This window comes from Dasypus novemcinctus, chromosome 13, assembly GCF_030445035.2.
Source record: "Dasypus novemcinctus isolate mDasNov1 chromosome 13, mDasNov1.1.hap2, whole genome shotgun sequence".
Lineage (NCBI taxonomy): Eukaryota > Metazoa > Chordata > Mammalia > Cingulata > Dasypodidae > Dasypus > Dasypus novemcinctus.
The window spans coordinates 74,759,684-74,831,772 of record NC_080685.1 but is presented as its reverse complement, the minus strand read 5'-3'; the positions used below and the strand labels follow the sequence as shown (position 1 = coordinate 74,831,772).

General features: G+C 35.1%; 1 protein-coding gene across 1 annotated transcript; it reads right to left on the bottom strand.

Annotated features, from left to right (window-relative positions):
- Nucleotides 1-28,752: 28,752 nt before the first annotated feature.
- On the bottom strand, nt 28,753-55,506 carry RGS18 (regulator of G protein signaling 18). Its single transcript, XM_023586340.3, has 5 exons — nt 55,168-55,506; nt 54,619-54,720; nt 53,496-53,557; nt 31,933-32,099; nt 28,753-30,230 (listed from the first exon to the last, which is right to left on the bottom strand). Exons 1-5 carry the CDS (start codon nt 55,284-55,286, stop codon nt 29,973-29,975), a joined length of 708 nt encoding a protein of 235 aa, XP_023442108.2. The 5' UTR covers nt 55,287-55,506; the 3' UTR covers nt 28,753-29,972.
- Nucleotides 55,507-72,089: the final 16,583 nt, after the last annotated feature.

Genomic DNA, 72,089 nt, shown 5'->3' with positions numbered 1-72,089 from the left:
AGAATTATAGTGATTGCATCTGCAGTAAAGTGGAATCAGGGAAGCTACTGAGGTTGGGCCCTCTTGTTCTTCCCCTGCTGCCACTTTCCGCTGGAAAATTTTAAGTAAAAATTTTATCCTTGCAAAAATTTAAAATTTATAAGGACATTTTTATTAAGATTATTAAAATAAGTTGTCATTGTTTCTTCTACACTAAATCATCTTGTCTGAGTGACCTTTTGTCTTTGTCTTCCAGATATTAAGTCTTTTTTAAAAGGTCTCAGTGTCACAACTATGAAAGAGAAAGGTGTCACTTTATGTTCCTAGAAACACATACTATTCCATTGGAAAGACTGACAGCAGACTAACCAAGCTGAACCCTGAACCAGCACAACTTGTATCCATCCTGGCTTTGAGTTCAAGGTAGAAGCTGTCTGGGTTGTTCCTGATGAGCTGATGCTATAGAAGCATCCAGATGCTTATATCAGTATAAACTTGACCTAAGTCTTACAAAATTGTAAAGCCAGTAGTACAAGGGTCTGTTCCTCAGAGTGGTATCAGTCTTAAAAATACGGTCTTAATGTCTTCTGTGAATTAACAGCTTGGTTTCTATGGAGATATAGCTATAAACACATAGGTAGCTTTCTCTACCCATTTCCCTCCTGTGCACATTGCACTCTCTGACTCCTCAGTATAATTCAAAATATATTAAGCTAGTTTGTGAAAGATTTTTTGGGTTTCTGTGAGAATAAGAAATAAAGCTTAGTGTTATTTACCTTCTCACATTGATACTTTTTTAACTGCCAAGCAAAGGTGTGGGTGACATTTCAAGTATCGTTTACTGATTTGGAAGAAACTCTTTTTTACATAATTCTAGAGGCTTTTAAAAATGTGAGTGGGCTTTGCACAGCAGGTGGTGAATGGCAGCTGTTTGGGCAGAATACGAATGAGAATATCAGACACCTCCACATTATAAAACTTTCAAAAACAAAATATGTTGAGCCTGATGTATGACAATGCATATGATATTGGCATTACATTTTTTCCTTCTGATTTTCTTCCTGAAGTTCTGATTATATTTCTCTGCAGTTTTAATTTAATCCAAAACTAAAAAAAAGGTTCAGATAACAGTTTGAATTTAAAACTCTAAATAAACCTTTTCAATAATAGAATAATTGTAGTTTTATTAAATGTTTCAAACTTTTTATTTCTCAATTACAGTTTTGATAGGAAAATAATGGGGGGGAAAACACTGCAATTGGAAAAGTTCAAAACTTGAGTTTGCATCTGACATCTAATCTGATTTCAGTCACTATCACCTTAAGGTAATTAAAAAAGAGGTTGGTGCTTAAAAATTTGCATGTGTAAAGTCTTGAAAAAGTCAATTTCTGCTTTTCATCTCATGTATGCATTTATTCATCCATTGAGCCTTCTTATTTTCTATCCTAAATATGAAACTCTACACTGTACAAAAAAATAAATAAACCATAGTTAGTAAAATCTTTCAGGAGCATTTATTTATGCTGGGTGATACAACGTAATGTAAAAAACTATAAGTGTATAAAATAATTGTATCAGAATGTGATCAATTTTTAGAATTCAGAGCATTTCTAAATGTCAGGAGGTGAAATATGGAGAGAAGCTCACTGAACTGACTTGAGGAAGTCTAATATTTTTACAAAAGAGATTGGACAACTCAAAATATGATATTGTTGAGAAATACAAAGCATAATCTTGCAGAAAATATAACTAACAAACCATTCCTGCCCTTGCATCTGTAAATCAGCCCATAAGAACATGGCCTTTTAGGAAATATCAAATGATAGACTCCTGCCCCCTGCTTCTGTAATCTAACAAACCACTCTGCCCCCCCCCCCCCCCCCCCCCCGCCTCCCGCTTCTGTAAATTAGCTCGTGACCTTACACCTGCCTTCTGCTTTGTAATCCAGCTTGCAAAATCTTGCCTAGCAACGTGTTAGCCAATAAGCAAAAGTCATGCTGATCCCACATAAAATCCTATATAAACCTGTGAAATCTGAAAAATGGGGCTCAGAATTTGGAAATTGACTCTCCCCAGGGCCCACGCATAATAAATCTGTTCCTCTGCCTCTCCGAGTGCTGTCTTGGGTTTCTCTGCCATTCAGAACTCCTGGCTTTGCTGCAACATTTGGTTCCCTGACTGGGAAATCCAACTGCACTGGCCCTTTGAGCCTTTGGTTTGGGACTGGAGGGTGTGGCAGGTGGAGATGTCCACACGAATGAGGTGGCATCAAGTGTCCCCTTGATGGGCCTCCTTTGCATGAAGGATCCCTGTGGGCTGTGTCCTCTGTCCCAGCCTGAGTCGGTGGAGAGGTGGATTGGACAACATCATAAGATGTCAGAAAGGTAAGGAAGGATCCAGGGTTCTGAGTCTCAGTCAGGACTGTCTCTGGACAGAAGAGGAGACTGATCACCTCCCAAAATCTCAAGATTCGAGATTTCAGGATAGGGTAGTCCCTTGGGTGGGACTGTGTAACCTCTGAGTGATTGAGTGAATGAGTGGGGACTGCAGAGGCTTACCTCTGCTGATCCAGTCTGTGGCTCCATGGCCTGCACTATGGAGTCCAAGTGGGCCCCAACCTATACTCTGAGGCTACGTCGTAAAGCATAATGGCTAATTCGGACTCTACATGGATGCCTTAGCTAAGATGAGCCTAAATTCTCGGGAGAGACGCAGACAGGTGGGCATCTGAGTGGCCTTATGAGAGCCTGCCCTCCTTGGTTTGTCCTGCAACACCGGTTCAGGGATGGAATCATCACAATCCAAATTCATAGTCTTAAATTGTATGTTAAAAATTTCAAAAAAGACTTTCTGGGGATTATGGTATCCATATGTCCCCCAGAACTCTCTGGACTCTGTGCAAATTGGAGTAGCCTAAGTTTGTTGTTAGCTAGCCAAGCTTTGTGCAGTTTGGCGGGCAGTCACTGGGACTCCCCGCCACCCTGATCAGTTTTCCTACATCAATTCTTGTTAAAAATTACCCAAACCCTGTCCCCTTAGGTTTAATTCTGTGTTGAAAGGAAGGGTCGGAATAGAGTCCTAGTAACTCAAATGGCTGGACCTTGAAAACCTATTATTCTACAAAAATCTCTGGAAGAAAACCCACTACCCCCACCATATGTTCCAGCCGTCCCAGAACATCACCCTGCCCCGAAGCCTCCAGAAGCAAATCTCCCAGAAATGCCTCCATCTTCTGTCTCCTGGGCCTGTCAGTGTCCCCCACCCCCCCACCCCCAAGGGGGATCCTGAAACCCCTTTGGCAAAAAGAACTCTGGTCATCATAATCTGCACTTCAGGTGTCCCTCTGTGAAACACAGGGTCCAGCCCAGATCAGTGCAGGCGGAACAGCCCAACCTGGGAGGCCAATCCTGTTCTATCAGCCTTTCACAACTGTAGATCTCTTAAACTGAAAGCACCACACCCCTTCATATTCAGAAAAGCCTCAGGCTCTTATTGACATCATGGAGTCCATTTTCCAAACCCACCGCCCCACTTGAAATAATTGCCTCCAACTCCCCCTAACCCTGTTCAATACCTAAGAGAAATGCCGGATCATCATGGAAGCCAGAAAATGGTTGTGAAAACAGGCCCCTGAAGGTGTCCTGGAGCCAGAAGAATGGGCCCGAGAGGGGAACCAGAAGTTCAACCAGCCTGAGACTTTAACACAGATCAGGGATGGGCTGCCCTTCAGCAGTGTCAAAAAGCCCTCCTCAGCGGGGGACGGGAAGGAGCGAGGCAGCCCACAGACACATCCAAAACAGCCTCTGTCACTCAAAAGTCTGAAAAAAACCTCCAGGAAATTTTTATGAGCAACTCTACAAAGCCTTCAAGAATTATACTGCCTTCACCCCAGAAGCCCGGAAAGCCAGAGAATGGTCAATGCAGTTTCCATCAACCTGGCGATGCCAAATATCAAATGGAAACTTCAGAAGCTAAATGGGTTCACAGAGATAAACATCTCTCAGCTCCTCAAAGTTGCAAACCAAGTATTGGTCAATTGGGACAAAACTGCTGGAAAGGGAGCAAAAAGCAAATAAAACCGCAGGTCTCCCTGTTAGCGGCAGCCAGACCCAACCAATTGAGGGGGGCCACCCCAAAAAGGGTAGAATACTTCACCCTGAAACTTCACACTGCTGCCAGCACCCCCTGGGGCCTCCTGGTTTACTGTCTGAATTTAAAGGATGCTTTTATTTCTGCCTGTGCGTAGCTCCCCAGAGCCAGTCTCTATTTGCTTTAGAATAGGAGAATCCCAGGACTCAACAAAAAACTCAGTTAACTTGGCTTCGACTCCTGCAAGTCTTCAAAAGCTCCGCTCCCCTTTTCAGAGAAGCTTCCTACCCATGAAAAAACTTAAATTATACTCTCCTTCAGTACGTAGATAACCTCTTGCTGGCTAACAAAACAGAAAAAAGTATATGCCAGCTGCCCTGACCTCCAGAACTGGCCACTTTTTTGCCCAGATCAAACCCTATTCACAAACAGCAGCAGTTTTATCAGAAATTAAAAAAAGCTTGCTAAATATGCAGTCACCACAGCTAAACAAGTAGTGAAAGCAGCTCCCCTATCTAAAGGGTGGTCTGCACAGTGAGCAGAACTCTGGGCGCTAATTCGGGCCCTACAACAGACTGCCTGGCAAACAGTAAACAATCACACTAACTCTAAATATGCATTCCTACTATACATATCCATGGGACAATTTATAAGGAGAGGGGACTCCTAACGGCAGGGGAAAAAAATCAAAAATAAAGAAAAAATCCTTCAACTACTGGAGGCAGTCTGGAAGCCAAGCAGGTCACCATCATACACTATCGGGGACATCAGAAGGGAATGGACGCAGTTACTAAAGGAAATACACTAGCCAATAAAGTGGCTTGACAGGCAGCCAAGACAGCCCTCAAACTGCAAGCTCCCCCGCTGCTGCCTCACCTGTCCCTTTTAGGGCAACACACTGAAAAACTAAACTATACCCAGGAGAAACAGGAATGGGCAAAGAGGAAAAAAAAGGTGCCAGACCCCAGAGGAAACTGGCTACTCCCAGATAGTCAAGTCTTCATCCCAAAGGCGTCTGTCTACACCCTTGTTCAACAATACCACCAGCTCACCCACTTGGGAAAACTACTTTAAAAGTCCTGCTCGGGAAATATTACTACATTGCCCAGGGGGCCTCATTCTGCACCACTGCTAGCAGCTGATGCCAAACTGCACTAAAAACAACCCCTCCCAGGTCCGCAGGCCCCGGCCAGCATCCAACACAAAGAAACTACCCCTTTTGAAAGCTTAACAATGGACTTTACAAAGATAAAACCAAGTCGAGAGTGTAAGTACTTGTTAGTAATAATGTGCACCTTCTGTGGCTGGGTTGAAGCCTTTCCCACCTGTACTAAAAAGCAAGAAAAGTAACTAACACTCAGCTCTGAGAAATAATTCCCCAGCACGGGATACCCTTATCCATAGGCAGTGACAATAGCTTAACTTTCATAGCTGCTATCATCCAAGAGCTACCAAAAATATTAGAAATTAAGTGAAAACTCCACACAGCATATAGGCCCCAGAGCTCAGGGAAAGTAAAATGCATAAATCAAACCCTCAAAACTACCCTAGCCAAGTTCTGTAAAAAAAAAACAAAACTGGTTTCCCATGAGTAAATCTGCTCCCATTAGCCCCCCTTAAAGTCAGATGTAACCCCGGATGCTCAGGCTATCCACCTTTTGAAATTCTGTTTCAACAACCACTAATTATTCAAATGTTCAAGGGAAATCTCAGGCTCCTAGGAAAAACTGACCAGGATTCACCCTCTAGGAGTTAGGAAAAACCCTAGCCCAAATACACAAAACTGTCCTGTGTCAGGATCCTATCCCATTAGCCCACCTGGTACACCCACACTTACCCAGAGACCTAGTTTGGGTAAAAAAAAAACTAAAAGAAAAAGCCCCTCCAGCCCACCTGGATGGGCCCACATACTTTTATCATTGTAACCTCCATTTCTCTCAAAGTTTCAGCTATAGACCCTTGGATTCATCATACTAGAGTTAAAAGGGCACACTCCAATGAAAAATAAGACAACTCGGAAACGGACTTTGGCCCAGTGGTTAGGGCGTCCGTCTACCATATGGGAGGTCCGCGGTTCAAACCCCGGGCCTCCTTGACCCGTGTGGAGCTGGCCGATGCGCAGTGCTGATGCGCGCAAGGAGTGCCGTGCTGCGCAGGGGTGTCCCCCGCGTGGGGGAGCCCCACGCGCAGGAGTGCTCCCGTGAGGAGAGCCGCCCAGCGTGAAAAGAAAGTGCAGCCTGCCCAGGAATGGCGCCGCCCACACTTCCCGTGCCGCTGACTGACAGCAACAGAAGCAGAAGCGGACAAGAAAACAAGACGCAGCAAATAGACACCAAGAACAGACAACCAGGGGAGGGGGGGAAATTAAATAAATAAATAAATAAATCTTTAAAAAAAAAAAGACAACTTGACAACTCACCCTATACCTGACTGTCCCTTGAAAATCTGAATTGCCTGGAGCCACTGAAAATTACCATCACCTGACTAGATAAACTCCTGTTTCCTGTAATTCCTGCTCCTGTTCAAACTGCTTGGATTACTGTTTGGGACTGAACTAACAACTACAGCTCCCCATAACAGGAATGTAGTTAAAAAATACTAATCTTAATGTAGCAGTTTGATATGGTTATGAATTCCAAAAATAGATATTGGATTATGCTTGTAATCTGATCTGTACCTTGGCATGATTTAGTTATGATTAGGGCACTGAGATAAAAGGTATGGCAAAGAACAGAGTTGAGGGTTTTTGATGTTGGAGTTTTGCTGTTGGAGTTTGATGCTGAAGCCTTGCTGGCACCCCAGAAAGTAAGCTCACAGAGGAAAGAGAAGCCAGCCCTAGGAAGAAGAAAGCCCTAGGAAAAAAGGAACGTTGAAACCAGAGAGAAGCAAGATCATGGAAGGGAAGAACCCAGTAAGCCTGAACCCTCGCAGATGTCAGCAGCCATCTTGCTCCAAGTAGACTTTGGTGTGGGAAGTAACTTATGCTTTATGACCTACCCCAAACAAATACCTTTATAAAAACCAACCCATTTCTGGTATTTTGCATCAGCACCCATTTGGTTGACTAATACACTTAATATCTACTTGTGTTTTGTAAAATGCTTTACTACCTTAAAGTGTTTTTCCACTTAACTTGAGTAACACCCTCTAAAAAATTATAAGGGCATTAACAAAGGGAATTTTTGAGAAATAAAAGATCATAACCTTGGAGAAAAAATATCAACAAAAAACTCCTGCCCCTGCTTCTGTAAATCAGCCCATAAGAACATGGCCTTGTAGGAGAATATCAAACAATCATCTGCCTTCTGCTTTGTAGCCCTCTTGCAAAATTTCTCCTAGGAATGCAGTAGCCAATAAGCAAAAGTCATGCTAATCCCACATAAAATCCTATATAAACCTATGAAATCTGAAAAACAGGGCTCAGAATTTGGAGATTGACTCTCCTCTGGGCCCATGCATAATAAATCTGTTCCTCTGCCTCTCTGAGTGCTGTCTTGGGTTTCTCTGCCATTCAGAACTCCTGGCTTTGCTGAAACAATATAAACAAAAACTTGGAGACCAGAAAGTATGGAGTATTTAGTGAGGTGTGATGATGAGACAAGGCTAGAAAGGGATAGAAGAGCTTCTCCAGTACATAAGAAGACAAAATAAAAGACATGAGTGGTAAGGTAGGCAATAAAAACAGGTTATTGAGATAAAGTAAAAGAGCTATATTTTAGTAAGTAAGTATAATATTATATGTCTTGAACATAGCGGATTTTAAATAAATATTAATTCAACAAATATATTATCCCATTTAATTTCCCAAACAATTAGATGAAGTAGGAATTATTTTCATTTTACAGATGAGAAAACTGATGAGTAAAGAGCAATTAGCAACTTGGGCAAATCCATATAATTGTTAAGTTTTAGATGTGAGATTTAAAATAATTTGCATTGGATTCTAGTTTTTATACTCGTAACCGTTGTATATTACTGTGTGTCCCAGGGAGGAAATTCAAATACCCTAAGACTTGAAAGCTCAAGGCTGTACTTGCCACTAAATAACTGGCGTGGTAAGCAGAGTGACCATTGAGGAAAATGAGGTACCAAAGTTAGATTTACTGTGGGAGTAACTTAATGCAGAGTTGATAAATCACTAATCTAAGGTTGTCACTCCTTCAGATACTTAATACATAATAAGTGAACTCTGGGTCAAGAATAGCAAACTGGAGAGCCAACTAGAATAGTCACCATTATTACAACAGAAATTCACAGTAAGGTCATTAAATGAGTTAATTTGCATATGAGTACTTTTATTTAGTCAGTGCAACCTAATTTTAACCAGTCTGTTAAAATCCACTTAGTCTAGGAATTAAAAAAGTGATTTATCCTGACTCATAATTCTCATAAAACAATGGAAGTATTGAGATAAATTAAGATGAATGAGGATGGTCAACCACCACACCAAGGAACTGAGAGAGTTGACAACTGCAAGCTGGAGAATCCCATTCATCAGCCATGTGGGATCTAACGCCCCTCTAGATATAGAGGGGGAGTGGACATCACCATCCCAGGGTCCTCAGGTTGGAGGAATAAAATATGGATTAGAGAGGATTTACTGGTATCCTACTATAGAATTATTGTGACTCTAGCAATGGAAGAAATGTGGAAACAGTGACCATGGGAGTTACTGAAGGCAGGAAGAGCGAAAAAGTGGTGTGCTATTGGAGCACTTTCAGGACTTTGAGTTGTCCTTAATGATTATTGCAGGGACAGATGCTGGATGTTATATATCCTGCCATAACTCACTGAATGGACTGAGAGAGAGTGTAAATTACAACATAAACTATAATCCATGTGGTGTAGCAGTGCTCCAAAATGTACTCATCAAATGCAATGAATGTATCATACTAATGATGTGGGAGGAGCGGGGGTTGTGGGGAGTGGGGTATATGGGAACCTCTTATATTTTTTAATGTAATATTTTGTGTGATCTATGTTTCTTAAAAAAGATAATATAAAAATACAATTGTAAAAAAAACCGATGTACTTATACTTAAACAAACACATATAAGCACTTAATTAGATGCCACATATACATATTATATGCATTTTATACAAATGACTATTTCTATATAGGTATCCTTCAGACCATCTCCCTAAAGTGGATGTGTTTTTTTTTAACACAGTTACTAATAATTCAGTACAACGTGTACCAACTTCTAATAATATAGTTCAAATAATTTGTACTTTAAATAGAAATATTCATATTTTGTGTTAATTAGGTTATCCAATGAATTATATGATTAGGAAAATCTATATTTAGTTCTAAATATCCAGCTTACAAATGAACTACTGGAACACAGCAACATTCCTACCCTTCTCCCCACCAACTACCACAAGAAAAATCAACATTTCAGCAAATATTTTTATTTCTAAATATATTTTACATTTTCTTTCATTCAGTTCATATTTTGAATCAAGCATGAGTCAAGCACTATGATACGGTTTTCAGATACATTATAACATTTAATCATCACCTATTTTAAAATTATAAAATTGAAATTTCAGTGTGTGTTGAAGCTACCTGTGAACATATAACCCAGTTCTAGCCAATGTGATGTGGGCAGAAGTCTTTTGGGAGATCTTTCTTGAAAGGAGGACAGTATTTCACCAGGAGAGAGTCCTTTGCAATTTTCCATTCACACTTCCCCTTGTCTCCACTGGGCAAACAGACATCACTGTAGTTTCTGCATCATATTGCAATCATAAGGACAAAAGACATACAATAAGGAAGATAAAGCAAAAAGGTAGAAGGAATCTAGGTCTCAGATGCCATATTTAGCTACCAGACCAGCTATGTTCTGCTTATTATGTGAGAAAAAAATGAGCCTATTTTGTAAGCCATTATAACTTCTTAACTAATAACATCATCACACAAACAGAAAGCGAATGACAAAGATAAAATTTGCATATGAGGAGCTCCAAAGCCAGTATTTTTTGGTTTTGCCAAACTTTCTGTATCCATACCCTTAAAGAACTCAGAGGTTCATGGAAAGATAGTTAAGTGAACAGAGTAATGTTTGCTAAGATATTCTTCTATGCTTATTAAAAAGCAATTTCATGAACACTTTTTTCCACATATGATTATTTTGGCAGGTTGTTAGATTTTGGAGGACCAGCCTTGGAAGAATTCATTTGTCCTTCTACCTACATTAAATCCCTCTTCACCTAACCTCTTATAATGTTTGCTACTGCATTTGACAAAATATTTCAGTCACAAGGTGAAAAGAAAAATGTTCAAAAAGGCTAGATAAAATATAGGCCCTCACATGAAACATATTTGCTTTTCAAATTAACATCTGTTTTATATATTTTATATATAAATATATATTTTTGTTTATAGAAGTCATAGAATTCCTTAAAATGTTAGATTATTAATGTACATTAAAGAGTTTTTCAGAAAACAGTGTTATAAAACTGCTTATTAAAGAGTTTTACTTTGCATTAGCCTACAAATCACAATGGTAGTAGACTTTTATAGAGTTATCACTTGCTTTCTAGTTTAGCTAGCAACCATAGCACCACCAATAGCTTCTAACTGACATTTTACTCTTCTGTTTTATGCTAAAGCCAGAGGATGTGTGCATGTGTGATATGAAAGACAAATGTTTGACCAGGTTTCATTTTAAAAGCAAATTATGGTCAGTTTTCAATGGATCTTTTGAAAAAAGATTTAAATCTCTTCTTATTTTATATGCAGTGTATTTTCCATCTTTAATTGCAAAGCAATCAAGAGTTTTTCTTACTAGAGTTCTTAACCATTACAGTAGGCATTTGGAAATTAAAATTTCAATTTAACAATTGTCTCCTTTGGAGGCATATACAAATTGGTGATAAAGAAATAATAAAATATTTTAAATCTGTAAAGTTATTAAGTTAAAGAGTACTCTAGTCTGACATCTGTCTCAAGGAATTCTAAATCTAATACTAAAAATAAGATCATAGTTATGAGACCATAATCAATTATGAGTATGTTGCCTGTTGAAAAGTAGTTTAAAATGATGTTTATAAATGTATGTGACTATTTATTCATTTCTAACACCAATCATTACCTAGCATGTTTTAAAAACAGTGGAAGTTGATCTGATAAAGTGATTAAAATTAAGTTGGTTCTTAAATACATAGGGCATTAGGGCAATATTTTTTATGAAGGGTGACTCTATAAATAAGATTATTAAAATGTTTTTTGTTAATAACAATCTTTTGCATTTATAAAATGTGTTTCCTTCAAGAGGCTTAAAAGTGCTTTTTTATGTCTTTATAATTCTTGATAGTAACTGTGAAAAATACAAATCTCTTCTGAAAATGTCATTGCAAAAAGAATTTTCTCTATGGGAATAACGGACCTAACATAGAATAAATTGCCAAAAAATCCATTGCTACCTTTGCCTACCCCATAGTTTATATTCAGATCAATTGTCCTTTTGAACTTTGCACTGGTCTGAAACTGTCTGATGTATTTGATCAATTTGGAGTGTAACATTTTGAAAGATTGTGGTCTATCATGTTTAATTTATTGACCACTGTATTTTAACACTTGTTATATGTGCACAATATATAATAGTTGCCCAATAAATATTTAATAGATAGATTGATAGCACATGATGACCCTATAAATGCCATAAGAAAGATATGCATAAAATGTTTGAAGTTTCAAGGAAATTGTTAGTTTTCCATTGCTATGTAACAAATTATCACAAACTTAGCCCATTTTCAATGGGTCAGGATTCTGGGCAGAGCTCAGCTGGGTACTACGCTCAGCGTCTCACCAAACTTTGATATACTTCTGAGGTCTGAGGTCCTCTGCCTAGCTCACTGGTTGTTATTGGAATTCATTTCTTTTTGACTAGAAGACTGAGGTCCAGTTTTCTGGCTAATTGTTGGCCAGGGACTTCTCTTAATTGCTAATGGCTACTCAGAGGTCCCTGCTATGTGATTTTTATAGGTAGTTCACAACGTGGCTTGATTCCATGCCTGTAGGAACTTGTCTCGGTTCTGAATCTATCTCCAGTCTATTATGAGTGAGTCTTATATAATCATAACATAATTAATGAAATGACTCTCTCATCACAATTTGCCATATAACAGCTCATCAAGGGAGTGACTGTACCATCATATATATAGCTTCAGTCCCCATCCTTAAAGATGGCAGTTATATCAGGTATGTACTCCAGGAAGTGAAAATATTGGGGGCCATTTAAAAATGCTGCCCCCCTCAAGAAATTATACACACACAAACACACACACACATACCCCACATTTGAGAATTGGTCTGCTGCTTCTACACTAACACTTATTAGGAACAGAAAGAGGATTCAAATTCCTGTTCTACTTGTAGTTCTACTATCCAGAAACTGACCCATTCCATGGAATAATAGCTAACATGTATTGAGTGCTTATTACATGTCAGGTATTGTTCTAGGTTCTTTACATGCACTTTATATGCTTTAGCTCATTTAATCCTCCAACTGAGAAAGGTAATGTGCAGTTATATTATTACCTTTCTACAAATGAAGAAACTGAAGCACAAAGGGATTAAGTTGTCAGGGTCAAAATGTTGGTAAGTAGCAATGATTGGATACTGTGCTCAACACATATTATGTACTCAATTAATGTAGTTCTTATCAAGTTGATTATTATTTGAGATCATTAGGAAAGAAAATAAGATAGGTTAAAGGACTTTTACTTAACCAGCATCATTGTTATTTTATGGTAGAACAATTCTAGGATATTACCCGTCGAAGGGGGAGTATAAAGTCAAATTGAATAGAACTTGTAATTCAAAGTAACTTCTGGCTATATCAGTGTCCGTTGTAGCCTTGCCAAACCTCACAGTACATTGACTAAGAAAACACGGAAAAAAAAGACAAAATCTCATAATGGCTATGAAAACTAAGACTGGCAAACCATCACTGGGTAGACTCTCTGTTTTATTGAAGAAGAAAGAATGTTTATTGAAAGCATTTAACCCAGGTTTTTTATTTAGTGCTGTGATCATACTTTGATCTCATGGAAGGGAAACTAATTAAAATCATGCAAGAAGATGCTTTGTCTGTCTCCCAAAGCCTGCTTTTGGCTCTTCCAATAGAATCCGGACAATGGCCATTCCATCTCCTAAGAGCTGATTCATGAGATAGCCACATTATTTCTTCTCCCTGCCCTTGCCTCCAAGCACTGACTGTTCCTTCAAAAGTTTTTTCATTTAGGCAGATATCGCAAAGCCCAGAAAACAAAGCAACTGCTCTGTAGGTCAAGGTTGCTCAGAAGGGTGGAATTGCTATGGAAGGAGGGTAGAAACTATGAGTCAAATAGGCATTGCAAGAGATTTATTATTATTATTGTTTTGTAGTTGTTATGTATGTTTTTCCTTTTTAAACTTTTAAAAATTTTTATTAAATGCTTTAGATTACATAAATGCTACATGAAAAATGTAGGGGATTCCCATATGCCCCCCTCTTTCCCCCTCCCACACTCTTTTACATGAACAAGATCCTTCATTCACGGACACATTTGCTATATGTAAGAGGTTTAATACCCAGTACAGTCCAGGAAGGAACCTTGGAAGGAACCTTGGAACTATGCATGCTTTGCAATGTCTTTTTTTCATGCATTACCGAAGTTTTGACCAGCAGAGGAAGAGAATTGTGTTTCTGAATTAATATTTTGTAAAATTCATCATAAAATTTCAGGAAACTTTTCTACTTGCCCAATAGGTACTGACTTCTTTATCAAGAAATGTAGAAAATTGTTGGCTGTTCCAATTTGAAGGGAACAAGATAGAAATCACTTGTGCTACCCTAAGAGATACTGTAATTCCATGATACTTTTATTAAGATATTTGATTTTAATATAAAGAAGCAACAGATATCTTCTCCTCTATTCTGAAAAAGAATGTATTTTCAATCATGTTCAAGTGGTAAGCATAGGAGGAAGTGAATAGGAAAATGTGATTGCTTTGCCATAGTTAAAAACACATAAGTTTGGAAACATGCAAAGAAATAATGTAAATATAAAATTAACTTGGAATTGGTTCATTAGGAAAACTGTAGAAAATTGTGCTAGTAGTTGAAGAACTTGGTATTGATAAACAACCACTTTCTAAAGCCAATGGACCTATTAAGGAGGCAAGACAAAAGATTGTTGATTATTAGAGTTCATTATTATCCCTCAAAACTCTGTGTATGTCTCCCTCCTAATGGAGAGTATATTAGGTGGCATCTTCAAAGAAAAAGGTTTTTTGTAATTGTTGAGCCATTTCCTATAATAATTGCTTTTTTAGCCTTGAAGTTGATTCTAAAAGCTTGAATTATGAATATTTCATATTATATTATTCTCATATTCCATGTGCATACTTCATGCAAATTAACTTTCATATAGCCTCACTCTGACCTTTACTTCATTGAAGGAAATTAAATTGCAAAATGAATCTGCTTAGGAAAATCTGCTTCAGAAGATGTCTCTTCTATATTGATGAATTTAAGAGAAGGCTTTTGCATTCCAAGTTATCAATCCTGCTATATAATGAAATAAAAATGTAGATAATTGGTAAACTATTTTAAGTATTGAAATATTTTGCTTTTCACAGAATGTAAATGAAATACCAAGTTTAAAATATTGAAATAAAGCATATAAAGTACTTGCCATAATTAGCTCAATATTTTCAAGAGATAAGGGTATTTCGGTGTTTTGTTGTACCATATACCAGCATATTTGACATTTTTCTCGGACTGTTTGAAATTGGTGAAACACTGAGATAAAGACATTTAATTCTATAAATAGCTGCAAATTTTATGTTTGTACTTCCAATTATATGTCCACATATTTAAATATAGTTTTTTATTTTTATTTTTTAAAAAGACATATTCTCATAAAGAAACAGCAAAAATATATTAAATACCCAGAAACAAAAAAAAAGTTGCTTTATTTCCTCTATTTACAAATAATAAACTATTTTCTGTTTTACCTGAGAAGGCTTTTAGAGGCTTGTTTTATTTTTTAAATCTCTATTGATTTCTGAGAGAAACAAAATTGTCAGTTTATTTTCTATTCACAAAACCTCAACTACCTACTACAGTTCCTTTTACTGATGTCTTATATTAAAGAAGGAGGAAAAATTGGGGTTTCCCATGTATCAACTATTTTAAATTCATATTACATCTTATTTTCAAAACTCTGAAATTATATTGCATGAATTTTATTTCCTTTATCTAAATATCTGACTCAATTTTCATTTAAAAGGGCTTTAGAATATAACGTGTAGAATCAAAAATAGAAGTATTAGTGTTTATTCTAGTACCAAGGATATTTCCTTCCTTTCTTTTTTTACATAGAGCAGGTTTCAAGGGATCATAACTACAAAGAGAGTTTATAGACTAATAACAATAAAATTATTATTACTTAAGAAAGATGAAGTCTGTGCATAATGAATCAAAAATAAAAGAAGACTCAACTTATTCTTTCAGGAATATTAGTGTTCAAAGAAGTAGGAGAAAGATTCATAACCTGCTGAATTATAAAACTTTCAAATTTGTTGACTTGAGGGGTTGTAAAACAAAAAATATAAACCAGAGCAATAGTAGTTTCATAAGAGCTATGATGTTAGATATATCATATTAAGATATATACAAAATTCTTTTCTATTTTAGGAAGTCATAGGGATCAATATTCTGGTTATCCCAGAAAATCCTCCCAGGTATTTCTGTAAAAACCTAAATTTCCTTCTGTATGCCCATTGCTCTGCTATGATTTTTAGGCTCCTTTGATTTTGTAGCATAAAAAGAATCTATTCAGTAAAGATTAGCAAATGAATGTGATTTTTAAAATTTGATATCTGAACTTCAATTTTCAATATATATTTGTATCTTTTATATTGTTAATTTTAACCACGATTAGTCATACCTGCATTTCTTTTATGGATGTATTAGAATCTTGAAAGCAAGTGAAGGCTAGCTGCTTCTTTTACCTATGGGTATATGTATCATTTGTAAAATATTATAGAGAAGCAATAAAACTTTTTGTAAAACAAAAGAATGAATCAGCAGCTCCAATAAAACCTTTTTAACTTATTTAACTAAATACCTAAAACTTGAGGTAACTTCTATTTAAAAAATGAACTTAAATGACTTATTTAATATTTAACACATATCCTTCATATAAAAGCCAAAGACAGAACAAAACAAACTTAGGATTTTACAAATGAAGATTTGTGAACTTAATATGCATTTTAATATGACACATATCATTAAGCATCTAAAGATTTCCAAAAATCTGGATGCCTGGAATTATGAACATATGATTTATGTATGCATGACTAAAATTATAATAGTGTTATAAATATTATGACTAAAAAAATCAGATACTTTGCTACAAACATAATTAATTGACTTCATTTCTTCCATAAAATAAATCTCTGAATTTTCATTGCTTTGAATGAAACTGTAGTGTCTTCAGCATTTCATAAGTAAAATAACATTAAAAACAATTGACCTTAAAACAATTTGCAGTTCTTTCAACAATTATGTATGTGTCCACATAATGCAAAATAAACTTCAAGGAAAGAATCTAGTTTCATTGAGTTGATTAAGATTTAATTTTTAATAAAACAAATTTTTGGTGGCATGGTTATATTTGGAAAATTCGCATAATATTGTGTGTTATTAGAAGAGAATCTTGTTACTTAGTAGGCACTAATATTCAATATGAGATGGTTTGTTATTAATTGATTTCTAAGTCACATTTTCCTTCAAATTCTTTTCTTATTGTTCTAAGTTATTCTACAGGTAACTTCATTAAACTTCTCTGTAAAGTATGAGGGGTCAATAAAATATGATCTCTAAATCTCTTAAAACAAATGTTCAAAGATAAAATAAAATATAAGAAATCTGCAGATTGTGAATTGAAGTTTCCTAATAATGAAGTGGATTTCTCTTATCAGAAAAATATCATGCTTAGAATAGAGAATTTTAAGTCTTGCTGAACTTTTTTTATTTAAAAAAATCCTCAATACATTTAATTTGTAACAAAATACTGATTTTTAGAAACCATTACAGCATCCATCTTGTCTGTCTTTCTGATTTTTGGACTATGTCTTTCCTCATCTCTTATCTTCACCCCTTTGACAATCAAATAATTGTTTTTTCATGTGTCCAATCTAGGACTTATCTAAAAATATTACCATGCATTAATTATGAGATTAGCTGTATTTTATTCATGACTCTACTTTGTTAGTTAAAATAGATATCAGAAGTTGTATTTTAATATTAAGTGAAATTATTTTTCCAAATATCAATCCTGTTTTTAAACTTATTTTATAATCAACAGATACAAGTCTTTGATAGCTGTATTTATATTAAAAGTTTATTATCTGAAAGATGAACATTTAAATAGGTTGAAAAAGATTGGAACAAAATATACACAGATGTTTAAAATACCTATATCTGGATTGTGAGATTAGAGGTCTTTTTTTTTTTCATTTTATGCTCTGCTTGTAATACTTTTGTCTTTAAGTCATATGTAGAAGTAAACAAAGTTTCTCTTGTTATGTTTATAATAAGGTACTTTTAAAACCATAGTGTGATATTAAAGCAGAGATTGTCATTCAGATTACCCTAGTTTTCATGTTTCTATAAAACATATACTGCCAATAAATACAATCCTTGAAATTAAGTTTTTTCCCCATGTATCCTTTACTGTTGTTTCAAAGATAACTTAGGCATGTCACAATTACTTTCTGTAAAATTAGCTTTAAAATATCTATATGTGCTGTAATAATTATTTAACTCTGTCTTCAGAGATGTATCTTTTACCTTACTCATTCAAGAAAACAGAGCCAAACTAACTGCTAAATTTTTCAAAGTTTTGGAGACCCTGTATGAAAAATAGGAATATGAAGATTAAATGCTATCTTTATTTTCCTTAGGAATATATTGACAGTTGCTGAGATAAACACATTTAAAAACATTTGAAAATTCAGTGATCAAAAGATGCTCATTTTCACATGATTTTTTTTTAAACAAAGCAATTAACATTTTTCAGTTCTCTCCAGCTACTAATGTTATTTATAATTTCAATTTTCTAATTAAAGCCTTCTATCAGCATAAATAACATCTTTTAATCACATGCCAGCATTTGCTTAAGGACATTCTTCAGTAATGGAGAAATCATGATATTTTGTGACAGAGAAAATTTGCTCTAACAAATAGCCAAAGAATAATTATCATTATTATTTATTCTTTTTTTAAAGATCAGTTATTAAAAAAATAAATTGCTAATTGTGGGAAGATGGCATCAGATTAGGCAGGCAAGGAAAACTCTCTCACAGAAACAATGGAGAAAGAAGCAAAAACTCTTTGGAAGGACTTGCTTTTGGGGTCAGCAGACCAGGACAGTGCTTCACAACTCCCAGGAGGGTGTGGGACAGAGAGACAAAGAACTGAAAACAACAAATGTGAATTACCAAACCCCTGCAACAACTACAAAGAACTCCCCTCCCCCACCCCTAGATATTAAGCTGGGGTAAAACCCCTTGCTGACTGCAGCTGACTGAGAGGGGAACAGACATCCTTCTCCCTATCAGCTGTTACAAGGGAAAAGACAAGGACAATCTGGGGACTTTTCTTCAGTGAATTGGGTCAGCAGAGCTCACTTAAGTTGTTTTTATTTTTAATATACTTAAAAAAATTTTAAATGATATTTAGATTACATAAAAGCTATAAAAATTGTAGGGGATTCCCATATGCCCCACTCCCTACCCCTCCCACACTTTCCCCCATTAACAACATCCTACATTTGTGTGGTACATTTGTTACAATTGATGAACACATATTGGAACATTGCCACTAAAAGTGGATTAAAGTTTAAATTATGGTTTAAACACTCTCCTGTGCAATTTTGTAAGTTATGACAAGATTTATAATGATTTGAATCTGTCATTGCAATATCACTCAGGACAATTTCCATGTCCCAAAAACGCCCCCATGTTACACATTTGCATTAACGATAAAAGTTCTTCCATTGTTAGAATCACAATAAGTCTATAATAAAATACCAGTAAGTCTACTCTAGTCCATCATTCACTCCCCAATTCTGAGGATTCTGGGATGATGATGCCCACTCCACCTCTAATTCAGAGGAATCTTAAATCCCATGGGGAAGATGGATGGGACTATCTTGCTTTCAGTTGCAGACTCTCTTGGTCCCTTGGGATGGTCATTGTCCATCATCATCTCCTTGTTAGTTGTCCTGGGTGAATCCAATGAACTGGAGAGTAGATGTTGCAACTCTATTGAGATTTAGGGCCCAGTTGGCACATGGACAGCCCAAAGAGTTAAGTCTCTTGGACGTACACCTATCAACTCTAACACTAACTATAGGTTCAAATTGAAGGGGCAAAAGAGTAATGTGTAGAGAAACCACAACTCAGTCCAACTCTCACACTGGGGGGCATAAATTCCAAAGTAGCTCCCACTGGCAAAGCACCAATCTCCTGAGCTGTCTGCCATGTCTATAGTGTTTAGATATCTCCAGAGCAATCAGGAGCCTGTTATTTGAGACAGTATTTACTGTGGCAGTCAATTAGATCCTGCTGAGATGTGCATAAGCATAACCTCTGGAATGACCTACTGACTCGCTTTGTAGTCTCTTAGCCATATAATCTTATTTGTCTTTACTCTTTCCCCCAGTTGTTCAAGGATTTTTTCCAGATACTACAGAGCCAACTTTAATCTCTGCTCTGGCCAGAACAAAACACAGGAAAAAGGAGATTGAAACACAAAGGTGGAAAGGTATGATGACAAGTGCCATCTGCTGGCCTTTCTTTAAATTGTATGGACAAAACCCTCTTTGTACTCTATCCCATTAGTGAGTCCCTGGTAGAAATTGCATCACTTAAGCTGGGCAATATTAAAGACTTAGAAGAAGTTGAACCAAATATCAAAGAAGATCTGTGAAAAAATCCATAGACCAGAGAGAGAAATTGATCATCAGAGTAAATTCACCAACATATTCTGCATAGACATCAGCAAAAAATTACAGGAAACTAGGAAATAGGAAGAGATGCCCCAGCCAAAGGAACACAGCAAATATCCTGAATAGAAACAGGATTTATAACAATCAATAATAATCACACAACTCTCCTAAATCATTAAAAAAATTGAAAGAAAATATGACAAAAGAGATAAAGGATATAAAGAGGCATAAGAGTAATTTGAAAGCCTGCAAAAAAAAAAAAATAACAGACTGTATGGGAATGAAAGACACAAAAGATGTGATTAAAAATACTTTAGAGGCACATAAGAGCAGATTTGAATTGCTCAAAGACAGAATTAGTGATTTCAAACATAGAACATCTGAACTTGAGAAAATGAGAACAGAAAGAGAAGAGAATGGGAACAAAGGAAAAGGGTCTTAGGGAATTGTAGGACAATGTGAAACTTACAAACATATGCATTATTGGTATCCCAGAAGGAGGAGAGGATGGAAAAGAAGCGAAAAGAATATTTGAGAAAATAATGGCTGAAAACTTCCCAACCCTTCTGAAGGACATAAATATAAATATCCAAGAAAGATAATGCTTTCAAAACAGAATAAATCCAAATAGCCCTACCCAAGACATCTCATATTCAGAATGAATATCAGAGAGAAAGAGAGGATTCTGAAAGCAGTAAGAGAAAAGCAAGCATTAAACAAAGGTAACCCCAATTAGATTAAGTGCTGAGTTCTCCTCAGAAACCATGGAGGAGAGAAGAAAGTCTTATGATGTATTTAGGTATTGAAAGAGAAAACTTGTCAACCAAGAATTCTGGTTCCAGCAAATCTGTCTTTTAAAATTGAGCAAGTTCAAAGTCTTCACAGACAAGTAAAAACTGATAGGATATGTTAACAAAAGACCAAAATTACAAGAGATATTTAAAAGAGAGCTGCAGCCTGAAAGGAAAAAACAAAGACAAGAGTCTTGAAGAAAAGTGTAGAAATGAAGATTATTAGGAACAGTAAATTAAAGGGTAAAAGGACAGACAATGGTTTGGCATGATTACAGAAAGCCAAAGGACAAATGGATGAAGTAAGTAATGCCTTTACAGTTGTAACATTGAGTATTAACAGGTTAAACTCCTCAATCAATAGACATAGACTGGCAAAATGGATAAAAAAATATGTGAGCCATTTATATGTTATCTACAAGAGACTCCTCTCAGACATAAGGAAAAAATGAGTTTAAAAGTGAGTTTACTGGACTGACAATGTGATAGCCAGGTCCTGAGCCTCAACAGACTCCAGCACCTACAATCTGATTTATTGGACTTACCACACTCAGCTAAGATGGAGTTGAAGAAGGACAACCACCACACCATGGAGCCTAGAGTGATTACAACTGAAAATGGGAGGATTGCATCCAGCATCCATGTGGAATCTGAGCCTCCTCTTGACATAGAGGTGCAATGGACACAACCAATCCAATGTCCACATAGAAGAGGTGGCATTGGATTGGGAAAAGTGGACATGGTGGCTGATGGGTATGGGGAAAGGCAGGAAGAGATGAGAGGTGGAGGCGTCTTTGGGACATGGAGCTGCCCTGGATGGTGCTTCAGAGGTAATCACCGGACATTGTAAATCCTCACAGGGCCCACTGGATGGAATGGAGGAGAGTATGGGCCATGATGTGGACCATTGTCTATGAGGTGCAGAGGTGCCCAAAGATGTACTTACCAAATCCAATGGATGTGTCATGATGATGGGAACGAGTGTTGTTGGGGGGGGGAAGGGGGGGGAAGGGGGGTGGGGGGGTGGGGTTGAATGGGACCTCACATATATATTTTTAATGTAATATTATTACAAAGTCAATAAAAAAAAGTGAGTTTAAAAGTGAAAGATTGGAAAAAAATATTCCATGCAAATAGTAAGCAAAAGCTGAGCTGGAGTAGTGATACTACTAATATTAGACAAAATAGATTTTAGAGGCAAAACTGTTACAAGGGAGGAAAAAGGTCATTATATATTATTAAAAGGGACAATTCACCAAGAAGAATAACTATAGTAAATATTTATGCACCTAACCTGAGTGCCCAAAGATACACGAGGCACACAATGGCAGAAATGAAGAGAGAAATAGAAGAATGTACAATGCTAGTTGGCAACTTCAATACAGCACTCTCAGTATTGGCTGGGACATCTGGACAGAGGACTAAAACAAGATATAGAGAGTTGAATAATATGATAAATGAACGAATCCTAACAGACATCTATGGAGCATTACACCCATAAAACAGCAGGATATACCTTCTTTTCAAATACTCATGGATCCTTCCCCAAGATAGACCATATGATGGGTATAACAAGACAAGTTTCAATTCAATAAATTTTAAAAGATTGAAATTATAAAAAACACTTTCTCTGATCCTAGCAGAATGAAACTGGGAACCAATAATTGATGGAAAAAGGGAAATTAATAAAAATATCGAGATTAAATAAAACACTTATAAATAATCAGTGGGTCAAAGAAAAAATTGCAAAAAAATTCAGCAAATATTTTGAGACAAATGAAAATGAGTTCACAACATATCAAAACCTATGGGACAGGGGAGTGGATGTGACTCAAGCAATTGAGCACCTGCCTCCCACTTGGGAGTTTCTGGGTTTGGTTTCTGATGCCTATTAAAGAAGCTGAGCAGATGCCTCAAATAGCAGATGCCACAACCATTGCAATGAGCAGATGCCTCAACTGCCACAATGAGCACATACTAGCATCAGATGCCACAACTAGCAGATGACGCAACTAGCAGATGACGCAACCAGCAGATGATGCAACCAGCAGGGAGTAGAAGTGACTCAAGTGGTTGTGCACTCACCTCTTACAGAGGATGTCTCTGGTTTGGTTCCCAGGCCTTCCTAAAGAAGATGAGCAGAAAATAAGCAGACAAACAAGGGAGCCATCTTGGGGAGGCAAGGGGAATGAAAGAAAAAATCCTCTTGAAAAAAGCATATCTATTAAAAAAAAAAAAACTATGGGACACTGAAAAGGTAGTGCTGAGTTGAAAATTTATAAGACTCAGTGCTTACATTAAAAAAGAAGAAAAAACTAAAATTGAATATCACTCTCCACACCTGGGGGAACTAGAAAAAGACCAGCAAACTAATCCCAAAACAAGCTGAAGGAAAGAAATAGTAAATATCAGAGCATAAATAAATGAAATTGAGAACAAAAAAGTAGAGAAAATCAACAAAACTAAAAATTTGTTCTTTGAGAAAATCAACAAAATTGACAAACTCTTAGCTAGACTGCCAAAGAGAAAAAGAGAGAAGAAGCAAATAAATAAAATTAGAAATGATAGGGGGTACATTACCACTGATTATACAGAAAAAAGAGAGATCATAAGAGGATCTATGAACAACTGTATGCCATAAAACTAGACAATGTAGAGGAGGTGGACAAATTTCTAGAAACATGTGAACCACCTCACTGACCCTAGAAGAAAGAGAAGACCTCAATAAACCAATCACAAGGGGCCCTGAATAGGCAAAAATGTCTTAAAAAAAGAACAAAGTTGAAGGACTCTCACTTCCTTACTTTAAAGCATATTACCTAGCTATAGTGGTTTAAAAAAAAAGGCAGAAAACAAATATACAAGCAGCATGGTACTGGAATAAAGACAGGCAGATTGATGAACGGAATTGAATCAAGAACTCAGAAATTGACCCTCGCATCTATGGTCGTGGTTTTTGACAAGGTAGTCAAACCCTCCCAGCTGGGTCAGAACAGTCTATTTGACAAATGGTGCTGGGAGAACTGGATAGCCATATCCAAAAGAAAGAAAGAAGACCCCTATCTCAACATTATACAAAAATTAACTAAAAATGGATCAAGGACCTAATTATGAAAGCAACATCCATAAAACTCCTGGAAAAGAGTGTAGGAAAATATCTTTAATATCTTGGGGTAGGTGGTAGTTTCTTAAACCTTAAACACCCAAAGCACAAGCAATAAAAATAATAGATAAATGGGACTTCCTCAAAATTAAACACTTTGCCCTTTAAAGGACTTTATCAAAAGGGTGAAATTTCAGCTGATTCAATGGGAGAAAATATTTGGCAATCACATACCCGATAAGGGTTTAATATCCATGATATATAAAGAGATCATATAACTCAACAATAAAAAGATAAACTACCTTTTAAAAAAATGGGTAAAAAACTTGAAAAGACAATTGTCCAAAGAAGAAATAGAAATGGTGAAGAAACACATGAAAAAAATGTTCAACATAACAAGCAATTAGGGAAATGCAAATCAAAACTACAGTAAGATATTATTTCATACCTTTTAGACTGGCCACTACTAAAAAGTTGGAAAACTGAAAGTAGAGGACAGAATGTGAAGGGATAGGTACGGTTATTCACTGTTGGTGGAAATGTAGAATGATGTAGTTACTGTGGAAGACTATTTGGCTGATCTTAAGGAAGTTAAATATAGACTTGCTATGTGGTCTGGCAATACCATTCCAGGTTTACACCAGAAGAACTGATATCAGTGACATGAATAGACATCTGCACACTGTTGTTCATAGTGGCGTTATTCATGAGTGCCAAAATTGCAAACAACGCAGGTTCCCATCAGCTGATGAATGCCTAAACACATTGTGGTATATACATATGAAGGAATATTATACAGCAATAAGAAGAAATGAAGTCATGAAGCATTATGACAACATGGCTGAAGCTGGAGGACATTATGCACAAAAGGACAAATACTACATGATTGGGCTATTATGAACTAAATATATTATGTAAACTCTTGGAATTAATAATTAGAATAAAGGTCAACAGAAAATAAAGTGAGGGTCGAGAATGGAAAGCTGAGGATTAATCTGTGCAGAATTTTTAAAAGATTGTCTGTAAATCTTTGGGAATGAATGGAACTGGTGAGAGAACATCATGCTGTTTGTGAGTAGCAGAGCTATTATATGTGTATGACAGTAGTTGAAAGGGAAAGCCTAAGGTTATTTGTATTACTAGAAAGAAAGCTGAAAATGTAACATGGGAGTGTATAGTGTAGTGAAACCTCATGTAAAATATGAATATGGGTGATATTGCTTATATAAAACTGTTTTTACAAAATAAATACAAATAAACTAGAGAGAGGGAAAGAGAATAGCAGCTATGTTTCCCAGGGGAAGCATGGAAAGATTGAGAGGTGATGAGCTTTGTTTGTTTGTTGTTTGGTTGTTTTTGTTTTTTACTATTATTATTATTACTGGGATAATGAAAATACCCTGGAAGTGATTGGAATGATGAATGCACAATGATGTGATTGTACAAAATACCATTGATTGTACACTTTGTATGGATTTATGCTTTATTAATATGCATCAATAAATTGATTTGTTATACAATTAATAATTGACATATTTTATGTATGTGCATAACACATTAAAAACAAAAACTAGCAAACAAACAAACAAACCAAACTATAGAGGAATATATACCCTGAGTTGGGTATCGAAAAATAAATGAATGGGCCCAAACTGAAAAATTGTTGTTTCCTCCATGATCATGTCCTGTCTTAGAAAACGTCTATCACTATAGATATGTTTATGAATAGCTGAGATAAATTTTACAAATGAAGCATAGTATATGTTTCTTGAACTCCAGGGACTCTTTTTGATTAACAAAGGCTAAGTTAGATATAAAATATCCCAAATTATGGGTTATTCAATTTTATTACACATGTCAGTAATATTAGTTTGATCTCATTTGAGTTCACATTTAAATTTTCCAGTTCTCTCCATGTAGTAATTCAATGTTCAGAAAATCATTGTTGGATTATTGTATGTTTTACATGTTAAGGATAATCTTTGCAATGTCATTCATCCACTTACTTGTTCTGGTAAATAGAGCCAACTGAGTGCAATTTTTGATATTTTTTTGTAGGTTAAAAAAGTTAATAACAGTGATTTGGTCTACATTTTCCCCACATTTGTTACTTACCTAACACATGTGGTTAAAGGAATCAGAAATGACACTGGAAACACGATCTGAAATTTCATACAGTGGCTGTTTTTACTAAACTCTTAATTTTGAAAATATTTTCTTAGGCTATTATTTACAAAGTTTTCATGTTTACTCTAGAAATTTCATTTTGAAAGCAAGGTTCCAGGTAAATGTGCTTATTTACTAGAAAAGGATTATATCCTTAAAATTCATCATTTGTATCAGTTCTTTGTATTTTTCAAATACAATATTTTGCCCCTTATATTGCTCATTTTTCTTTATTATTTTTCGAATTATTTTTTAAAATGTTGCTTAAAATTGTGCTTTCCTTTTTCGTCTTCAAAGGACCTTTCCATTATTGGTTAATTTATAAGGCAAAATTAATAAAATTAAATTAAAACAAAAAAGTCAAATAAAATGTGTTCATATATGTGCATATGCTTTTAGTTCTGCTTTTATAAAAGATGCCCAAGAATTTGCAAGTAAACATGTATGTCTCAAGCAAGTGAAGAAATTAGCTACTTAAATCCTAACTTCAAAAGATTAATAGTCATCTACATAATCTATTATAGATTAATTTGCTATTTGGGATAAAAAGGATGGATGTCTTATTTAAAGCATAGTTTTCAGTGCCATACCATAGATTGCAAACTTTAATGAAGCATGGGAACTCCATGAAGACAGAGCTCTCTCTTTTTCTATTTGTTCACAAGGTGATGTCCAAAACATTCAACAAATATTTATTCACTCCTTCAACATGTTACAGGAGTAGGATTTGGAAATGTTATGTGACCTTATACATTTATTGTTGAAAAGATTTCAGATTACTTTGCTGAAGAAAATTGTGGTTAAAATGGTAAGATTTTTTTGTATAGTAAAGTGCAAAAATTTTAAACATTTGACCAGTTAACGTGGCAGAATGTAAATAAACTTCATGTTGTGAATTTTAGTTAATACCCATGTTAGCGTAGCGAATATTATGAAGATAGATTTCAATATCTTTGTCCATTTTTTTTCCTCCTAAAGGAGTGGTACACAGCACATAACTAAAAAGTTGAGCTCTTTTTTACAGATTTGTCTTTAGAACAGTTTTTGAGCTAATAATATTGCAATATTTTTCATTTAGCTAAAATATCATTATTTACTTTTCTATACAGAGAAAAATTATAAAAGATTTGGTAAGAACAATGGTTGCCCCCAGATTTAATTTTTAAAAAGCATTTGTTTGACTTTGTAACCCAGACATAATTAGTAAAATTTATATTAAATTCAAATTCAATGCTTAAATACAGGGAAAATTTACATAATTCTCTCACAAAGCACTCTAAAGTTAATTAATCTATACTATAATTTAATCATTACACATATCTTGGAAATGATTTTTTCATATATTGTGAGTGAAAAATTGAAGTTCAGAGTATTTAAGTAACGCTCCTAACATATCACACCTGGTAAGTGGCAAAGCCTAGACTCAAATACATTTATTCATCATCTTAAAGCCTTTACTCTGCTGGAATGCTACAGGGCCTTCTTCATAATGCTTCCTTTCAAGTCCATTTTGATTCTACCATAATTTATTGAAATCTGTATATGTACAAATATGACTAACTAGGTATTGACTTCTGTCTATGAGTTTCAAAATCTCCAAATTACCTCATCTACCTCAACTCTATCTTCTAATAATTTAAAGACATTATGCTACTATCTCTTTGACAGGTCAAAAAATGCATACTATATTTTTATTGTTTTTCTCCTTCCTGTATTTCTAAGTTTTCTATAAAATTGTTTTCTGTTCTTAGGCCAATATCTCTAATTATTTTTTTGTCAGAAATTTCCCTTCATTAGTCATACCTACTAGTTTCTTTTCCTTGCTTTGACACCAATTTGCAGGTTCTTTCAAGCATATCAGGTGATCTACTTAGAATTTTCATATGTTGAGACCAAAAGAAGCATTAGAAATTATAAATCCTGAATCCTTATTTTCAAAGGTATGTAGTGCAAGTGTCCTTAAAAGTTAAATAAATTACTGAGGATCAAATCCACTTAGTGAGCCCAGGCCCTCCAGCTGCTTGATGTTCATTGTGCATTTTTGCCATTCTTTTAATGCTTCTTAGTAGTATTATTTGAGCATGTTAACTTGGTTTATGTCACTTCTTTAATTGTTTATTTTTTTCTTTCTGAGTTTTTCTGCCTTATTTCCCTACAGATTGAAAACTCTCTGAAGTCAGGCATTGAGTTCACAAAAATTCCTGGTATATTTTTTAAAGTTCTCATTGAATATTTCATAATTTAAATAAGAGAAGACATTAGCTGGCCTGCTTCTTATGAGATCACAAAACTAGTTATCAGGTCTTAACTCTGTATGTGAAGCAATCCAACTATGAAAAGAGACTGACATAGGAAAATACAAGTTCTCAAGCAAAAATTAAAACTCATTTTCTTAATTGACATCTGAAATATATGATATTTAGTTTTCACATTCACAACAATACAAGAAATTTGAGTTAGTAATAAGGTCAATGATGTGATACCTCAATTAATACTTTCTATCACCAAATTATTCTAAAATAAGAAAATACATCAGTGCCAAATCTGATAACAGGAAGGATAATCAATAATCATGAAAGCATTTAGTGATCAAATAAACATTAACTGCATGAATGAAGAAATTAAAAATGTTTATTGCTATAGATTAAAGTTTTTATATTTTACACTTCAACTCAAATGACATTTGCCAACGTAAAATGTATGACAGCTTAAATACAGACATTTATGGACCTTGCATCATGCATCTAAAGTTGAATATTTCCATAAAAATCAAGACAGATATACTTATTAGTTTAATGTTATTTGAATAATATTACATAATTCAATGAGATTTGGAAAAAGATTACAACCAATGGAAGAACACATTTCAAGCATGAATCATCAAGTAGATGATTGAATTTCCAGAGTCTTAAAACTCTCTTTTTTGCTTCCTCTCATTTCTAATTTCTACTCTAAGTCTAAAGGTACCAAAATGAGGCTTAATTACTTCTGTGAAAAACTTACTCTGGTCATCACTCAAACCACTGACATCCCCTAATATTCATAATAAGTGCTTTTAGCAGGTAAGATATTCCGCTCAGTCCCAACCTGGAGTTAAGTATAATCTGAGCTATCTCCGTGGCCAGCAGAAGTGTGTACTCCATATATCCAGGTAAATTCATGCTCACTTAGGAATGAGCACAAAGGTAAATCTCATTCTCACTTATCAGCCTGGGTTATGTTTAACCTGGATTCTATGGAAATGAATGGGTCTTCCCTAAAGCCTGTTGGTGGCTTAAAACAGATGTGATAAATTGTTATTCTTGGGTCAGCAGCCCAAGAAAAATGTCATCCTCTCTCATTGTAAGAACTGAATTACTCATACACTATTTAAAACTGAGAGATAGAGGGTCATCACCGTTATGTCCAATGCTGTCTAAATGTATGGATGCCTGAACTATGCTGCTTAACATAGAAAAACAAAATCTGAACATTAAATCATTTACATATAGAAAAACAATATCCAAACTGTATCTTTAGTCACACTTGACAATTCTGCAAAAACTTCAACCTTTGCTTAACTTTATAATCTTATAAAACATTATTATTATTTATTTATTCCTTTTAATAAAGGTAAAAAGTTTTTCTGACCATGAATGAATTCAAAAGGAAAATTTTACAGAATATACTGACAAAGTGTGTATCACTAGCAGAAAAGTTTTTTAATTATGGTTTTAAAGTCCTTTCATATGATGTATTTTATTGGAAACAATGTACCCATTTGTTAATATGAATATTCTATATCTTAGAGGCAGATTTAAAAGATTACTATCAAAATAACAAATTAATATTCTTTATAACCAAATGGCAACATCTGATTTTACGTCTTGGAATTCGTTACAGGTAAATGAACGTGATCGTCTTCTAAGATTTGTTGGTCTCTGAGGTCTTCCTTCTATCAACTCAAAATAGATGTCAGATTTCAGAAAACGTGTATAACTGTCTTGCTCCATAAGCTGATATACTCTACTTTGTGCAGCATCAAAACTGTGGAGGGTGGGTTGAGTGATGCTCCTAGTAATGATTTCTTTGGTGTGAAAATCAAGGTTAACCTGGATAATCATAAAATAGAATTAATTGTTGACTATTACTTAAGTAAACACAGTTGGGAGACAATCAATGCAGGACTGATACAATGAATGTTGGAATGGGTGGAGTGTGCTTGGCTGCTTGGGTGCTTTTCTTCTTTTAGGTCTATGCATTTCATCTGGCTCCTAGGCTCCTCATTTTTCTCACTCTCAGCTAATTTAGAATAATGGAATGTGATGTCATTATCATAGAGATGATCAAGTTTAACTCACTCATTTTGAAAGTGGATAACAAACTTCACAGAAGTTAAGCTATTTGAGCGAGGGCACACTGTGAGTTTGGGGGCATATTTGGGATTTCAAAGTGAGGGGTTTTGTTTTATCCAGTGGTCTTTTCTTTATGTTATGATGCTTTCCTACAAGCGAACATGTGCTAAGGTATTAATGCTTTATAATGAAATAAAATTCTTTAATGTTTTGAATTAAAGAACTGCTTTCTGATCTCACAGTGGTGATTTCAGACCAGGGTCCTTTCTTTACCTTAGTGGGTAATGCCATACAACCAGCTGCCTTTTTTTTTTCTTTTTACCTATGTATGTGGTTAGACTTGGGGAAGACAGAATAGCACATTCAAACATAGAGCAGATCGAAACACATTGAAACAGGGAAAATATCATGTCCTTTGGAACAATTTCTACGTAGACAATCCTGCATCATGGACAGTGCTTATTTATAGTCAAATGGAATTCTTAACAGGGACATAACACCAGTTTTACACCTCAATGAACAGCCAGTGTTTATTGAACACCTTTAAGAGTTTTTAGGTACACTGGCATTTTAATAGAGAGATTACACAAATTACAAATAATGTTTATATATAATCAAGAAATTAGTAAAGATGGCATTTTTGTTTACTTACATATGTAGAAACAGATTTGCCCACAGTTAGGGGCTAGTTAATGGAAGCTTTGTTCTTTTTACTTCACTCTGCTTCCTCCACAAGTACAAATATGTTCAAGACAAAAATATTTCAGGTCTCTGGTTCTTTGTTCCAGACCTCCAGTTCTTTAATAATACCCTTAACAATATAATAATTGCAAACCAAAACATATAATAGAAACTTAAAAACTCTATTTAATTCACAACTAAGGATAGTTGACAAAACTTTTCACATCTTAAAGCCATTTTAGCAACCACATCATATGGTTAGTTCATGGAATGCACAAAACATGATTTTTTCACTTGCACAATTGATAAATTAGTGTTATGTAATCGCCCTATTATAAATTTTTCTTTTTATCTTGCCTTGAGGGAGAGTAATAACCTTTTGGGGAAAACAAACTTGTAGGTAGATAAGCATATATTAAAATGCTATGAATTTGTTGATTTCTTTTGCCTTCATCACTTATGGAAATCTTTAGTTTCTATAAGAGATTGCTTGGGCTAAGGTGATTAATCTGGCCAAGTGAATAAATGTTGCAATTAATTGTATTCCCTCAGTCTAGAATGAAAACAGCTCCATGGTTCAGGCTCATTTATACCTATCCTTTCATGCAATATCTTACAATGCACTCTGTTTGTACATGGAGATCTATTTCAATAACCCTTGTTGCTTCAAGAAAATCCTTACTTTGTGGTAGACTGTATGAGATTCCAATGTCATGAAGGCAGGTTCCCTCAAAATTTTTTTCAAATTATATGTTTTTTATAATTATCTTTACTATACCTCTTTTGGAGCATCATTCTGGATAAATTTCTTAAAGATTGCATTTGCTTTAAGGACAATTTCTTGAGGATTCTTGCTTTTCTTGAAATCTTCACAGGCTCTCCAAAATTCAATGTTTTCCTCACTGAATTCAGTTTTAAGAAACCTGGTAAAAGCCTCCAATCCATCTACAAGGAAACAATATACATTTATTAACTATGAAATATTAATGCTAAGAAAGTTTATTATTTGGTTTTAAAGTATAACTGCAAATATTAAGTGAACCTCCATCTCTTCCCTCTTATACAGTATAGAAACCTATATTTTACACAGTATATATGAGGGACGTCCTATAAATAATTAAGGTAATCTTCACAACTATGAAAGCTAAGTATCATCCCATTTGAAATGAAGCTAGTGTCACACAAAGACATCGGTAGGTGGGCCTTACTCTTCACCTGCCTCTACGTTTCCTTCAGTCATGTCTGCCCCCAGCGGGGAGTGGTTCCAGGTAGCCAAGAAGACATGCCGCCTGGAGCCCATGCCCCTACTTCTGGACCAAGCTTCAAGTACTCAGGACCCTGGAATTCCCTGTCCAAATGTCCCATGTCTCCAAAGTTTTCATAGTCTTCTTCCTCAACCCATTTATCCAGCGCACAGTCCCATTGGTATTCATACCCTTAGGCCCAAGAAGTATGGGCAGGATAGAATCTGCAGCCTGGGATGTGCACCAAATGTACATGGAGGTCTTTCACAGTGTGGGACCAAAGCATGGGTAATAAGAGAAAGACAGCAGGCCATGCTTACAGGGTTGGAACTGTGAGCATCATAGAATTTTAAATTGGAAACTGACCTTCCAATATGTTACAAGGTAAATTTGTCAAAGTGGAAGGATATGATTTTTATATCCAGTATTTTTATATGTATTTTAATAGTTTCTTAGCTTGCTTTCTAACTCTTAAGTGGTTAAAGATATTGTAGGGATCTTCATTTTTACTTTTATTTGGAGCCCCTTAAATGTCATAGTCAGGGTAGTTACTAGATGTGTGACCCAAGTGAATTACTTTTCCTTTCTGTGCCTCAGTTTCTCAGTGTGTAAACATTTTCCCAATATGTAGATAATAATGATACCTACCTTATAAAACGGTTTAGAGAATTAAATCTCTTAAAATATCTGAACAAACTTAGATCAGAAACTGGAACATAAGGAGTACTAAATATGTGTTTTAGTGTTAGTGATGATGATGATGACTATTACTTATTTAAATTGCCATCAGTAAAGTTTACATGGCTAAAACGTGGCAGAATTAGGATTCAAACCTAAGGCAATCTGACTTACAAAATGTGTGCTCTTTCTACTATATTTAGTGTTCTAAGTTTGTTTTATAATTGGCTTATAATCAATTTTATTCAGTGAAACATTTTTAATCTTGAGATAGTTATAGAGTAGCAAGAAATAATACAGAGAGATCCCATGTGCTCTTTATCAAGTTTCCAACAATGGTAACATCCTGCAAAACCTTAATATAATATCACAGCCAGGATATTGATATTGATCTGGTTAAGATACAGAACATTTCCATTACCACAAGTATGCCTCATGTTGCCACTTTTTAGCCACACTCACATTCCTCCCATGCCACACCCTTCCTTAACCCCTGGGAATCATTTATCTGTTCTTTCATTATGTTTCTATCATTTTGTCTTTTAAGAATTTTATATAAATGGGATTATATATTCCTTATACTTATGGGATGGCTTTTTTCACTCAGCATAATTCTCTGAAGATTAACCTAGATCGACACATGTATTGTCAGTTCATTCTTTTTCATTGCTTTGTTATATTCACTAGTATGGAGATTACACCATTTGTTTAACCATTCACCAATGAAGGAAATATAGTCTATTACAGCTTTGTTTGTTTGTTTGTTTGTTTTTTGGCTATTGCAAATAAAGCTTCCATAAATATGTGTATATAAGTTTCTATGTAAAAATAAGTTTCCGTTTTCTTGAGATAAGTGCCTAGAATTGAAATAGCTTAGTCATATGGTGGTTGCATATTTACATTTCAAGAAAATGCCAAATTGTTTTACAGAGAGAGGCAATACCTTTTACAATCCCATCAGCAACATAGGAGTGACTCAGTTGTCTGTAACACAGACACATTGGTGTTGATGCTATTTTTATTTTAGCCCTTCTGATACTGTAAGCATATAGTGCTATTTCATTGTGATTTTAATTTGCATTTCCCTAAAGCTAATAATGTGCATATTTGTCACCTGAACATCCTCTTCTATGAAATATCTCTTCAAGTCTTTGTCCATTTTCTAACAGGATTGCTTGTTTTTTGACTACTACGTTTCGAGTGTACTTTGTATGTACCATATACTAGCCCTTTATCAGATATTTGGTCTAAAATTTTTTTCTCACAGTTCATATTTTTAATCCTTTTAACAGGACCTTTCACATTAAAGAAATTAAAGATTTTTAATTTGATGAAGTCTATTTTATCAATTTTTCCTTTTATGCATTGTGCTTGTGGTGTCAAGTCTAAAAAGTCTTTGCCTAGCCCAGATCCTAAGGATTTTCTCCAATTTTTCTCTAAAAGCTTTATAGTTTTGTGTTTTACAATTAAGTACATGATCCATTTTGAGTTAATCTTTTGTATAAGATGTAAAATATATGTATATAAACAACACACACATACATGATATGTATATACATACATATATATACACACAACTATGTAAATATATAAACATATATACATACATATTTGCCATTTTTCTAGTAGTGTTTATTGGCAAGACTATCTTTCCCCTACTGACAAGTATGTCAGTTGAACATATTTGTTAAGTCTGTTTCTGAGTTCTCTATTCTGTTTCAGTGATCTATGTATCTGTCCCTCTAGTTAGAGAGCAAAGCTTTGATTGTTGTAACTATATACAAATAATAAGTCATGTAATCAGGTATATTGATTCCTCTGACTATATTTTTCCTTTTTCAAAATTGTTTTTCCTATTCCAATTCCTTTGTCTATAAAATTTAGAATAATGTTGTCTAGATTTACAAAAATTCTTGCTGATAGTTGGATAAGAATTATGTTAAAATTGTGTATCAATTTGGGGAAAATTTACAACGTTATTATGCTGAGTTTTCCAGTCCATGAACATGAATTAAGTCTAAATTTATTTAGATATTTGATTTCTTTCATCAACATTTGTAGATTTCAGCAGAAAAGTTCTGTATATGTTTTTTTAGATTTATACCTAGTAATTTTGGAGTGATTATAAATATTATTCTATTCTTTATGTTTATTGTTAGTATATAGAAATACAACTGAAATTAACGTACTATCTTATATCCTGTTACTTTGCCGAACTCACTTATTAGGGGAGTTTTTGCTAAATTTCCAGGGATTTTCTCGGTAGAAAATCATGTTGTTTGCTAAGAGAGACAGACTTATATTTCCTTTCTGATATGTAATCCTTTTATTTCCTTTCCATGCCTTATTCAACTCGTTAGAACTTTCAGCACTATGTTGAATAAGAATGATGAAAGTGGGCATCCTTGCTTTGTTCCTGATCTTATGGGGTTGAGTGTTCTATAAATGTCAATTAGGTCCTCCTGGCTGATAATATTGTTCTTCAATATCCTTGCTGATTTTTTTCTTAATTGTTCTATCTATTATTGGGATTTAGGTGTTGACATCCACAAGTGTAGTGATGAACTTGTCTATTTCTCCTTCCAGTTTAATCAGTTATGGCTTCACATATTAGGCAGTTCTCAGTTTGTTTTATACACATAGGATTGCTATATCTTCTTGGTGGACTAGCATATATCAATGTTTATCTCTGGTAATTTTCTTTGCTCTTACAGTTTATATAATATTTATATAGACATTTCTACCTTCTTTTGATTAATAGTTGCATGACATAGCTTTTTATTTATTTTTACTTTCAATCTATCTATATTGTTATATTTGAAATAGGCTTCTTTTAGGTCGTGTATACTTAGGTCTTAAATTCTTTATCCATTCTGCCAATCTTTATCTTTTAATTCATCTATTTGACCGTTTAAATTTAATGTAGTTATGGATATGTTAGGGCTGTTGACTGCTATTTTGATTTTTGTTTTCTGTTTGTTACATTTCATTTTCACTTCTCTGTTCTTTTACTTTCCTGAAGATTCCTTGAACATTTTTTTTTAGAATTCCATATTGATTGATCTATAGTGTTTTTGATTGCATCAATTTACATACTTTTTTGGTGGTTGCTCTAGTTCTCATATTGTATACACATAAGTTATCACAATTTACTGGAGTTATCATTTTACCAATTTGAATGAAGTGTAGAGACTTTACTTCAATTTACTTTCCTTTATCTCCCTTGTTTATAATATACCTTAAAAATATTTCCTCTACATATCAGACAGTGATTTAATTTTGCTTTAACTGTCAAATAAAATTTAGAAAACACATGAAGAGAAGAAAAGCATGTTGCATGCATTCATATCTTTGGTTTCTGTATTTTTCCTTCCTTATAATATTGCAAGTTTTCTTCTTTTATTATCCCATACTATTTTGAGAACTTCCTTTAGCTATTCTTCTATATTAAGTATTCTAGTGAAAAATTGTCTTAGTTTTCTTTAATTTGAGAATGTCTTTATTTCCCCACAATTCCTGGAGGATATTTTTATGGGAAATTGGATTTTGGGTTGACAGCTTTCCTTTCAGCCCTTAAAAAATGCTGCCCCACTTTCTTCTGGCATCCATGGTTTCTGAAGAGAAATCTGCTATCATTTATATTCTTTTCCCCCCTAGATAAGTTGTCATTTCTCTCTCACTGCTTTTAAGGTGTTTTCTATGTATTTTGTTATCAGATGTTTGACTATAATGTGGCATGATGTGGATATTTTTGTGTTTATGCTGTTTGTGTCTTCTCAGCTGCATGAATTTGCATATTTTATTATGTCTTTTTTCCAAATATGAAAAGCTTTCAGCTTTTATTTCTTTGTATACTTCATCCTGTTCTTTACTTCTTTCCCGCTGAATCTTCTATTAACATGAATGTTAATCTTTTATTATAGTTTAGTCCCTGAAAATCTCGTTGTTCAGACTGAGTAATTTCCATTATTCTATCTTCATGTTCACTGTTCTTTTCCCTCTGTTCCTTCCATTCTTTTCCATTCATATAAGGCCATATTTTGAGTTATTTCATTTATTATATTTTTCAGTAATAAAATTTCCATTTGGTTTATTATATCTTCTATTTCTCTGCTGTGACTTCCATTTTTCTTTTTCCCCCACTTATCTCAAGAAGGTTTGCAATTGCTCCTTGAAACATGTTTATGGTGGCATTTAAAATCTTTGTCAGATAAATATCTTGTTGTTGGCAACTACTGACTATCTTTTTTCATTCACGTTCAGATCTCTTTTGTTCTTGGCATTACAGGTTATTTTTAATTGTAAACATTGTATTTTGGTTATTATGCTATGAGATTTTAGATGTCATTTAAGCTGTTCACTTAGCTGGTTTGCTATTCTGGCATAAGAAGAATGGGTGCTGCCTAGTTGTTGCCAGATGGGGGTGTAGGTCCAGGTTCCTCACTCATCCTTTGTTACATTCGAAGGGGTGTTCCTTATTTATTCTGGGAAGTGTTTTCCACTAGGCCTCCAAAGATATCTGCTTAAATATAAGGGGGAGGAGTGCCTTGCTATTGCTCCTCAAGTGGCCTTCAATGATATCACATGGGGTGGCCTTATTACCACTATCCACCAGATCTCCTTTAATATCACTCCTTCAAAAGAAATCTAGAGAGGAGAGGAAGGGGTGTCTTTACTGCTAAGTGGAGTTGGAAATCCAGGCTCCTCAAGTTGTTTTCACTTACACAGTGGAAGTGAAATCCTCATTTTTGCCTGGTGGAAATGAATCCTGGCTCCCTACTCAGCATTCTTTGACATGACCAATTTGGAGAAGGAGGGTAGGGTGAATGTGGCTTATTACAATGTAGTGAGAGTGAAGTTTTTGCTTCTCACATGGTTTTGCAAGAATAGGTTGGAATGGAACTAGATTTTTTCCTGTGGCATTTGGCTGGCGTAAAGAAGTCTTCATCAAAAAGTTGCTAGGTTGCACTTCTCCTTTTGCTAGAGACAGCAGGCTTTTGTTAGGGCATTGTTTGTCTGTGCCTATTGGTATTTCCATTTTCCCACCTTTCCAGTAACAAGTCTGGGATACATGAGGCAGAAAGAAAATCCAGTGAATTCACCTTTGTTTGGTTCCTTGGGCCCCAAATTCCCAAGCCATTTTGCCTTCTTCTCGCCACAGTTGTTTTCTTATACATGTTTGATGTATGGTATCCAAGGCTTTTAGTTGTACTTAGAGGGAGGAATAAGGAAAAGACTTCTAATCCATCTTCCTAGAAGCAAAATTTTGATGTTCTACTTTTTAATGTGAAAAATTATTATGTATCTAATAAGTTATATTGAACATATTCTATCTGATAAGTACTGTGTTAAGCACTAGGCTAAAAATATGTGTGATATCTTCCCTGTCCTCTGGAAGTCTTGAGAGCTTATAAGAAGATGCAACAAAATAATTTTGACGTCATGCAATATGTGTAACATTATAAAAGTAGTGACTTATAGAAATAATGAAGAGAGAAATTTTTTCCTTCTGGATTTATCATAACAAATATCTCAGAAAAAATCAAGTTTTGTTAGGTTTAAATGATTTTTCAGCAACTTTTCTTAATACTTGTCCTTCCTATCTGGTTATGACATATTTATCTCTATGCTATTACATAAGTTCTTAATAGAGAAATCCCATAAATCTAGTATAGATTCCTCACTTGCCAGCAAGTGATAATACTGACCAATTTCTTCTTGAAATATTCTCAATCCTAAATTTCTTGGAAACCCTATTTTTTAGGTCCACTATCTATCTGATCATTTCTCCATGCTGTGCAATCATCTGTGCTGGCTTACCTTCTTCTGTTCCCCAAGGAAATGCAATGTTCACAGGTTGTTTTTTGTTTGTTTGTTTTTAATACCATTCTCTTTTATTTTCCTCTCTTATCTCCCACTCTCTTCCTTTTCCTCATATCTTCTCTTTCACCATTTCTCATGAAATCCCTCCCACCCTGATCCCACTATATTTTACATGTGTTGCCAGTACCCATAGGCAAAATGAAGCATTACAAACAATATTGTAAAACAGAAAAGTTTGCCTGAATTAAATTTTGATATCATTAAAAGATTCTAATCTTGTTACAGGAAATTATTAACTGAAAATTCTTCTCTTGACTCTAGATATTCATCCAGCTGCTGATCTATCTCTTTTCTCCTCACAATAATAAAGCCTTTCTGGTAATTTTTTAGATTTTATCTATTAATTTTCTCACCTCTTCTCTTCCCCCCCACCACCCCCATTTACTTCCCATCCCAATAAACTTGGTTTCTACTCATCACTCCATTTAAATAATTTTTTCCAGTATAATACATTTTATTCAATGAAATTTCTTTCAGTCCATGTGTTACTCCATATTTCTGCAGTAGCAGGCATGATTGTAATTTGTCTGTAATTTCCTACTACACTCCTGAATTTACTCTCTGCCTCTGACTGTTGCTTCCCTGGATCCTTCTCAGGTTATCCTTCTTTTCTTGTCCTTTTAAAGGCCATTTCCTAGGCAACAGTTCAACACTTCAGCTATAATCAATATACCAATTATTCTCATAATTCATCTCCAGCCCAGATCTCTTTCCTGAACTCCAAGATCTTATCAACTAGAATCTGGTAAATATTTACATTGAATTACCTGCCAAAGTAATTGTGTCCCAGCTGAATTCATATTTCCCCAAACCTTCCTGCATATGTTCCCTGTTTTTGTAAATGATTCCAACCAGTCAATTACTTAAGATGGAAATCTTGCACTTATCCTCAGAGCTTACCAATTTTCTTTGAAATTGTACCTAATTTAAAATCACATCTTATCAATTTTGCCTCCTTTATAAATGTTCTATTTATTCGATCTGAAATTACTTCTATTCAGACCAGATTATCTCTCACATAGATTATTACAACAACCTCCTAATTGGTGACACTCACTTCAGGTTTCCCTCACCTCTCCCCTGACTCTCCCAGTTTATTAATATTCACACTGCAGTCAGTGTCAGCATTGTCTTTTTATAGTACAAAACCAATATCGTTATTCAATGTTTAAAAATTTTAAATAGTGTTCTTCATCTTTTCCCATGATCTTCTTCATATTCTAAACTCTAGTCATAGAGAAATACTTAGAATTTCATGCATGTACCATGTTCCCACCTAGCTTTAGTTTTTGTGTGAAATATTTTTCCTTTCCCACTCTAATGTCACCAGTCTAATCACTTCAGGTTTAATTTAGAGGTCAACTCATTTGGAAAGACTTCACCATTTGCTCAAGAATAAGGTAAGATTCAACGAGGTGAGGAACTTTTGTCCAATTTCCAATCAAATCCTCAAACCCCAGCATGAAGTAATTACTCATTTGCTATTTACTGTAAGAAATAATCAATACATTATTGAATAGATGGGAAAAATACACATTTTCCCTAAAAATGCAAAACAGTTCTGAACTGTTTTGTGAAATGTGTTGGTTTTTAATGAAATAGTAAACATATAACAAGAGAAATTTGCAAATTTACAAATTAATAAGAGAAACTTCCAGAGTCAGGTAAGCTTGAAAAAATGCAAAACAAACAAAACGAAAGCAAAAAAAACTGGGTTCCAGGCTACTGTCATGAGATCCCATCAGATATTTGGTCCTGAGGAAATGGAGCTTAGCCTTTCACCTTCAAGTGTTTTGCCTTGACAGTAAGGCTATCCTTATTGTCAGTACAGACATACAAGTATCTAAAATTAATAACATCTCAGTCCATTGAAGAAATCAACACCTATCTTAGCCTCATACCATTAAACATTTATTTACTATTCTAATTTTATTCTCAACAAGGAAAAATATTCTTATGATTTGGCTTCTTGTGTGGGTATCCTAAAAGGGAGAAGTGGCTACCAATGACATTTTTATTCTGAATTTATAATAATAAGTTGGAATTCTGCCTCATGAGTTCTGCTAGTATGATCTCTCTGTTGAGAGTCGGGTCCTTCTTGGTCCGCTAACAAGTTGATAACATTAATTTTTGGGATGTGCAAAATTGAAGACTGTGGTAAATGCCTACCTATGTGACTTCACACAAGCTGGCACACTTTCCTGAAGATACACTGTTCCCTTTTGGATATCCCTGGGATAAGCAAAATGTTACTAATTCTATAGAGTAGTTATCATTTTAGTCAACTATCTTATTAAATAAATTTGCATGCTGAACTCTTTCATTTTTTGAAATTCTTTAATTCATGAGCAGCTCCTTCATTTATTGAAAACTTACTTGTTCTCATCATTAGGGATGTAGCAATTTAAAAAATAAGAAAATATTATCATTCAAATAAAAAGGAGAAAAGGCCCATGATAGTAGCAAGACCCATATTTGTTCTCTGACCATAATAAAAATAAAACTGGACCAGCAGTTTTAAAACAGAGGATAACTGGCAGCAGGTATGAGAAACATTGTAAGAAGAAAAACATAAGAAGTGAGCACTGGGTTTGCTCTTGCTTTCTACCTGGGGACATTTTCAGGGCAAGAATACATGAAGCTCATGGTAGAGCAGAGGTATCAGAAATAAGAGTTTGGGGACTATGGCATTGCTAAAATCTGTGGGACAGGATACTGAAAACTAGGGTGACAATAGAAAGAGCACAGAAGTCTGCATACAGCTTCCCTGCAGCCTTTTGACTGAGGGCTAGGCTGCATGTGGGCAAACTCTGTAAGGCCTAGAAGAGGGTAGCTGCTGTGAGGCTGAGAGGTGAATGGAGATATGAGAGGTTGCCCAGATCTGGGAGATTTTGGAATTTTGGCTCAGGCCTGCGGAAATATCAAGAAAGATCATGTCAGAATAAATACTAAGTACCTAGGTCTAGTACTAAGGCAAATCTGAAAGAGAACACCCTTAAAGGACCAATCTAGTCTGAAAGAGGATCCACCAGTAATGTCACTGACTGCCAGAAAAACAATCCAAAAACTTAAAAGGAGACAGCATAATCTAGACTTCCATAAAATATTTCCTCATAACTTTCAGTTGTAATAAAATTGTATTAGGTAGTAAAAGAAATATCTGATATGACCCAGTATCAGTTACAAAAGAAGTAAATAGAAACTGACTGTGAGATATACAAAATGTTGGAATTAGCAGACAAGAACATGAAAACAGTTATTTTTATAAGTGTGTTGAAAAACTTAAAGGTTAAAACAAATATAATGAGTGAATACCTGGAAAACCTTAGGGGAGAAAATGGGGTAATAAAAAAAGATCAAATGGTAGTTATGAAACTTAAAAGTTAAAATTTCCAAGATACAGAACTCTTTGGGAAGACTGCAGAAGAAGGAGTTAAGCGCACAAGAAGACAGACGTAGAAATGATCCAGTCTAAAGAAGACTGGAAAAGAGGAACTACAACAACAGCAGCAGCAAAAACAAAACAAAACAAAACAAAACAAGAGTAACAAAGATGGGAGAGCAGAAAATAAATGCTAAGATGTTAGAAACAATCCTCTCCATATCAATAATGATATTATATGTAAATGGACTGAACATCTCAATATCACAGATTGTCATAGTGGATTAAAAATTAAAGCAAGACTACAACTAGCTATAAGGGACACGTGTGAAATGCAAAGAATCAGGACGTTGAAGTAAAACAATGAAAAGGATAAAAAATACAGTGTTTATTGATAAGAAATGTGCTTAAGAAATCTGGTGTAGCCTGACAAAGGGCCTTAAAAATTAGGATTATTTCAATTTCGTGATTTTGAAAAGGTCAAGGTTCAATTTATCAGTAGTACATAACAATCCCACTGTTGTATGAACTTGAGTGAAGAACTTTAAAAAACATGAAGAAGGGAAGAGGACTTGGCCCAGTGGTTAGGGCGTCCGCCTACCACATGGGAGGTCCGTGGTTCAAACTCCGGGCCTCCTTGACCCGTGCGGGGTCCTGATGCGTGCAAGGAGTGCCCTGCCAAGTAGGGGATGTCCCCTGGGTAGGGGAGCCCCACATGCAAGGAGTGTGCCCTGTAAGGAGAGCTACCCAGGGCGAAAGAAAGTGCAGCCTGCCCAGGAATGGTGCCACACACACAGGAGAGCTGACACAAGATGATGCAACAAAAAGAAACAGATTCCTCATGCCACTGATAAGAATAGAAGCGGTCATAGAAGAACACACAGGGAATGGACACAAAGAGCAGACAACTGAGGTGGGGAGCGGGGGAAGGGAAGAGAAATAAATAAAAAATAAATCTTTTAACAAACAAAAAAATAAAATAAAATACATGAAGAAAACTGACAGAACTGAAAGAAGCAGGAAAATTTGAAATTCATAATTATTCATAATTGCAATTGGAATTCTCCTCTCTCATTAATTCATAGACCAAGTAGGCAGAATATCATTCGGATTATATAAAACTTAAACAACATTATCAAACAAATTTACCTTATAATTACAAAACACTCTATCTGGCACATATTATCCAGTGCAAATGGAAGATTAGACAACATAGGCCATATGCAAGAACATAAATTAACTCGAAATTTCAAAATATTTAAATCCTACAGAGAAGGTCCTTGGCCTATAAAGAAATTGAATTAAAAGTGAACAGCAATAGCTTAGCTAGAAAAGCCCCCAAATATTTAGGAATAAAGAAACACAGTTCTAAATAATTATGGATCAAAGGGAAAATCACAAAGGTAATTAGAAAATATTCACAACTCAATTATAATGAAAACACAGCACACCAAAATTTGTGAAATGCAGCTTACTTTAACAGTACTTGGAGGGAAATTTATTGCATGACATCCTATACTACTAATAGAAGAAAGGTATAAAAATCAAGATCCAAGTTTCCACCTTAAGAAGCATAAAAATAAAAGCAAATTAAACACATAGGAAAAAAAATGAGCAGAAGTCAATATAAGAAAAAACAATTTGTAGAAAAAGTTAACAAAGCTAATTTGAAAACATTAATAAAATAGAACCTCAAGCAAAAGTTTTTCATATCAGGGAGTAAATGAGGGATATTATCACAGATCTTATAGGCATTACAAAGATAATTAGAGAGCATTATGAACGAATTTATGCCAATAAATATAACTGAAATGAAATGAACAAATTATTTTGAAAGATAAAACATTCCTAAATTAGCACTGAAGAAATGGAAAATCTGTTAACCCTATTTCAATTAATAAATTGGTTTTTTAATAAATAAGTCCTGTGCCCCCCTGAACATTTCTCAAGGCTTAGATGGTTGCCTAGAAAATTCCATCAAACATTTAAGGAAGAAATATTCTAATTGTATTCAATTTCCAGGAAACAATGAAAGAATTATTAGTTTCCAATCTCAATTTGTGAAGCTAGAAAAACTCCAATAATCAAACCTAACAAATCCATTACAAAGAAAGAAAGAGAGAAAGAAAGAAAGAAAGAAAGAAAGAAAGAAAGAAAGAAAGAAAGAAAGAAGCAAAAGAAGATAAACAGCAGAAGGAGGAGGTAAGGAGGAAGGAGAAAGAGTGAGGAAGGGGAGGAGAGGAAGGAAGGGGAGGAGAGAAAAATGAAAGAAAGGAAGGAAGAGAGAAAGAAATGGAGAGAGAAAGGAAGAAAATGGGAAATAAAATTATAGACCAGTATCCTGCATGGAAAAAAATCCTTAATAATATACACAAATTAAATACAGTAATTCATACAAAGCACAATATGTAATCCCATCAATGAAAAGTTGGGTTAACATTTAAAAAATGTAGTTCAAGACATAAACAATGTAAAGGAGCAAAAGGAAATGATCACTTTAATAGATGGAGAAAAAACTGACATAAATTCAACAACATGTTCATGAAAAAAACTCAGCAAACAAGAAATAGAAAGCAATTTCTTCAATTTGATAAAATCTACAAAGGTAAAAAAGGGCCTATAACTAATATTTAAAAAAGGAATATTTTCCCCCAAATATCAAAAATAGGACAAAGATGTCTGCTTATTGGGGGTCCTAGCCAGTGCAATAAAGCTGGATTAAATGATTATATCTATTTGCCAAAACTCATCGAATTGTACAGTTAATATCAGGGTATTTTATTGTATAAAAATTTCATTTTAATAAAACAATGATAAAAATATGGTACTCAGAGTACGCTTAAAGTTAAAAGAAATGGTCTTTTCCTTTAGGCCTCTCCTTTATCACTCATACCACAACTCACTGCATATTAGGAGAATAGATTTAAATCCTTTCTCTCCTGTCCCTTTCTATGAAGATTTTAGGTGAATGATTGTATACTTCAATTGCTCTGAAGATAATAACTTCTAAGAGTACAGTTCATAAAAAGATCTCTCAAAATATTCCCACCACCACTGTCATTAAAATATCTTGTCTCAGTGCCAAGCCCTGAATCCATAGACAAGATGATGCTGATAGCACTGGGGATTGAATCCTGGACCTCCTACATGGGAAGCAGGCACTCAACTACCGAGATACATCTGCTCCCCAATGAGAGTTGGTTTTCTCATTTGTTTGGTTTTAGGAGGTACTGGGGAAGTAACCTAGGACATAGTAAATGAAAAACAGGCACTCAACCACTTGAGCTACATCTGCTCTCCGATGCTGATAGTTTTAGGGCACAATATCTCTTTCTCAGGAAGAAAATTAGGCATACAGAACAGCAATGTCTTAGGAATTGAAGATTTTATAGGAACCAAAATGAAGCAGTGGAAAGAACTTGAGTACGTGATTCCATGTGAGCTTCAGTTTCTTTGGATGTTACCTACCTTACCACTTTGGTATGAGAACTGAGATATGTCAACATCCCGTTGTACTATGTTCCCAATAAGATTGGTCTGTTTATACACAAGAAGGTCTAATATGACCTTCCTGTGGTCTATGACTTCTGAATTTAGGTCAGAAGATGCTTATTTTCATCTATTATCATTTGTTTCTTCATCACATCCCTGTCTTCCATGGGCAAATCAAAGCAAGCTACCTACTTCATTGCAGTGTAGATAAGGATCCCATGTTCATCATCATACTCCTTACTGTAGCTCTTAATTTGATTTATTTTAAATATATTTACTCATTCTCCACTTCTTTTAAGAAAGAGTTTGAGGCAACATAAAATAAAGTTCATATGATAAAGGTTATAAATAAGAGAAACAAAAGATCTTCCGTTAAAAAAGGAAGCAAGCTAATTTGTTTGTAGAAACAACTATTTCCTAGATCTAGATTAAATTTTTTTAAAAAAGAATCACTTGGGAAGTTAGACAAAGAAATCTTTAGACTTTCAGGATCTTTGATTTGCACACCTGGTAGCCTGTTGTCTAAAATCTTGATTTTTTTTTCTTTCTGTATTTTGTGGGAGATACATGAGAAAATATAGCCATTCATTACATCAGTGCTCCTTAAAGTTTAATGTGCATTTGAATGACTTGGTGATCTTATTAAAAGGCTAAATTTGAACTATAGGGTTGGGGCTGAGATTTTTCATTTCTAGTAGGCTCTAAATCTGGCCCATGAACTACCTGTGAACAGCAAGTATCTACATCAGTGCTTCTTCAGTACTTATCAGAATCCCATAGAGGCTTTACTAAAGCACAGATGGCTGACTCCATCCACAGAGTTTCTGATGCTGTAGGGCTGAGTTGGCGCCCAAGAATTTTAAGATGAGGTGAGGTAGCTGTTGCTGCTGCAGCTGCTCTGGGTACCACATTTTGAGAAACACTACCCATATTCCAGCTCAAGCACAATAGATTGAGTGCACCTGACTGGAAGTCAAGAGAGCTGGGTCTTAATCAATTTACTTTATTAAATTATTTTAGTCTTTGAATAAATAATGTTAAGATACAGTTTCCTCATCTATTAAATGGCAATTGTAAAAGTACTTTATGATTCCCTGACTCTGAAGAAGTATCAACTCATTGTTCATGAGAATTACCTGAAGAGGGCTTTAACATTGCATGTTGTGGCTCGTTGTGTCTCCTCTTCTTTAGGAGGTACTGGGAACCAAACCTGGGACCTCTCATGTGGGAGACAGGCGTCCAATTGCTTGAGGCACATCCCATCCCCTTACTTTTGTTTTTGATTTCTTTTTGGAGGAGGGGAAAGTTTTCAATTTTCAAGGACTTTCAGTGAATTGATTTCAAGTGGAATACATAAATAATACTTTTTAAAAGCTCTCTGAGAGACATTGCGTTAATGATTATTTGCTCTTAAGTGATTTGCTCTGAGTAGCTTGTTAGTGGCTTTGTCATATTATCACATATTGCATAAGGGGCATAAACATTCTGGCATTATGACTAGAAAAATTGTGAAATAAAGAAATTATAACTCTCTTTGCCTGCTTGAATCATTTTACTTATACCTCCTTTTCTTATATTCACTAATTTCTACAACTTCTCCACATGGTCAATGAGTATTTCTAACATTGAAAAAGTTCTATGTAGAAAGAAGTAAAAAGAATGAATCTCTACTATAGATTTCTAGCAATAATTAAAAGGTTTTACATTTCTACCATATTTATAGGCTTTGGGAGCTAAATGTTGCTTATATGTATTACCACATTTAAACTTCACAACAAATGCTAGAAATGTGTCCTATATATTCAGTTTCATAGATGAAGATACTAGAAACAAGGGAACTGGGGTAAAACATATCTCTCAACATCTAAATTGAAATTAAAGTAGAATTTGACAACAAGTACATTAGTAAAAGCAAAACCACAGGAAATAACATCTACAGACTAACTGCCTTGAACCAAACTTAGGCAGTGATATAGCCAAGGCCTAACCTCTGGTCATATTTGATAAAAAAACAATTATTCTTGAGATCTTTCCCCTTGTTGAGCTTTAATGCAATGGAAAACAGTTGCTTAGTACCCATACTTCCTTCCTCTTTCAAATTTCTAAAATATTTTGCTTTTCATTTCCCAAAATTAATACCCATGTTTTCCTGGACTGATTTCTCAAAAGTATTTATATTTTCTTAATTCATTCTCTAGGAACTATCTTCTGAACTGATTGATTCATTGCAGTTTCTGATAGAATTCTGAAATGCCTTATTATTACAGGATCAATACCTTGATATTCTTTTCTTGGTAGCAGCTATAATGTAGATATCTAAAGAGGACATCTTGGCTAAATATTAGCAAGTAATTGCAAGCAAAACTGCAAAATTATGAGAACATTGCCAAGTAGGCCTAATTAAAAAAAATTAAAAGTAGCAATATGGAAATGTGCATTCTGTTGATATCAGAAAGACCATTGGACATTATTGTTCTGTTTGATTAGGAATTATGGCCTGCATTTCCTTCTTCCATCATAAGAGATTTTTTAGCTTGTCCTTACTTGCTCCTCTATTATTATTTAATTGGAGACTGAGTACAGTTGGCAAAATAAAATGCTATGTTAATAAGGGAAAACAGTCTGTTTCAGCTTAGGTTTAATTTGGAAAGAGGAAACTATATGTCTGTTTTATTGGGTTTATGGATAAAATTTTACTGGCTTCAGTGAAAGGAAAAAATATGGCTTCAATTATTCTATCTATATGTCATGTATAAGCATGGATTAATTAATGCTTAAATGACAAATTATTCCTAAACTGAGTTAAAAAATAATTGTCAAGATTTCAGAATGATATGGCCATTACTTTTTTATTAATGAATCTCAATTTTAATGAAATGTTTTATACTGACACTGTTTTATTTTGCCAAAGGAGTGCCATTGCAAAGTACCAACCATATATTGGCTTTTATAAAGGGTATTTATTGGGGGCAAAAGCTCACAGTGCCAAAGCTGTGAAAAGTCCAGCTCAAGGCACCATAAAAGTTGCCTTCTCACCAAAGCCAGCTACTGTTGATCCTGACATTGTTGGCATCTAGTGAAGCAAGATGGCTGCCAATCTCTACGGAGGTCTCCGCTCCAGAATATACTGTGTCTTGGGGCTCAGCTTTGAGCAACCAGGCATAGGGCTTGTTTCTTTCAGGCCTCTTATATCTGTTCTGCTCTCTTCCCAAGTTCAGCTGTAAGTTATCAGGCACATAACAGGGCTGCTATCTTCTTGAGCTGCTCCATAGGGGTTTTGAGCTTAAGAAATCCTCTCTCACATTGCAGAATCAAATATGCCAGCTCCTTTTTTTCCCTCTGTCTGTCCTTGTGAGTCTGTTTATATCAGACCCAGCAAGGGTGTGGGGACTCAACCTGAGTCATACCTCATTGATGTAGTCCAACCAAAAGTTGACAGGCAACTGAAACTGTTACTTATTTATTAAAATTATTTACGAAACACACAGTATAAACCTGAGGACTTTGTTGTATTCTGAGAATACAATAATATTAATTGCAATAGTAAGTTTTGAGTGTTTACTAAATCTTGGCATTACTACGTGTCTTTTCTTTATACAATGTCATTTTATAAGAGTATAGCCCACTTGTACAGATGAAGGAGTTAAGGTTTAGAGACTTAAGTCACCCTGTATCTTATGGCTAGTAAAAGATAGTGCAAAGGTTTGAATCTAAGTTCACCTTATTTAACGCTAGGAAGCCTTTACTACTAAGCTACCATAAAGACAATGAAATCTTTACTTTGGAGGAATATGGAGATTAATAGGCAAGGTATATACATATATACCTTGTACATATGTACATATGTACCAAGCATTAAGGAAGAGCAATTGCAGGAGTGAATTTTCAGTTTGGAGCAACAGGAGAAAATGAGCTTTCATGGAATTCAGAGAGAAGTCTTCCAGAAAAAACACAAACATGATTTAAGTGAGAGCCCTTCATTAATTCACAAAGTATTGTGTGCACTACACACTAGCCATTCTGTTTGGAAATATCATGCAACAGCCCTTTGTTATCATGGTTAGTGTTCAGTTTCATAAGTACATTCAAAATGAAGTCACGGCATTAATATCAAGAAAAATGATGTACATGGTATGAGTTCACATAGTGAGTTAACCAGTGAGTGAATTTTATTGGCAAAATATGGATATAATAGTGGAGAACAAACATGCATGCTATAAATGAATTAATGATGAATGGAAATGTGGTTCATTTATATCAACTTTTAAGTAAATGTTCTTTTAAAATGTAAAGCACAACATTGTGTGGTTAGTTCCTGTTTCTCTTACTCACTTTGGGCAGCTGCATTGAGTCAGGTCACAATGGATCTATTTCTCACCCAGAGGCAGTAACTTACTAAACAGCCCTTTAGAAGGCGGCAAGGCGGCAGTGGTAAATGCAGCTGTCAAAAGTGCTTGATATAACCTGGGATTAGAATTCACACTGGAAAAAGCTGGCTCAATGTGTCATACAAATATGAAATGCTTGTAATTGCATGTTTCTAAATTGAAACTCTGGCATCTGTTGAGTATTTTTTCTGATGCCAGGAAACCAAATGAAGCAAACTTCAAGAAACTGAATTTGGAAACCCAAGAACAGTAATGTCTTATACTAAGTCACATTGTTTCTCCTTTAATATTTGGATTTATAGCTTTTGACCTGTCATTTTTAGACAATAGTGATTTATATATGTGATTGGTTAATTTATAATTTAGAATGAATTTTATTTATTTTTATTCTTTAGATAGATTAAGAAATTGGTTGTGTGCTATGGGTAAGTTTGATTCAGAAATTTGACTTTGCAGAATACTGGAATCGTTTATCTTGCAGAAAATTGGTTACTGAAAATTGGGAAGGGTAACTTGTAAAACCACAACATGAAAAATGTAAGGAGAAGTACTTATTTCCTTCCCCAAAAGAAGAGTATGCATTTCCTTTCAGAACTTACTCAAAGTTAGTTGTATTTTCCATAGCATAATCAGTTTATATTTTTCCATCAAGGGAAGCCAATGACTCACCTATCGTACTTCTATCTTACATAGTATGAATTATTTTCAAAAGGCCCAAATACTAGTACTGTATAGCTCTTTAGTATTTCCCCCAAGAGAGAGAAAAGAAAGCGATTGATTCAACTTTGTCCATTTGGATTTGCTTACTTGTAAAGTAGAATGATTATAGAATGTCAGGTGGGGATTCTCTGTAGGACTAATTGCCCTCTCTGAATCTTTTTTCTCTTTGAATAGGTCATGAGTATATAATGGAATTATTATATACAAATTTATAAAGTAAAATAAATAAATTCATGTTATATGTTACTTCCAGTGAAATTTTGATTATCTGATGATTGTCAAGCTTGGAGTAGAATGTAAAAACAGAAAAAGATTATTAACTTTTATATTGATAGTGATTATTATTTTCCATAATAATAGTACCAATTTGCATTTGTGTGGATTCTAATACTTATTTTTCATATTACCTCATTTAATTCTGACAGAAATCTCTTTCTCTAGAAGGTAAAGGAATATCTCCTTTTATAGCTAAAGAAGTTGAAGGACAGATTATACAACCATTATGCATTATGTTACAGATGAGAACTGGAGCTCAAATTTCAAAGGGATTCTTCATGAACAAATGTTTTCCTAACAAAAAACTCAGTTATATTGTGTGAGTATTAATATTAAGCAAGTTATGTGCTGATTTGGGGGGATGCACAGATGAAAATCATCTGCTTCCTTCTAATATATAGTTAAATTGAAGAAAACAAATTACATTCCTCTGTCTTTTTTTCCCTTGCTCTGACTGGTGAAGATACTAAAGAGCAGCTAGCTATGCACCAAAATTCTGTAAATAAGAGGAGAGAAAAAAGAGAAGCATATTGTGGGGGAATGGATTATGGAGGAGATGTTCACATAGGTTGTAGTAATCAGCCTATTAAGAACTGAAGAGGGCCTGAATCAAGACAGTAGCCATGGAAATACCAAGGATGGGACAGGTTTAAAATAACTTTGGTTTGTAAAAGTAGTTGGCAAATGACTGGAAATTGTGAATAAAGAAAACTGAGTACTTGAGAATGACTACTTACTGTTTTCCAGAAAAGGAGTGATAGCAGGATTAAGGTGAAATAAAGGGCAGGAGAAAGGAGGAACAGGTTATTCTTCTGTCAGCATAAACTTCCTTTCTCACCTCTATTCTCCATTCTCATTGATGATATCCTTGCCTAAATTTAAGACTTAATTTCTGTACCTATATTTTTCTTTGTTTGAGTTAAAATTCAGGGGCAGAAATCTGTTTTCATTGGAAGTGAGAAAGTTTTCAGGACAAGTCCACAGAAATAGAATCCTTATGTCAGTAAAGTCTGACAAACACAAACAGGTAACTATGACCTTACGGAAAGTTGGACAATTAAGGAGAGGAAAAAACAGAGAATGAGCCTAGACAAGAAAAGTTGTTATTTTATCAAATGCATCACAGTATTTGATGCTGAATTAAAGTACCCTACTCATAGTTGTTCTGGCCAAAGAAATCCCTTAGAGCAGCCAAACTGGGTTGTGAAATCCAAGAACAAATGCTTTAAACAGTAGGTAGAATAGTCTAGCTAGCCTCATCTTGGAGAGGTCTGAGGAAGAACTGGGAAGAATTTCTGTTTCAAGGAATGAAATAAGGAACAGGAAAATTTTTGAGGTGCAAATACAAGCTGCAGGCTTGCTAAAGTGTCTTCTCATGCCCAGTCAGGAAGTGAGGTTTCTGCGGCCGACTCTGACCAGCTCCATGCAGAGAATAAACCCTAGCCCAGCCCTGTGTCCTCCTCTGTTTAACAAGTCAGTTTTGCTACGTCAAAGAAATCATGGCCTGTGTAAAGACAAAAACGCTCATTGACCTGTATCTTTTATAAGTTGACCTTAGAGAGTAGAAATCCAGATAGCATGCCTTCTAACCTCAGCTTTATCTTAGCATTGTGAATCAAATAGGGGTTTCAATATTTGTTCTCACCTTCTAGTAAATCCTCACCTACTTCTCAACTTTTCTACAACACTCTGCCTTAAAAATAGATGAGTGATACGTAGGTCACAGAGTGAACATTTATAAAATAAAAAGTTAAGAATCCCTACTTTTTATAAGTAGTCTTTCAAAAAGACTACTTTAAATTTCAGATAAATTTAACAATAACAATAATGTGGATGACCTGGGATTTAATAAAACTAAGGGTTCGTATAAAAATTTTTAACTTTATTTCAACTTCAAAAAATAAAATAACATACAAAAGGCAGCTTAATTAATTATGGAAGCATTACTTTAAATCCTGTCCAGACATATTTATCTTATTTAATCCTAAAAACAAACTCAATTGTTTTCTAAATTCAATTTAGATTTTAAAATGTAGAACTGCTTACCACAGTATAGAGAACTATTATTATTTCAGCCATAGTGAGTAATTCTTAATCCAAATAGAATATCTTTAAAATATTTTTCATTAGTTGCCTCTTTACCATTTAGCTTCCTCTGTTGATCAGAAACTCCGATTGTTGTAGATTACTAATCAAACTTCAGTTTGTATAATTACATGCATAGTTTGTATAATTTTCCATTAAAGAATAAAATATCTGGGGAAAGAATATCACTAACCTTTATGTGAAAGCAGTTTGTCAAATGATTCACCCCATTTCACTGCTTCTTCAGGGGAGACTCTATTGAAGAAACAAAATATTTTATAATGAAGTATGCCCTAATTCTGTTTATGAATCTGTTTTCACATATGCTATGTTGCAGTTTTTTTCTGTCACATTTCACAGGGTTTCTACTTGGATTATTATATAATGTAAGTTTTATTTACACTGGCAACCTTCAAAAACATTGGTCTAATTTCTTTTGGCATTTTGTCTAGCTAACAATGTAGTAAAAAAAATGCAGAATTTTCAAAATTGTTGTGAGAATTGTTTGATTTTTAAGGAAAAAGAACAATCATGTTATGTAAGAAAGCACAAAGAAACAAAATAAAAGGAATCAGGTCAACCCTTTTATGAAATCAATAAATACAAAAATCTAATCTGATAGTATCTTTCAGTAAAAAAAAACAAAAAACTTTTTTTACTGCAATTTCCTTGAAATTCTTACAACAATATCGTGCAATTTTTAAAAAACAGATTCAGAAAGTTTGACTAATAAATCTCAAAGGGATAAGAAATATAAAGTACTTTTGAATACAATAAATATTTTAGAGATGTTGAAACTTAGAGAGTTGAATATATTTGTCTTGGATCTTTCATCAGTTATATTTCAAATTTGGAAGAATTTGTACTAGTAAATATATAAAGCTCTTTTCTTTTTGAATTAAAAATGGCTAAAATTGCAAAATAACAACTATCTGTGTTTTACTTGATGCTACATATAAGGATTTTTAAGAAATCTACCAAGGAGTAGAAGAATAGTAATTTTCTATTACAATATTGAAATGTGAAAACTCTTTAATGAGCTCACCAGTTTATAAGGACTAAAATATATCATTTTTAGTTGATTGGTATGTAACTTTGAGTGCCTATAAATCTGTATTTGAATAGATCAAGCTACTTCATTGGTTTAATTTTATGAAATACTCCTAGTTTCTAGTTTCCTGAAATGAGATCTCTAACCTTCTTTATATTACTATATAATTTCCAATAAAATATAAATCTCTAATTTTCTCTTTCTTGAAATTTTCTTGACAGAATCCACAAAATCTCCCCCACCAAAAGAATTAAAAGTTATTCACCTTGAATTACTGGCCAAGTGCCCAGATCTACTAGAGTAGGTCTCTTCTTGAAACTCAGGTTTCTGCAGGAGGAGACTTAGCCTATTTCTTTTTTCCTTAGCTCTATAACAAAAAGCATTAGTTTCAGAACACTGGACGAAAGCTAAAATCTCTCCTTCTGGCTACCAAACAAGTTTCAAATTGGTAATCACTTGAACATCTCTACAAATTAATAATGGCTTTCCGTGTGAAAGGATGGGGGTGGCATTTGTAAAATACGGTTTCTTTCACTTTTCGCTCAGTAGCAGTAAAGTATTTGAGATTGTATTTCAATAAGGATTTTGTTACTATTTCTTCTGAGGGGCTAAAATTCTTACACTTTTAAAAAAATGAAACCACGTTAGATTTAACAGTTATTTACTCAATAAACAAAAGGCTTTTCTTTTCCCTATTGCAAATGGACAATCATTGCATTGTAACCAAATATTTCCAAAACAAGTGCTGACAAATATTTGACATCAAGAATGTTTAAAATAGCATAAGGCTGTTCAAAAAACTTTATGACTTTACCTGATTTTGGCTTCTTTGCTTGTTTCTTCTTTTCCTGAGCCATGGATTAACCTGAAAAAAGTTTTTTCTTTTGATTCACACATATTTAATTGAGAAAAGAAAACCAATGATGTTTCCATCTTCTCTTACTAAAATAATGTTTAATTTATTACATCGTTCTCTAGTTCACTTGTGAATGCTATTCCATAGTTATACATCAGTGGATAGAAAGTCATCTCAACTTTTTCAATAATACATAAATATTTAAAGTTAGTGAAGAGCTATGTTTCTCACATCTGCAAAAATGTAGAACTGAGGAACTGAAGTACAAGTCTGCCTTGAGTCATTTAGGGAAATGATACTACAAATTTGCGAAGTGTCTCTTGTTCGCCAAGATAAAGACTAGTATTACCACAGTGCAACTTCTCCTTCATGTTTGTGCAACCAGACTGATGCTTTATTAGACACAAATGGCACTGTCATTTCCCACAGGAACTTTTTAAAACGTACTTTAGTGTGCAATGTGTGTTAAAATATGTTGTTGCAAAGTACTACCATTAGGAGATATTTTCCCCTTTCTTAAAAAGAAAAAAGTATTTCACTCATTTAAATTGTGATAAATTTATAAATTATATTTAATTAACCATACTACATAATATTAATTAATTTTGGTTAATATCATATTGTACTAAAATAAAGAAGAATATAGATCATAGAGTTTGTGGTTGAAAGAGACCATAGAAAGCATTTAAACCAATAATTTCTAAGCATAGATCCATGGAACGATTTTAGATGAAACTTTTGTGTGTGATAAAATGAGAAAAAAAAGAGGTAGTATGGACAGTATTTTTTCTTAGAATTATACATATTTTTAAATAAGAGAAGTTGTGGTACTACAAAACATTTAATGTAAAAGATCTCTCTTATTTGAATTTGTCCCTCTGATTCTTTCATTTTTAAAATATTCTTTTTAATGCAATAATTTAACTAGGGATGGCAATTTGCATGTTTGTTTATGTCCTTAAAAATGAAATGCTGATGGCTTCAAGTTGTTTCAGTCCCTGTTCTTTCACTGTTTTAGGAAAACTGTAAGTATGAAAAACATTGATCTAGACTATAACTCACATTTTGTAGAAACAAACAACAAGGGTCATTGATGTCAAAGGATTTATTCTCACAAAGTCCTAAAGGTCAACGGAAGATCTGAAATTATCAGAGCTTTTGATCACCAGTATTATGTGCTTTACTCTTTTCAAGAGACCTTGATCTCCAGGAGGAAAGGCTTTAATACATCCAAAGGAGTATATATTAAAGGCCAAGTGATACAAATCCAGAAAAATTAATTTATCTTGCTTGAGAATACAGCTATCAGTGACATTAGCTGGAAGGTTAAATTTTTGCTGCATTGAAATTAAAGAAAAGTATTTTTTTATACAAATATCATGCTGGGTTAGTGCTTTTACTTTGAACATTTTTTGAAATGCCTACCTTAGCTGAAAATTGACTATTTACACTATTATATGCAAGGACATCTTACTGCAAACTTACCTTGAACCAGGTACTAATAATGCAGATAACTCTTCCAGCATGATGTTCCTGTTATTTATTAGCATTCTTTATTTTTATGTGAGGTTTAAGTTTGTAAAGGTAGGCAAGGGCAAGGTAATACCACAAAAGCATGGAATTCATGCAATGCTAGGACAACATATAAACTACTACAGCTACAAGAATGAGGGATATAAACATACTGATTTTTTTCACAAGATTTATTGAAATTGTATGCAAGATATATGTGCAAGATGCAGAAGCTGATAGAACTATGGTGAGAGGATTTGCAGAAATTCAATCACAATCACACTACTTCAAATACCTGTACAAAGGTCTGAAACAGAATTGGGAAAGAAATGTGTGGATCAACCTTCTGTATATGTGACAGGTGGGAGCTGGAGCAGGAGAGGAAAATGGTGGGCGCTGAATGGTGATTGCAACTGATAATCATTTTGGGTAGCATGGTCAATTATTTAAGAAAATTTTAAATAAAAAACAAGTCATTTATATTTATCCATGTCTACCTTTTTCCAGATTTCCTCACTTCTTTTTACAGATCTGAGTTTCCATCTGATAACCATTTTCCTTTAGCCTAAAGGCCTATCTATAACATTTTTGGTGGGGCAGGTCTGCTGACAACAAATTTTTGAATCTTTTGATTGTCTGAAAAATTTGTTTAACTTTAATTTTGAAGGATATTTTCACTTGATAGACATAAGTTGACAGGATTTAAAAAAAAATAAATTTAGCATTTTAAAAAATTTATACTTTTATCTTCTGACCTTCATGGCTCCTGAAGAGAAATCAATCATAATTTGTGTGATTGTTTCTGTGTTGTTCTCATGATTCTTTTTATTTTCCCATGGCTACTTTTCAGCTCATCTCTCCTCAGGGTCTCAGTTGTTTGAGCCTCTCCTTCCTGTCACTTGGCAGGATAAAAAATGACAACACTCTCTCTTCCTGTGTCTGTCTGTCCATGTGATTCCATTTTTATCAGACCCAGCTGGGGACTCAACCTGTGTCATGTTTCACTGATGTAGTCAAATAAAAAACTTTAAAGCAACTAATTAAGTAAACTAATCAAAAGATCCTCAACTGAATTTAATACAATCAAAAGGTATCAAGGGTATCACTCCCAGACTAATAGACTGGTTTACAAAAAAATCTTTTTCTTTATAAAATAATCTCAAACTTCCCAGTGGCCATACTTTTGGTTCCACCCTCTTCAATTGTAACAGTTTGATATTATTGATGAATTACAAAAAGAAATATTGGATTATGTTTGTAAACTGATCTTTTCCTCTGGGCATATTAGATTATATTGGATTCATAGGTTTACTTGATTAAGTAATTGTGTAAACCTCTTGTGCCAGTAGGACACCAAAGGTGCCCAAAGGGTGGGTACTCACAGATAAAAGACCTGGCAAAAGACATAGTTAAGGGTTTTTGATGTTGGAGTTTTGATGTTGGAGTTTGATGCTGAAGCCTTAAGCTGAGCCTGAGGAAACAGAAATCCTGAACCTAGAAAGAAGCAAGTCTTGAGAAGGGAGGAACCCAGGTATTCTGAGTCCTCTCAGATATTGGCAGCCATCTTGTCTTGTTCCAACATGTGGGAATAGACTTTGGTAAGGGAAGTAACTTATGCTTTATGGCCCGGTATCTGTAAGCTCCTCACCTAAATAAATACCCTTTATAAAAACCAACTAATTTCTGGTATTTTGCGGCACCATCCCCTTCGCTGACTAATACATCAGTCATCTGGGTAGTGAGCAAGTTCCAGACTTCATCCTCTAAGAATATTTTGGTGATAGTCACTCTTTCTCCAGTCTCTGGGGGAAAATCTCAACCCCCTTAGTACAGTGCAGAGGTGTCAACATTCTCCATAATCCCTGGCATATCCATGAATGCCTCAGAATAGTGGGGTGATGTACTGATTCTCCCTAACCTATGGGGATGAGGCCCAACCTGCTCACAGCAATGAGGTGGTGACCCAACACTCCACAACCTATGGGTAATAAGCCCACCTCCTTCTGAAAAGTGGATTGGCAACTTAACTCCCCCCAGTCTATGGGGAACAGGTTCATCCCTGTCAGAGCAGTGGGGTGGTGACCTAACTGTCTCCAAACTGTAGGGAACAGGTCCACCCCTTTCAGAGAAGTGAGAATGGCAGCCTAACTCTCCCCAACCCACTGGGAAATGCACTCCACAATCTCTGTAGCCTTGGGCTGCCAAACTCTCCATGATCAATGGACTGGAACTTCCACCCTCTTCAAATGCCTTGGCACACTCACCCTTTCCTTACACATTGGTAGGGTCCCTCTCTTGGCCTGAGGAGAAGCCTTAATTACAGAACTCAGTTTCCATGGTTTTCCTCTTAAAGCAATTTTCCCTTCTATCTCTCCCTTCCCTGTTCCTTTTACTCCAGACTGACAGTTGTTTCATTCATACATATCTTGCAAAAAGCTTGTTTGTTTAACATGCAAAAAATTTGGTCCAAGCCACCAGACAGTAAGACTTTCCACAAGTTCTTCCTGCATAACTGCATTTTCAACCCTGACTTACAAGTTCCAATTCAGTTAATTTCTCAAATGGGGCACAATCCCCTGTGGGTTTCATTTCAAGAAGCATGGAATTTCCCAAATCATCTGTCTCTGGTTTCTTTGTTCCCAGCCGTACAGTTATCAGCATATCTCTTTCCTCTCACATTTTGCTATAAGTTGCAAGAAGAAGCCAGGCTGTATTCTTTACATTTTACTCTGGAAACTTCTCAGCTAAACATCCAAATCCCTCATTTCCAAATTCTACCTTTCATCTAATATCAGGAGTTAGTCTTGCCCAGTTCTCTGCAATATCAAAACAAGGGTTGCCTTTCCTTCAGTTTTCAACAAGAGTTTCATCATTTCTTTCTAAGTCCTAACTAGAAATAACTTTAGGGTCTATATTCCTACCAACAGTCTCTTCAAAGCAATCTAGGCCTTTTCTACCAAGCATCTCTCAATTCCTCCAAAAATGGACCTCTTATTCATTTATAAAACCATTCTAGCATTTTTGGTAATTGCAGCAGCACAAACCCACTCTTTTGGTACCAATTTCTGGTTTAGTTTGCCTAAGGGTTAATGATACAAAGTACTAGAAATTTGTTGGCTTTTATAAAGAGGATTTATTTGGGGTAGAAGATTATGTTCCAAGGCCATGAAAATTCCAAACCCAGGCACCGTCAGAGATGTCTTCACAGCAAAGTCAGCTACTGTTGATCCTGGTGTGTTACCACATGTTGAAGCAAGATGGCCACCAATCTCTGCCCAGCTTTCAGCCTTCCCCTACAGGCACACTGTTTTTTCTTGAATTGCTCCATATGACCAGCCTCTTGGGGCGTTATGCTTAAGCAATCCTGTAGTCTTCTTTCTCCTGCTATAAGCTTGTTTCTTTCCAGGCTCCTATATCATTCTTAGATGTTCCTATCTCCTTCTAATATAAAGACCTAGAAACAATAATCAGTCTAGTAGTGATGAGACTCTGATTGTAGCATTGAAACAGTTGCTTATTAAAAGAAACCTGGGTAAAGTGGAAAAATGGTTGATTTGAGGTTTTGGGTAGCAAATGTGCAGGGTGAGTATAAAATATCTTGTCATGTCAGTTAAGGAGTAAGCTACAAATATCAAGAGTTAGCCAGTATCTTTATATCAATCTTACAAGTTCTTCTATTACTACAATATTAAGTTTGTTGTCATCTATGGTGGCCTGCCTTATGTTTGTTCATTCTTCATTCTTGCTGATTTAAGGATGCCCACTGTGCTTCCGATTGAGAAGGGTCTTAGATTTTATGAGGCTGATGGAAGGAACTATTTTGCTTGCAGATGTATATACTTTTTGCTCTTTGGCACATGAGGGTTGTCCATCATCATCATTTTGTTAGTTGTCCTGAGTAAGCCTAGTGAATTGGAGAGTAGTGTTGGCCAGGACTCTGTTGAGATTCAGGGATAGATCAAGATGTAAGTCTCTGGGACATATGTTTAATGGGTACAGTGTTAATTAAAGGTTCAAATAAAAGGGGTAGAAGAACCATGTGTAGAGGCTCTGAGGGAAGGAAGAGGGAAGAATAGGTGGAACATAGGGCATTTTTAGGGTGCTGAAATTGTTCTGCCTGATTGCAATGACAGATACAGGTTAGACATTTTGTCAAGACCTATAAAGACCTATAAAATTGTATGGTGCAAAGCCTAAACCATAATGTTAACTTTATACCTTGGTTTATTAGCAATCCTTTAATATTTGTTCATCATTTGTAACAAATGTACTATACTAATGTAAGATGTTATTAATAGGGGGAAATGTGTGTGGGAGCATTATGGGACTCCCCTATACTTTCAATGTAACTTTTCTATAACCTAACTTTTCTTTAAAAATAACATTTATTATATGAAAAAAAAGTGCAGTCAAGTCGAAGGATTCAAAAGCCATCTTGGTGAGACTTTCCTTAGCCAAAGATGAGACTATTTGAATTTTGATAATTAATAATAATTACAATGGATTGAACATATTTATATCATATATTTTTAAAAAGAAATTTCCGCCTTTAAAGGATGATAGAAAATCTATTCATTTGCATGAAAACTGTTTAGTAAAGGGAAAATTTAAGCAGTTATTCTACCTTTACTATGAAATCTTCTATGCATAAGGATATGGTAGAAGAGAGGAAGTGTTTCTTTATAGACTATTCTAACTAGCAAGGGAAAATTAAATGTTAACATTAGGAAGTCACCATTTTGCAGTCCCCAACTAATTATTAGTTGTAGGAACTAAGGTTCAACAGCTGCTAAGATCAGAGAAAGAGAGACATTCAGACATTTTATGCTGCCTATAGCCTTGCCATACCCCATTTATGGTTTTTCAATACTAACCTCATTCTGATCTAGTCTCTAGACCCAGAGGCCAATTAGGAGGAATTACAGAGGATGGAGGAACATGTTGGCTTGTACCTTAAATGTGCAGTCAGCCAGATCTAGACTGTGTGGAAAATATAGCATGGATTTTGCAACAAATAAATTGTAAGCAAAAGAACAGAATTTGTGGGGACCTCTCAAAAGAAACTTAAAATTCATGTCAAGTAAAATAAATGGGAAAAGAAAAACTATAGACTAAGGATGCACATCTGAGTGACAATGAAAATATATATCTGAAGCGATCATTATGAAAGTCAAGATAACAAATGCATATGGGGAGATGGAAGGATAGGTGATTGGAGGGGGACACGTAGATGGGCTCCCAAGTGATTTGCAAAGCACTATTTTGTGACCTAAGTGCTGTTACAAAGGCGTTAGCTTTATAATAATTCTTTAAGCTATACATTTTTTTGGTGGGTATTCAACATCTCTTAAAATTTTTTATTTTAAAATGCATTTAAAAATGTATAATGAAGATCTTCATGTATTGCAGGAAAAGTGCTATGTGTTTGATTTGCAAGCATGAATAAGAACTGTTTCCTGTTGTCAGATGCTAAATTCAAAAAAGAAAATAAAAAAAACCAAGTCACAAAAACAAAAGAGGTGATTGCAATAGAAACTTGAAAAAGTTTTAGCTCCAGCATGACAATATTTTCGGAGTTGTGATGGTTGGGCTAATGTGTCAACTCTGCCAGGTAATGGTGCCCAGTTCTCTAGTCAAGCAAACACTGGGCTAATCATAATACAAGGACATTTTGTGGACTTTAATCATAAGTGAGTTGATTGCATAGAAGATGGATTACATGTATCTAAGGAGATTGCTGTCAGCAATGAGTGATGGCTCATCCAATCAGTTGAAGGCTTTAAAAGGGGAAGTGATTTCAGCATTCAGAGAGAGAATTCCCATCTCTAACTCAGACAGCCACTGTCTCCTGAGAATTCATCAAAGACCTTCATCAGAGCCCCTGGTCCCTGTGGAATTTGTGCTTGTATGTCCCCACAGTTGCATGAGACAATTTTATAAAATCTCATTCTCCTTACAGATAACTCCTATAATTTCTATTTCCCTAGAGAATGCTGAATGATACAGGAGTTATCTATTTTTACAACAAGAAAACCTGGATAAACTGAAAGTCAGTGACTTTCTTGGACCCATCAGAGAACCAAGATCAAACGTCAATGCCAAAATTGGGAGAGACAGGTACACCAGATGCACCCAGAGAGATATAGTTCCTGAGAATCACTTACCTGGAGCAGAACTGCTTAAGCCACAAACTGAAGAGAACAATTAAGGGGTCATTTTGATGAATTTCTGGAGGCTGAGTGGAAAGTAATTTGAGAATAAGAAATTCCTGGGGATTATAGTCTTAGCAGGATTCAAATTTTGTGTACCCTTCTATGAACCAAGCCAGGTTCTAGTGGTGAAGTCCAAGAAATATCCTCTCTTGACTCTGAAAAGAGCAGGGAAGAGAAACCATCATGAATATGTTCAAGACTTCTCCATAAAAAAGACCTATTATCCAGGGAAATGAACTTTGCCAAAGCCCAATTCTGAAATTTTATCCCATCAAGAGGAAGGGAATTCAGCCCCACTGTAGCTCCCTCTTAAATCTTCTTATCTCATCTATGGGGTAGAAAAAGATTGTCAAAAGGGATTAGGAATTAAAGGAAATTGTCTTAGTTTACTAGTTGCTAAACATGCCATGTTTTGTCTTAAACAACAAGAATTAATTACTATTTCCAAGCTAGGAGAAGTCCGAAATTGAGATGTCTATGGGGCAGTGTTTTCTTCCTGAAGATGGTGGCATTTTGGAGCTGGCTGCCAGCAATCTTTCTTATAAAGTGGTAGAGAACTTGAGGAAATTATGTTCTCATGTCAGATGGAGGCTATAGCTTGAAAGAGATGAACTTAGATTGTAGTTGAGGAGATTTCCAAGCAAAAGGTAGAAGGTGCAGCCTTGTTTCTCTTTTCAACTTACTGTAAAATGTGAGAAGAAATGGATAAGCTGACAAGTAACTCTTAAGCACCAAGAAACCAGAAATTGATGACTTGGAAAATTCTGACTTATTGAGATTATATGCTCCAAGAGGAGAGCCAGAAGTGGCTTGATCAGGGCCTTCCCTGAGCTTCTGGCAAATAAGTTGTCAGATGTTAATGCTTCACATGAAGGCTTAACTGGTCTACCCTTTGCTAAAGAACATGTGACTGAACATGGATCCAGTCAGTTATTTCAATGAGAGTCAGGATTGGAAATACAGATACAGATACAGAAGTATCTTTTGCCTGATATTTTGGATCCTTCCTGAGCTGCATACAAAGTTAAAAGGGTATTTGTAAAATTTGTATAATTAGAACTACTGCCAGCCCAAGCTAAATGTGACAGAGAAGAAACAAACTGAAGGAAGAATGGTTTCAAAGACAGAACGCTGGAAGCAAAGGTCTGGACTGAAAGGATCTTTTCAGGCCAAGAGAGTGGACCCACATACATGTATGGAAAAGGTAGGTCCATGCCAGCACTTGTAGGAAAATGTGCAGGGAAAGTGCTGCCACCGTAATTCTTGGAGATGGTAAAGTCTGTGCCCTGGCATTTGTGCAGAGCCTGGCGGGCATCCCAGTGCTTGAAGCAAGTGAGACATACACCCCAGTGTTTAGGGAGAGCATGGTCACTGCACTAGCACTTGGAAAGTGTGGGGCTGCCACTCCAGCAGACCCAAAGGACAAAGCATCAAGCAATAAATGGCTCTCAGACATGGAGCTGTAATGAATTCTACCTTGCTGGGTTTCAAACAAGTTTTCTTTTAATTTCTCACTTCCATAATAGGCATGTCTATCTTGTGCCTTTCCCACCATTGTGTTTTGGAAGCAGATAACTTGTTTCTATGTTTCACAGTGTCCCGGGATGAAATATGCATATACTTGTGTTTGATTACACTTTGTACTTAGCATTGTTACTGATATGACAAGGCTTCTGGGATATTGTGATGTGTGAATGCATTTTGCATGTGAGAAGAGCATGTCTTTTGGGGATCTAGAGCACAGACTGTGGTGGATTGAATTATGCACCTGAGAAAATCACGTTCTTAATCATAATTCACTCTGTGGGTGAGAACCCATTGTAAATAGGACTTTTTGAAGATGTTATTTTCAGTTAAGCTGTGGACAATTGAATGAGATTGGACTTTAATCTGCATTACTGGATAACTTCACAAGCAGAATAAAATTTGGACATAGAGAGAGAGAGCCAAAGGAAGAAGTTGGAAGTCATGGAACCCAGAAGAGAAAAAAGAAGATATTGCCAGTGCATTGCCGTGTGACAGAAAAGCCAAGGACCAAGAATCACTGCCTGCTAGCCGAAATTCCACAGTCTTTGGGAAGAAAGCATTACACTTTGCTGAAACCTCAATTTGGGACTTTACCTAGCTTCAAAACTATGAGTCAATCAATTCCTAATTGATTGACAACCCATTGTCTGTTAGTTGTTTTAGCAGCTGGGAAACTAAGGTGTAAATAGATTGGGAATGCTGCAGCCAGGGTAAGAAGTAGGGGGTTGAAGATAAAAACAAGAGAAACATTTATGAAAGTCACAGACCTGAAACACAGACCCACTAAGTGAGTGAGATTTAATCAGAGGATTGTAGAATATTCACTGACTCTCACCCTTACCACTACACCAACAGAGCTCCAGGATAATAAAAGTGGATTACAGCTGAAAGAGGTGCAAGACACAGACTCTATGTGTAGGAGTACTTTGAGAAGCCTAAAGTTAAGTAATGAGATTCAAACAAGGGCACAGGAGGAACTCTAATTTAAAATGTCTCACATTAACTCATAATGTGGGATATGGCTTTCTCCTTTACAGAATAAAAGCTCTTTATGGACAGTAGCCACATCTTATCATTTTGGAATATCTAGCTCTGAGAATGAATAGCTTGTCAGTAAATCTTTTCTTAGAGAAGACATAGATAAATCAAGTATGCACTCATATTATGAGAATTTATAAAGAAATGACAGAAAAATCAGAGTCTTAAAATCCAAATTCTGACATATTTATTACTTCATTGAAAATACGTATTTATAAATGTTGGTATTTCTTCCTGTAGACATGGTTCACATGTCTACATATATATGAATGGGTAAATTAGAAGAGGACAGTGATCACTGAGTATATATTATAGACATCTCTGTTGGAAATTTTTGCATAATTCTACCATTATTTTTAATTTCACATATCTCATTTTTATTGGTAAAGGTGACTGCTGTTATGGCTGATGTTTTTATGTATGCTTTATGGTGTTAATTGAAATAATGCTGATATTTATCAGTGGTAACCTATGACTCTAGCTTTTCTCCTTTGGTGAGTATCTGATTATTCTTAAGAAGTTTGAAGGAAATGACCTTAGAGAAAGAGTTTTACTGAAAACCTTCTTTGGAAATAGTTTTGCTTTGTTCTTTGAACCTGGAAACTTTAAAAATCATGCTACTTAAGCAATATTGAACAAAATTTTGTTTGTTTGCTTTGTTAAATACTAGAAAATATAGGACTAATATGAGCTATATCTAGAATATGGTGATAATGCCAAAATTAAGAAGGAAAAGAGTAAAACAAAATACTTGGGTATATGTGGAAGGAGAAAGAGAGACAGACTATTTTCAGAAATACCTCAATGTAAAATATTGCTTGTAAGTGCACTCTAATGAAGATAGAAGACCTTCAAATTCCGGAGGACCAGGTTTGACTAGAATATAACTAATATACATACAAACACACAAATCTATATAGATATACACATGTATTAGTTAGGATTCTCTAGGAAACCATAACAGATAGAAGATATATAAATAACACAAAATTTATGAGATTTGTTATAAGAATTTGCTTAGAAAACTGTGGGGATGGGCAAGTCCAAATTCCATAGGGCAGGCTATAGGATGAGAATTCTGATGAAGGTTTTTGATGAATTTTCCAGAAGAATTAGAGATAAAAAGTCTTCCTTTTTTAGTGTTGAATCCTCAGTTCTGCTTTTAAGGTCTTCAGCTGATTACATGAGACATCACTCACTGTTGAAGGCAATCTCCTTAGTTGAGTGTAGATGTAGTCAGATACAATTAAGTTACTATTGATTTACATCCACGAAATATCCTCACAGTAACAACCAGGGCAGTACTTGCTTGACTAAACAATTGGAAACCATACCCTAGCCAAGTTGACATGTGTACATAACCATCACAATATATATACAATATAAAATTACATTTTTGTATTTTAAATTGTTTTTCATAACTATTGAAATTTGGTTCACATGTTCATAAAAACTGATACAAATACTAAAATTTGGCATTTTTCTTTTAGCTTACTCCAAGGAATTCAGAGAAATAGTATTTTAAATGACCTTAGTGTTCAGCTCACTGGAAAGTTGAACTTAGCTTTTGAACAAGAATAGTTCATAAGCTCTTTCATAAACTGGATAAAATATCCTTTAAGACTCTCCAATTCTTTGTGCTCTTATTCTTGGCCCATCAAACTAAAACAGAGAAACAATCAAGGAAACCTGACAACAGACACAGAAGGAGGAAACCCTTTATTTTTTTTAAGATTTATTTCTCCCCTCTCATTGTTTGACCTCGCGACCTCTTTGTCTCCTTTTTTTTTTTTTTTTAATGGAGGCACTAGGAACTAAACCCAGGACCTCCCAATGTGGGAGGGAGGTGCCTACTGTACCTACTAATCACTTGAGCCACCTCTGTTTTTTGTGTCTTTCTCATTGTGTTTCATTGCTGTGTCTCCTGGTTATGTCATAAAATTGGGTCATTTTGTTCTGGCAGCTAACCATGCCAACCCGTCATGTCAACTTGCTGTTCTGCTTGTCTTCTTTAGGAGGCACCAGGAACTGAACCCAGAACTTCCCATGTGGTGGATGGGAGCCCAGCTGCTTGAGCCATACCCACTTACCTGGAAACCCTCTTTTTTAACACATAAATTGGATTTCTGGTTTATGTATCAGTTTCTTTTAATTTTGGTTTTAAGAACCAGTTTTCTAGAGCCTAATCAAGTCAGACTCTACTGTCAAAATTGTATACCTCAAAAATGTTAGTTCTGATAATAAAATTATCCTGTCTTCTTGAGAAACCTGTCCAAGTTATCAGTTCAACTCCCTCTATGTGGTCTCTCTTTTAATAAAAGAATATTTTCTTTTGTTGTTTTTTTCCTTTGATTAATCATTAATCCATTAAGATGGAAAAACTCAAATGTAAAACATACTCTACCCTCGAGTATAAGGAGTTTTTTAATAACAAAATTTTAGACTCTTAGAACTTCTAATGCCTTTCCCAGCATAAATTTCCATATCCTCAAGGATTTCTTTCCCCTAAATAGATCAAATACTCCTCAAGGATTGTTCATACTTGCCCACATATCATGTGCTTGTATTAGTTGTTCTACCTTCCTCTGTGCAGCATCCGGGCTGTGATGACCAATTCAAGGTCAAATGGTCCTAAAATGATCCTGCTTAGGCCCTATTGGCCCAATGCTTTGGTCAACACCATTAACATAATGCACCAGTACAGATTTCTGCCTATTCTTATTGGCTAATATATTCTTTTCTGAGGCGGAAGACACTATCCTTTCTCATCATACCATATATATCTCGATAACAAAACTCATCATGCCTCAGCATTTATGTTGGGAAATACACTTGAGTTCACTCTATTTCATGAAAATTTACACATTTATTAAACACATAAACTTTAGCATAGGGTTTAGACTCCTCTTGGTGTTGTAGCAAATTACCATAAATTTAGTGGCTTAAAAAATGTATATTTATTCTTTGGCAGTTCTGTAGGTCAAAAGACTGAAGTGGGTCTCAGTAGGCTAAAATTAAAATGTTTGCTGGGTTATGTTACTTTTGGAGATTCTTGGGGGGGTACTGGGGATAAATCATGGCCCGGAATAAAGACCCATTCAATCCTTAATACATGTGCCTGTAGGCATGAAGTCACTTGTAAACAGAATGTTTGAAGATGTTAGTATTAGGCTGAGGTGTGGACTCGTTTGTGAAAAGGATCTTCAGTGCTCTTATTTAGATGAGGCAAAATTATTTCAGGGTGGTCACGAATCTATATGACAAGAGTTCCTATCAGATAGAGGAAATTTGGACTCAGTCAGAAAGAAGAAGCCAATAGAAGTCAAAAGTTAGTAGAAATCAGAGGAAGAGATACACAGAGAGAGAAAGATCATGATAGAAGAATGCCAAAACACTATAGTGACCAGGAGAAAGCAATACTTGCCAATAACTGGATGCTGGAGTTATAACCTCTGAAACCAGGAGACTATAAATTTCTGTTTTTAAGTAAACCCGTTGTGTGGAATTTGTCATAGCATAGCAACTCTGACAAATGAAAAAAGTTATTTGAAGACAGAAAGTGGATGAGATGCTGCCATTACACATACCTTAAAATGTGAAACTGGCTTTGGAGTTGGGTAATGGGTAGAGGCTGGAAGAATTTTGAGATGCTTGTTAGAAAAAGCCTAGATTGCTGTGCAGAGGGCTATATAGGAAATTCTTATTATCTTAGTGAAACATATATCATCATGAGCAGTGTTGGTAGAAATATGAGTGTTAAAATTACTTCTGATGAGGACTTAGAAGGAAAATATGAATGTGTGGTATTGGAAACTAGAGGAAAGATCATCCTTTTTACAGAGGGGAAGAGAACTTCACAAAATTGTATTCTGATTGATGGAAGGCAGAACTTGAAAGCCGTGAGCTTGGATATTAGCTGAGCAGTTATCCAAGTAAAATGTGGAAGACACAACCTGATTTCTCCTTGCTACATATAGTAAAACAAGAGAGGAAAAGGATAAATTGAGAACTGAACACTTAAACACAATGGACCAGCAAATGATCATTTGGAAAATCCTATCTGTAAATAGATACATGCTTTGAGGTTAGGGCTACAAGTCCTCCCTGACCTCTCAGGTGTGAATTTCTAGAGACAGGGTTCTGTGTGAGGGCATGGCAGAACAATCCCTTGCTAAAGAAGGTGCAATAATCTCAGAAGAAGTCAGGATTGGAAATTCAGTTATCCAGGAAAGATTTGTCTAAGATCCTTTTTCTAATGGCTTGGGCCTCCTTGAATTGTATGGAAAACTGAAAAGGTTTTAGAGAATTTTGTAGAGATAATGCCAGCCTGGACTGAAAGAGTCAGAGATGGGATGAAATGAATGAAAAATGACTTCAAGCACAGAAACAGGGGTCTAGGTGGAAGAGGTTTTCGAGCCAAGAGAAGGAGGCTTCTACCCTGACCTTTTTTATAGGACAGGGATTCTGTCCTAAAAAGTGTGGGCTCACACAAGCACTTGACGGGGGCAGGCCTTCTGCCCCAGCAGCCTTCAAGGAGAGAATTACTACTGTCCTAACACTTGGAAAGCATGGGTATGCAGTTCCAGCAAGCCCAGAGGACAAAGCATCAGTCCACAGATGACTCTTAGACTTTAGAATTTAATGGAATTTACCCTGCTGAGTTTTATACTTGCTTGGGACTGTGTCCCCTGCTTTTCTTCAAATTTATTCCTTCTGTAATGGGAAGGCCTATCCTATGCCTGTCCTAGGTTTTACAAGTCCACAGATGGAGAGGAATTTTGCCCCAAATGGACCATGCCCTTGATTAATTTGATGAGACTTTGGACTTTAGAGTTATTAGTGAATTGGCTTAAGGCTTTTGGTGTAGTGGGAATGAGTGAATGCATTTTGCATGTGAGAAGAGCATGTCTTTTTGGGGTCCAGATTGTGAATGTTGGAGATTGAATCATGTCCCCTAATAAAGACCTATTCAAGTCTTAATGTGCATTCCTGTGCTTATGAATCCATTTATAAATGTGAAGATAATATTGTTAGGTAGTATGTAGACTCATTTGTGAATAAGACCTTCAACAATTCTATTTAGATGAGACCAAACTGAATCATGTAGTCATTTTCCATATGCCTAGACTTCTTATAGGCAGTGGAGATTGGATGCAGTCAGTCAGAAGAAGCCAGAGGTTAGTAGCAAAAGCCTGCAAAAAACAAGAGGAATGGACAGAATGAGAGAGAGAGGTCACCATGTGACAGAAAATTGCTGGGACACTACAGATTCCAGAATAAGGCAAGCTCTGCTGTTAGCTTGATGTTGGATTTCTAGCCTCCAAAACTGTGACACAGATTTCTATTGTTTAAACCAACCCTCTCTGTGGTATTTGTCATAGCAGACATGGCAAGAAAAAGAGAATCCGTTTTCTTACCGCTGCTAGCCTATAGATGCTACCTGCATTTATTGGCTCATTGCCACTTTCTGCCTTCAAAGCCTTCAAGTCATTTTATCACTTTGACACTGACTCTTCTGCTTTTCTCTTTCACATTCAAGAATCCTTGTGATTGCATCAGGCATACCTGAATAATCCAGGCTAATCTTATTTTACAGTCATCTGATTAGCTCCAGTAATTCCATCTGCTACCCTGGTTCTTCTTTGCCATGTAATCTAACATATATACAGGTTCAGAAATTAGAACATAGGCATCTTTGGAAAGCCAATATTGTGTCCACAACACATCCATTTATAAGAAGGCAACTCCAGACAACAGGATGGGAGTAAATATTATCACTATAGTTGAAAATTTAGTTCAATGACAATGTATCATGCCAAAGGTAAGAGTAATTTTGAGTCCACATATATTTTGCTTTTCAGATAGTAGTTTGCTATGGTGTCTCTGACTGGTGCCAACATTTTAGAGATTGGTTGTTGAATAAAAATGTAACTGTGGAAGTGTGAGAATATTTTTGTCCTCCACAGTGCTTTCATTTCTTTTCACTACTTACTTTTGGTGGAAAGTGGTTCTTTACACATGATATATTAAAGTTATTCTCTGAGTCATAATCAAAATGAATGTTAAACATTTTGAAAAAGAAAATATAAATTATTTTCCAGTCAATGGCAAACATTCCAGACCAGTGTATCCCAAGTATTTTGAGTATGAAGGTCTTTGAGTGATGTCAAAACAGTTTTACAGCATGGTAATTGTGTTGTGATAATTCCTGTATCTGTTGATTTTGAAATGCATAGTTACAAAAACAACTGTGATTTAAGAATCCTTTAAATATATGATATGTTATTCGTCACGACACATACAGATGTTTCAGAAAATAGGGCAAGTGCATGGTACTACTTATCCATTTTATGTACATATACATAGATATTCAGGTTCAAGGCCCTTTGAAAAACTCTTCAGGAATCCATGCTGAACCAGGATTATGAAATACTTTCTAAAAATCAAAAACTTCTCAACTCTCTCTTCCTATTCCCCATCATGAAAAGAATATTTAGTTCAAATATTTAAGAACACTTTACAATTCTTTTGTCCCAGGTTTGTCACTTTAATAGAAGAAACCTAGAAATCCATGTGGGAAAAGTATTGAAA

Coding starts and splice junctions, on each gene's coding strand:
- RGS18 (XM_023586340.3), bottom strand. CDS start 55,286: ATGGAAACATCATTGGTTTTCTTTTCTCAATTAAATATGTGTGAATCA. Junction 54,721..55,167: donor AGCAAAGAAGCCAAAATCAG/GTAAAGTCATAA, acceptor TTTTTGTTATAG/AGCTAAGGAAAAAAGAAATA. Junction 30,231..31,932: donor AGAATGATGCTCCAAAAGAG/GTATAGTAAAGA, acceptor ATGATTATCCAG/GTTAACCTTGATTTTCACAC.